Here is a 72,089-nt window from a genome sequence, read left to right as displayed (position 1 = left end):
AAGGACGGAGCTAAAGAGGCAGAAAACAAAAGCCATTGTCACCACCGCCACCATATCCCATCCCCCACCTCCAGTAGGCCAATACGAGGAATGTGTTAAGGAGCTGCTCTTGTAGCTAGAAAGGGCCAAGGAAGAAAGGAGAACAGCCATGGAGGAGCTGGCAACAAAGCATGAATCATGAGCCGCTCTGCAGTTGGAGAAAACAAAGCAGATAACAGAATACCAAAGGGAGATTGTTGCGCTCAGGGAGGAAGCCAGCAATAAGGATGCAGAAGAATCAAAAGCCGTGAAGGAACGTGACGCTGCTTGGGAAGAAAGAAGAAAAATCTTGATGGAGCGCCTCAACGGAGAGAGGGAGACCAATGCTCACCTACGGCGCAAGAACGACCAACTCTCTACAGTCAACCTGGAAGCACAGAACCAGCTTCACAAGATCAGACAGGAGACTGCAGAGCTGGACCAGTTAAGAGGAGAGCAGGTGCGAAGGATGCAGGTGAAGCTGGACTAGCTCAACGCACAGATCGCCGATGAACAGTCCCGCCTGCACCACAAGCTCGAGGACCAGCAGCAACAACTCATGGCTATGACCCTCCATCAGGGGGAGAGCTTGGAAGATATGGAAAAAAGAGCAAAAGAATGGGCTGACCACAATGAGGGGAGAATACAAGACTTGGCATGCCGGCTGGCCAAAGCAGAAGGAGATAGGGTGCTGGCTGAGAATCAGGCAGAGGCGGCATAGCTCTCCATGATAGCCCAACAGCACACTTTCCTCAACACACTGCTCCACTCCACCAAATTGAAAGGAAACAAAGCCAATGATCAGCTTACAAAAGAAGCTATCCATTGCACGCAGAGCCCTAACAATAGGCCTGCATGTGCCACTGCAGCTAGGAGGCCCACCGCAGAGCTTGGAGGAGCAAAGAAGATATCTTGCACAGGTAGGCCTGACGGGGCAGGAAATAGATAAACTTGGCTTCACAGAGGCGAAGGCGCAAGAAGATGTGCAAGCAGAAGGGGGTGAACTAGAGTTTGATCTGGGACCTCAAGAGGAGGACTACGTCCCACCACCCCCTCTGCCACAACAAGAGGAAGTGCAGCCCCCTGACACATCTGCTGAGAGGAAAGTAGCCCAGGCTAACCACAGGAAAGAAATGGTAGAGAAGGCAAGGAAAAAGCTAAATGTTAGACCTGTTCTAAGACAACCTGCCCCTCTCCTACTGCGACCTGAAGTTCTCCCTGCTGAATTCCATGCCGAGTTGATTATCTGGGAACAGCAAGAATGTACCTAAGACCCCTTCGACTTGAGCTTTGAGTTTCCCGCTACATGAAATAGAGTAATGCCCATTCAATTTGTAAATGACGTAATCGTTATGGGTGCAAGGCTCAAGGCCAAGTGGCTAGCGGAGCGAGAGGCCAACCCAACTGTTTGGGGAGCCGAGGAAGGTGAATTTTGGCAGGATAAAGTCCTCAAGGTGCCTAGATCGGTGGAAGGCTATAATTGCCAACCCACTTGGAGAAGATGCATTTTTTATGTCAACGTTGATGCTTGGATGGTGTTTTGTAACACCCTCCCTTCTGAGAGAAACGACCCCACTTTCTTGCCGTATCCTCGAAGGGTAGGTGTCGACTTTCATCCGTCCATCCACGGTAGGTTTGACTTTCCCATTATTTATAACGCCAATAGCACCTCCCATAAGGACGCCCTTCTCTTTACCCTCCCTGATTTGTATAGCTCTATAGATAGATTCCTTAGTGAGTTCACCTCCTGCCCTGACCCCACCTTCATAACCACTTGTAATTATCTTAGACTAATTAGGGTCCTAGTCCACCAAGAGCCTGTACCTCAAGAACGCCACCTCTCACCCCTTTACTTCGACCCCAATGCCATAGACAGCAGCACCATGACTCGCCTCATGATGCGCTATACTCTTTTTCCATCCTTCTGTGTTGCACTACTCGAAGATATGAACGATAGCAAATTCAACCAGTGCAACCACCCCTTCCTTTCCACCACCACCCTCAAAACCCGCCTCAATCTCAAGGGCTACTTGTTGAGTCACAGATTCCTCAACAAGGCCCCCCGCCCTCCACCATCCCCTGCCCCCCATTCGGATGATGAGGAGTAAACTCCTGTCGTGCCCTTGTATCACATGTATCCATGTACAAGCCACTTTATATTTTTTTATTTTTTTTTAAGAGAGAGAAGAAGAAGAAGAAGAAGAAGAAGCAAGCCACAAGGCACCAAAAGAAAAGGGTGAACTGGAAAGGAGAGATAACAGCAAAGCATAGCAAAGCCAAGGGATGCATCTACCATTAAGCAAAGATAAGCAAGAGAGACCTTTGCAAGATCCGCTTGCAACTCCCTTTTTCCTCGTCGTGCACCGTCATCATTGCACCTAGGGTTCTCCCTAGCCCCTTCCCCACTTCATGCTTAGGGCACATCAAGGGCAGGACTTTCAAACATGGCAGCCTAAGACTTGCACCGCACCTCCAACGACACACGAACTGGGTCCTCAAGTGTGGGACATTACCAAGGGCTAGCCCAAGGTTAGACCCATCTCCCAGTTCCACTACCACGGGCACCCCGCACTACATGGAGAGGCAGGCACACCCCTTAGGGAGTGCACAATGTTCAAGTTTCAAGAACTGGCTACTCCGCTGAAGAGGATCATCCACGGCATCCTTTAATGACCAAAAATTTTTCCATGTGCCAGTGTCCAACCATCTGCTTGTTGATGGCTACCATGATTGAATCAAACCAGGATAGCTCTACCATTGGCATAGATCTTGGAACCTCATCTTCCAAAGATGCATGCCCAACGCCTCAAGATCTACGGATCTCTTATTGATTCCACAAGCTTGACAAATTTCAATGCAGAGTTGAAGACCTTCAACTCAAATATGAAGACCTTCAACTCAAATATGAAGACCTTCAACTCAAAGACGAAGACCTTCAACTCAAAGACAAAGATCTTCAAATCAAAGACACAGATTTTCAATGCGAAGACAAACCATACCTTTGTCAAGACAGAGTTCGGGGGGACTTCTCCAGAATAAATCCCTCCAATACCATCCTCCTCAGGGATTGCTTATTGCTTCAAGCATTCTGGTGCTCACGAGATACCATCTTCATGAAGCCTAAAGCACGCCGGAATCTCTCCTGGTCAACATCATCAAACTCCATCACATCTCATTCACACCACCACCTTGGAAGCAATGTCAACCACCTACCAGTTCCGCCTAGCAGCAGACCTAACTAGCCACTCCTTCCCACCGCAGTGCCATGGGACTGGCACTTGGCTAGGAGGGGGGTAATGTTACCGTGTTTCCCGCAGCACAGAGGAGCGAAAAATGGAAAAAAGAAAATAGCAAAAAATGCGCAGGATAAAAGCAGAAAAAGGTGCCTTGATCGGTACCTAGACCCTGAAAAATTTAAATGATCAGGCACAACCCTCAAAAAGTCTGTGTCACCCCGAGACAACAAAAGAGTAAAAGGCGCACCATTAAAATGTGGAAGTGCTCCCGAATCCTTGTAAAAGAGTGCCAGGCTCGCTCCAATGCAAAGTGTACGCATTAGTTGGGAATAGGATAAATTAGAATGGTGGGAAATGGAAAAAAAGGGTCTAGGCTACGGCCGGCCATGTAAAAAAGGGAAAAGGGGATGACTGCTAAAAAAGGATTTAGGGCTTTGTATATAAAGTTGAAAAGTGAATGAGAAGCTCATTCTTTGGTATGTGGCAAAAAGAGTCTTCTTCTTCCTCTCTTCTTCTCTCCTTCTTGCTTGTGTGTGCTCTTCAGAGAGGGAGTGTGAGAGTGTGAGGGAGCGAGTGTGTGTGGGAGTGAGGGATCAAGAGGGCGAAGCTCTTCACCACCTCCTCTTCTCTTCTTCTCTTCTCTTCTCTTGCGCGCGCAGCTATGGGGGATGGAGGTTGGAGATGGAGGAGGCTTGAGGATGCTTGAGCTAGCATCAAGAATCGTGAAGCTACCGGAGTGTAAGAGAGAGGAGGGTACTCAATCAAGCATCAAGGTAAGCTCACTACACTCGTAGGATCGACAGCGCATCGGCTAGGTGAGAGATAGCCATTAGAGCTCCCTTGGAACGCTTGAAACAATAAGCGGTCCGTAGGTCTTGGCGGTTGAGCAAAAGCTCCCACACACGCCAGGAGAAATATAGAAACACAAGAAGTCCAGAAAAGTCCTAAATCAAGGAGAAATGCGCACAAGAAAAAGTGCAAGTCAATACTTTTGTAAAAGAACACATGGCGCACCACAATTTATTTTAAGAGTGGGAGGATCTCACCCATGCAAATTGAAAAGATAGATGGGCGATAGGAAGAAAGCTAGGACGATAGGAGGACAATAGAAAAAAGGGCCTAGGCGGGCCATGTAAAAAGGGGATGACCGCCCAAATGGGATTTAGGGCTTTGTATATAAAGTTCAAAAGATGAATGAGAGCTCATTCTTTTGGTGTATGGCAAAGTGGACTTTTTCTTTTCTTCTTCTTCTCTTATCTTATTGCTTGTGAGTGAGTGAGGGAGGGAGTGTGTGAGGAAGAGGGATCTTGGAGGTGAAGCCCTCCTCCATTTCTCCTCTTCTTTTTCTCTTCTCTTCTCACATCTCACGCATGGTTATGGAGGATGGAGCTTGGAGATGGAGGTTTCAGGATGCTTGAGCTTGCATCAAGAATTGTGGAGCTATCGGAGTGCTTGAGAGAGGAAGCAACTCTATCAGGAATCAAGGTAAGCTCACTACACTCGTAGAGAGGGATGGCGCATTGGCTATGTGAGAGGTAGCCATTAGTACTCGCTTGAAACACTTGAACAATAAGTGGTCCGTGGGTCTTGGTGGTTGAGCTTGAGCTCCCCCCTACATTTTGGTTCCGTTGTAGGGACAACAGATTCAAGCTCGAGCGTTTGTGCACTTCAAATCAAGCATCAAAGTAAGGGTTTTATCCGCGAACGGAAGCTTGAGATAGATAGAAGATTTTGGGTTTTAATCTATATTACAAGTACTTTTTGTTTTTGATGATTACTTGAGTAGGAGAAATCAATTCAGCACTTTGCTTTTGATTTTTGTCACATTTAGAGTAGGATAGGTAGGAGAAATCAGAGAGAGAAGTTTGAAGTTCAATGCTATAAAACAGTCCCAAACAGGGCAATAACAGGGAAAAATGAAAACAAAAGAGTGCTTAGGTGTCTCAGAGTCAAAGGTCGAGTGATTGGGAAGGCTAAGGTGCAGGCCAATGAGGGCTTAAGGTCCTGGGTGACTAGGGAAAACCTCATTTACAGTTTTGGCTTTGTGAGAGAGAGAGAGCTTGTAGGTCTAGGTCTACGTCAGATTGATCGAAGCATATCGGGACTTTCAGTGAGATTTAGGTATGGAATGTCCTTGGCCTACACTCCTCCTTGATTCCTGGAAGTTCTGGTACCTACTAGCAACATCTACATTTAGATTTTTTTGACATGCATTTCGATTGGCAGAATCGAATGCCCCCCCACAATGTCCAACTAAGTGACCTGTCTGATTTCCACAATCGGACTCACAAACCTATCTGATTTTACCAGAATCGGACTGACCGAACTGTCCCATTTCTAGAATTGGACCACTCGGACAAACCCACAGTCTAGATTGGACACCTTGTCCGATTTTGAAAATCGAACAACCCATAATCAGACACACAACCCGTCCTCGACCCATCTAATCGCGATGATCCGACCACAAAATCGGGCCAACGGTCTTGTTCGATCGGACATACCCCAATCTGACCACCCAGAATTGGACATTCTCTATCGAACATCCGATTCCTAGGATCCAACTCCCAGAATCAGATGCACGAAAATTGGACCACCAGAATCGGACCAACTCTGGTTGTCTGATCAAAAACACACCTGTCCGATTGTGGCAATCGGACCCGTCCAATCTCTATAATCGGACACAAGTAAATTGGATGTTCGATTTTCAAAATCAGACACCAATAAATCTGACACATCTTGAGAAGGAAAACTTGGTGGTGAACCCCAGCTAACGAGAAGCGTGACTTGCAACACTGAAATAACCCACCGAACGCCTCACACACAGTTACAAACCTAGAGATTGTGGTCGAATGGTCTGAAAGGGTATTTGGTGTTGTGAGGTTATTACAAGACCCCAACTCGATCCAGATTGAGAGCCGAACGAGATAGCGCAGCAGAAAACCCTAGAAATTGGCGGGAACAGTTAGGAACCAAACACGCAACCCTCTCAAGCCAACCCGTAGACAAGAGCATTGAAGCTACTTGCACTTTGTTTTTTCATTCACTCTAATTTTCATCACTCGATGCTCAATTAAGGAAAGCTAAAAGCCTGATTTCGCACAATGCATAGAAAAGAGCACACACACACACCCACGTGTAGAGTGAGGGTAAGTTGAGGGTTGATTGTAAGTAACAAGGAACACACCTAGACTTAAGAACTAGAAGGAACCCGCTAGTAAGAGAAGACCCAAAGACATAGAAGGGATATCGAATCCCCAAAGGTAGGACCAAGTCAAGAACATAGCCAAAAATCTGAATGCAACAAGGACAGACAATACCACGGAAGTGGATCTGCCCGGCCTTATCAACTTGATCAACAACTTGGTAGAACAAGAAATCCTAGACATGGAAGAGGGCAGCTCATGCCATAGAAGCGACGAGGAGCTTAACCTAGGAGACTTCCCTGAGGTTGTCCAACAGTTAGTGTACAAATATGATGCTCAAACCTGTCTAGAACACCGTGGCAAACTAGTGGAGGACATCATGGCAAACCTTGAGGAGGAAAGAAAACTAGCCCGCAAATCTCTGCGAGATCTGGCTACGTACAACCAAGATCAGCAAACTAGGAACTTATGCTAGAGCTTAGAAATGTGAGAGATCCAAAGAGTGCTAGCCTTAGTGGGCAGGAATCAGTTAGAGAGTGAGAGATTGGTAGAAGGAGATCTCACACTGAGTGAGCTCCTGACAAAGCAGTGACTAGATAACATTGTTGCAAAACAAAGCGTTGTGGCATTGGCAACATTGCTACTAACAAGGTTGGGAGTCAACCAAGGCTCTAAGAGTCAATCAAAAATCCTTGTGGTAGCAAAGCAGCTAGGGAACAAATACTAAGCCACCGACGACCCGTATAGCTTCGTGGAGCAATTTGAGTAGGTCAGCGAGGCCAACGGCCTCACTGATCCTACTCAACACTCCCAAGCCTTTGAACTGTGCTTAAGCGATAAGGGTCAGACCTGGTACACAAGTCTAGATGCTGCAGAGCGTGCCGATTTCAATGGCTTGAAAAACTTCTTCATTAAGAGATTTTCCGAACTGACATATTCCGATAACCTGTTAATGCGACTCATGAATGTCAAGCAAAAAGAGAGAGAGAGGACATTCAAGATTATGTGACCCACATGAGGAGCCTTTTCAAGAGAATTCCCATGGGTGAGAGACCAACTAAAAGGGCAGTATCCATAGTATTCATCAACGGAATATGGGGCAAAGAGCTCTACAAAACCTTGGTCGGCAACTCAACCTTGCAATGAGATGCACTAGCAAGGGTCTTTGAAGAGTCTATTAGAGTGGATGACTAGCTCAAGGAAAGAGGCTCCAGAGGCTCGAATTAGGAAGAGTCCAGTGCTAAGAGTTCCGAGAGAGCCTCAATGCTAGGCAAGAGACCAAACCCAAGCACTCAGGACAAAGGGAAGGGCAATGAGTCGGGACAAGAGCTAGCAAAGATTAGGATGGATATAGCCAAACTATAGGAGATGATGAGATGACTGATGCACCCATATGTCCAATATGTCCAATATGTCCAATTGTGTTAGGTTTGGCCATGACACCATGCATTGTTGATTACCTTGGAGGCTCCCATATCCGCAGCCTTACGGTCAACTCCACCTTTGCGAATAGACAACCGAATTTCTTTGGAAGGGGAGCCCCATTGGATCTTCCAACACTGAATGACACTAAACTGACCATCCCTAGGATGAAAATCAATCCTACAGGTATCCCTAGACTGAGCGATACTCCAGTCCACTATGTGGACAAGCCTAGCAATGATGAGCCTTATGTAAACCCATACGTGTCATACAATGAGGAAGGCAATGCTATCCTCATGGACTATCAACTAGTACCAGTGATGGTGTTGGGAAGAGGGAGAGGCTCAGGCCTAGGAGGGCAGGCCCAAGAGCCAACTATGTGTTGGATTTGTGGTCACCATGACATATTTATTTGTGCTACCCCAAGAGGGAGCAAGACGAATAGAGATAAGGCTGACTTGAGGTGCACTAAGTATGGAATCACTCATCTCTTTGTCGATTTTCCCAGACGAAGGCCATCCTCTTGTTCGGCAAACAAGCCATCGGTTCCATTGGGATTGTTCGATGTCGAGACACTCAATGGGGAGGCAACACCTATCCCATTGCAAGTTATGAACCACACATAGACGAAGCACGCCAGTATATCATTGCCATGGCCTAGCAAACTTGACACAATCTCAGTTGAAAGAAGAGCCAGAGACGAAGGAAGCAAAAACTAGATGCTAAGGTCACCCTCAAAACTGAAAGTGCCACAACACTACCGGTTGGAAGGAAAGTCGTTAACGCTGAGGAAGAAACGTCTGCTCCACGGACGGTTGAGAAGGAAAATGCTAAGGTGGGGGAGTACCCCAACCTGAAGTGCCAACTCGAAGCCATCAAGAAGGTTAAGGAGTGGGTGAAGGAGGCCCATGAACACCTAAAGGACGTTGAACCCATACTAGAGGATGAGATTAATGACCTCTCAAGCATAAGCACGCCAATCTCTATCCCACGACCAACTTCAAGGGAGGCAAGGGTACCGCAAGCTGGGTCGCCTAGACAAAGCCTAGATACTCCGGGCCAGCAAGGCAATCAAGGCCAATGGCCAAGAACCACACACATAGGAGAGAGGAAAGTGACTAGCAACCTCCTCACTACACTGGTGACCACCTTGATAACTTTGAGCTTAGGCAACCTACTTAGGTAGCACCCAATGCTATGTCAGAGCTAAAGCAATGGGTTGAAGAACCAAATGAGCCAATTGCCATAGACTTGCCTGAGCACGATGCAGAAACCCAAATACCGAGTCTAATATTGCACTCCATGCCTGAATCCTTGCACGTCAATGCCTTTTGGGAAGGCATGGAAATGCATGCAGCCCTATTAGTCCTAGCACTAGGAGATGTCACCAGAAAGGGGATCGTAGACGCAGGGGTAGGAGTGAGTGTACTAAGCCATGCGGTACTCAAAACTTGGGGTTCCCCACGAGTCGAGGCTGCTAGGTTTAACGTCACACTGGCAAATGGAATGAAGGTGAAGCCATTCGGAATGTTGGAAAATTGGCCAGTAAAGATCGTAGGGATTCACTTCTCTGTTGACTTCATAGTCATGAAGGGAGTGGACTACGACATCCTGCTAGGCTGACGACCCTAATGCACAACACAAGAGTTGTAGAAGATTGGAGCAACGGTCTTATCTTCTTAGGCAATTGAACAAAAACTGTGAGAGTAGAGATGGACATGTGGAAGACTATATCAGTCAACCTTGATGCCATCTCCACCATGCTAAACGGCCACGGACAGACTAGGAGATCCCATGGGGCTCTTACCAAGTATATCTCGTGTCCTAAGGACGAGCAAGACTAGATGCATGTTCTTGCTACTATGGGCCTACTGTTCTCAGATGCTAAGGAGTACGAGCAAGCCATCAAGGAAACTGATAAGTTCAAGGACACACCTTCAGTGCGCAGTCTGCATGATAACTAGGAGTCTATGTGAAAGACCCGATCATGTTTCATTCTGAGTCCCAAACAATAGACGTGAACTCTAGGAGACCCTAGGATACTTAACCAACAAGATGGGTGCACTGGCAATCTAGCAACAAACCTTAAGCCACTCCAAGATCTCTTGGATGAGACTGAATGGCGAAGGTCCAAGGTACACAATTTGAACTTGAAGTATGATTGGGCCTTACTTCTTGACCAACAAGAAGGGAATTGTCAGAATGAGGAGATTCAAGAGCAATCAGACGACTACAAATATGAGGATTGTTGTTCCTTCAGTGATGAGAGCAAAAAGAAAATCAATACCCTAGAGTACAACACTGGGGGGCATATAATCTAACAAATACAAGTGGACCCTAGACCGCACAAGCAGAGCGCACTTAGAGTGTAGAAGGCAGTCAGACACAAGGACTGCAACCGAACTTGGTTGGAGCACACTAGTGTAATTGACTACGAGCAGGCAGGCCTAACTCCGCCAAATCATGCGCCACTACTGTGAATGGATGCCTTCTAAGCTATGACCACCAGGGGAGAGCCCCTCTTCTAGTGAAGACAGAGAGTACGATTCCGAATCAGAAGTCAACTCAAATAGTGATCCTGAAATACCTCGACCTCCCAAGACTAGATGCACTAAGGGGGACCTACCTGTCCACCTAATATGCCAACGATTGAGGGAGGAACGACGGAAGCTACCTAAAGAGATTTAGACAGAAGAACAATGGAAACCGCAAGACCTACAGAAATGATTTACAAAGTTCAAAAAGGGAGATAGGGTGGTAGTCTTTCTAAGAGCCAAACGACAGGGGCAAGCAAGAAAACCAATCGAGGGACCCACCAAGGTTAAAGAGGTCGATTTGGCCAGGGAAGGGGAGATCCCATGACCTATCTTTATAGTCGATGACTTGGCTGAGCAAGACAAAGCAAGTCTCATCTCTCTCTTGTGAGAGTATGTAGACATCTTTACTTGGTCCCTAAAAGAGCTCAAGGGGGTAGACCTGAGTGTGGTGACTCACAACATACCCATGAAACTTGATGCAACTCCTATCAAATAGCACATATTCCCCTTATCCAACAAAGAAGAATTGTTTATAGCTGACTTGACGGCATATTGGGCAAATGACATAGTTCAAGTGGTTTAACACGGACTACCAAAACAATTGATAGAAAAAGCCCGACTTAGGCAGCTCATCCTAAAGATCCAACCATATCAACTAATAGCATGCCAACTTTACACACTGGGGCAAGACGAGTTGTTGTGCAAATGTGTGTGTGAGCATGAGATGCATGACATACTAACAGAGGCACACGGTGGAATCGCAGGAGGACATTTCAGTGGAGATGTGATAGACCACAAGGTGGTGCAATCCCAGCTATAGTGGCCAACCCTTTTTCGAGATGCGACACGATTTGTGAAGCATTGTGATGAGTGTCAACAGACTAAATTTTTGATTCGTAAGGATCACATGGAGCTAACCCCAATTATTGCACGACAATCCTTCGAGAAATGGGGGATTGACTTCATCGGGCCTATTAGTCCTGCGACACACTATTCACAAGCCAAATACATCATTTTAGCCACTAACTATCTCACAAAATGGGCAGAAACACAAGCCATGAGAAAGAATGACGCTAGGACTATTGCTAAGTTCTTATGGGAGCAAGTGGTCTCACAATTCAGCTGTCCCATCGAACTAGTTAGCAACCAAGGCACCCACTTCATCAACAAAGTGATAGCTCACCTCCTGTCCTCCTTCCTAATCATCCATCGGAAATCCTTGCCTTATTACCCACAGGCAAACGGTCAAGCTGAATCAAAGAATAAAATCCTAATAAACGTCTTGACTAAGGTCATCTCTACTTCATGCAGTGATTGGGATAACAAGTTGATGGCTGCCTTATGAGCCTACTACACGGATTTCAAGACGGTTGTAGGATAGCAAACCCCCTTTAGATTGACTTATGATACAGAGGCAATCCTTTCCTCGGAATTCCTCATACCAAGCCTTAGAATCTCACTTCAAGAAAGATGGGATGGGAAGGGGGCATAGACGGAACACCTGCTTGAACTCGAATGCTTGACAGAAACTCGGCTTAATATTCGAAAAGGCAAGACGCAAAAGCTAGTTTGACAAGTATATCAAGCAGCGCAACTTCGAATAGGGTGACTTAGTACTACTGTACTCAATCAAAGGACATAAGCAAAAATTGAAGTTTCGAGGGCTAGGACCTTTTAAGGTCCAAACCATCATCCAGACAGGAAATGTAGAACTCCAAACCCTAGAGGGTAAGGGCATAGGCTTCTTAAATGGCAGCCACATGAAAAAGTACTTCCCTCCCACACATCCATCACATAAGCCCCCACTACAAGCACCCCCAATCTGCGTGCGAGTAGCCATCATCACTAAGATGGACAGTGAGGATGAGGAAGCAATAGAACCAGCCTACCTCAACATAACGGTCACCGCTAAGCACACATGCACCATCAATGCATTGATTGATGAGGGATTTGATTTTAATATCTTAACCCATGACCATTGGACCCAAATTGGCAACATGCCGTTGTAGCCCACTAATGCTAATCTCACCCCTTATGGAGGCCAACCCTACAAAATTCTTGGAAAGTGTAAGGTTGCAGTTTCTATCGAGTCTAAGAGCATGCCGATAATTTTCTATGCGTTTCCCAACATTAAGAATGCAGGCTCGTTGCAATGTCGACTACGAGTCGCAACACATCCACCTAGCTCTAGGTAACATCCGCATTGTTACAGTTTTTAGCAAGGGTGGGGTGACTCTTTCCACGTCCACAAAGCCCCTGGTAGAGACACCCACCACCAAGTGTCTCAAGAGGGGGATCGTGACTTATCACAGCCCTAGAACCAACATTGAAGCCCATGAACCCCAGTTCAAATGGATATCTAAGCAGGGAGTGCCACCTAGGAATAGAAACCTACGGCCTCACAAGGCTAACCATTCGCACCTAAAACCTAGGAAGCCAAGGCCAAACCATAAATATTGACGCACAGTCAAGCCGTGATGGATCCCCAAGACCTTATTGCAAGCGCAGGGCTAGTATGTGGGTAATACTTGGATTTGGCTACCTAAATCCCAAACATCCAAGGGCTCTACTCAAATTCCATCTTTAAGATTGACCACGCGCAACATCCTATCAGAACCACTCAAACCACAAGCGACTCAAGCTCCCAAATCCATGGAACCTCTAAAGCCTAGCTCAGCAAGGCATAAGCCAATATATCGCCCAAAATCGCAACCTGTTACTAACAAACTGACCACATCTAGTCCTGGTAATGCCTCCCCTCAACTCTCAAATGCATCGAGTAGCATGTCAACCATAGCCACAACCGCACCCATTGAACATGAGGCCAAGCTATAGCCTCAGGAGCAAACCAAGTGACAAACATTAGCTGTTGACCTCTCTAGCGCGGTCAAACCCCAACCACCTGCCGCTGGGCTTAGGCCCTCTTATGAGCGGCGCTCAATTCTAACCTTGGCTACAAATTTAGCTGACAATATTAGGGACGACTTGGTTGCTTTCCTCCAATGCATGGACACTACTTTCATGACATTGGCTAAAAGCTATGATCAACTAGATCTAGGACTCTTAGAAGAACCATAGCGATGGAGGTATGAACACTCCCTTTCTCTTGGGAGGAGTTAGAATTCTTATTCATTAAATCTTTCCAAGCATGCAGAGTTAATTGCACCGAGATATCCAAGGAACAAGTAATCAAACAGTGTTTCATCATGTCGTATAGCAAGAACACAATCATGGCCACAAACCAGGAAATCGAGAAGTTGCAATCACTTGCTGACAACAATTCCCCCTTCTTGCAGAAATGGTACACTCTATGATTGCAATGCGAGCTAGAGGGATGCCAAATAATGACCAATCCTGAACAACGACATACAATCAAAGCATCCGAATATGACCCAACCTATGTCTCTCCAACTTCATATAGGGTGTTGACTACTCTCTGTAATTGACGCATGCTAAACAGTGGCGTACAATCAAAGCATCTGAATATGACCCAACCTATCTTGCTCCAACTTCATATAGGGTGTTGACTACTCTCCGTAATTGACCCATGGAAGACCACATTAAAGAACACCCTTATCTAGATCTTGGAGATTATCCTATACTTTAATGTGCTTTCTTATGTCATCTAACTCTTTTGTAAGGTGGAAGCTTCTTTTTGAAATATTTCATACATATATTGAGGCCTCTTAATCCCTTCATTTATATCTCCTTAGAGAGCTACACAAGGACTAATTCAATGAGGGCACCCAAGTTCTCCATAATGTTAAAAAACTTCCCCATATGTTGAGCCAAAAAGGATTGAAATTGCTATTTTGATGCAATAGGCCTTAGAATATGGCATACTTTATCACACCTAGTACGTTTAAAAGATATGCAAATACTTCCTCATACATAATTGAGTTCATCTTGAACATTAGATTTGAAAGATAATATTTAAAGCTTTAGTTGAACAAGATCTTGAACAAATCAATATAGAGATTGATATCAATATGAACAAAAGTTATTTCATTTAGTAGCAAAACACCATGTACATAGAATCCAATAATATAAATGCAAGGGTTAGATTAAATATGTTTTGCCTATGCATCCCAAATTACCAATAATGGCAATGACACCTTTGATGATAATTCTATATCATAATGTTACTAAAATCCATACATGAATAATGCAAAATCTATCTTCTTACACTATTGACTTCTCTTTAGCAATTGTGCCATAGTCAAGAAATAATGCAATCAACCTCATGCTCTAATTATGTCAAATTTTATTTGCTTTTATGCATATATGGACTTTCCTCTAGCAATAGTACCATAATCAAGAAAGAATGCAATTAACCTAATCCTCTTGAATATGTCCACTGGTCATTTCTTTTATGCATGTAGAAAGGAATAATCTACCTCATACGTCAAACTAAGGAAGAATGTGAAATAAGAGCAAGCTAGCGTAATTTCTAAATGCCTAAAATAAAGGATACAATGAATTTCATATTGAGATGTAATAGGCTAATGATAAATGTGACATAATAAAAAAAAGAATACATTGAATTTCATGTTGAGATGTAATAGGCTGGCGATAAATGTGACATAATAATAAAAATGGAAACAACTAGAACCAAAGTTGTAAGAAATGGGCAATATGTAATTGTATCATAACTCATTATATCACGGTGAGTGGCCATGCAACACACTTCATGCTTGGAGATTAACATTTAGAGCTAATTGTAAGAAAAAGTTTTATCAAAAGAAAAGACAACAAAAATGAGACTTAATGTAGAAGGATGTAAGTGGTTATGTAGAAGGTTGTTATGTTTGCACAAGGTGCACAAGCTGTGGTTGATATTGACATTTGACATAAATGTATAGACCATGTAAATGTGCAACACTTGAAGAATATGTAGCCATGTCGAATTGTGAAGCATGCTAATTTGGAAAACAAATAAGGCATGCATTCCCTTATGATAGACATGTAAACAAGCATTTAGTTTATGTTTTACATTCAGATGTATGGGATCCTACAAATGTTGCATCAATGGTTGGGTGTAAGTATTATGTAACTTTTATTGATGATCATATTAGGAAAGTATGGATGTATTTTATGAAGTAGAAGACATTCTCTCACTTTTAGGATTTTAAAAATCTAGTTGAGAGACAAACAAATGTGCAAATTAAGTGCCTAATATTGGATGGAGAGGGACAGTACTTATCACCAATGAATTTAATAATTTTCTAAAATAGCATCGAATTCAGAGGTACTTTACATGCATGTATACTTTGCAATAAAACGATGTTGGTGAAAGGAAGAATAGGCACATTGTAGAAATTACATGAGCCTTGATGGGGCGTAAAAGAACATACCTCATTATTATTGGGTTCGAGTTATCCACTATGTATATTATGAATAGGCCTCCCATTGCTATAGTACATGATATGACACTAGAGGAGAAGTTTACATTGCAAGATACCACATTTGTCACATGTTAAAGTATTTGGATACATCACACATGTACATGTGCCGATGAGCTAAGAAAGAAGTTGGATCCAAAAGTTAAAAAGTGTGTATTTGTTGGCTATTTCCTTGAGCAAAAGGGTTGCAAGTGTTATAATTCATATTCATGCAAAATGAGATGAGTAATTAATATGCTGGTGAAAAACACATTATTGAAAATCATGTAAAAGAAAAGGTGGTTCCAAAAAATGTGGATCCACAGTCACAAATATCAAGTGGACAGAACAGTTCTCTTCTAGTAGGTCCATTGAGAGACCATGGAGTGGCAAGTTGTTGCATATGAAGAGTACTCCTACAAGTGTAAAAAATGTATCACAAAAGGAAAAATAAAAAGTGGTTGAGCCACTTGCTATGTAGATGTTTCAGTAGGTTATTCACATGTAGATGGTGAGTCCCATTGTTCATCATGGGCCTAGTGTAATTATATGAGGAGTTTGATAGTTCAATTCTTCATACACCTAGTGTAAGGAAAACAAGGGCCAATGTAAAGGGATCATAGAGTACCGTGCAAATGCACAAGTCAGCAAAAGTAAGGTATCCTGTAAATAGGTTAATGTATGACGATTATGCGGCTCGCCATTATGCATATATGGCAAATATTATAAAATCAAGCACTCAAGCTCTCTCTCTCTCTCTCTCTCTCTCTCTCTCTCTCTCTCTCTCTCTCTCTCTCTCTCTCTCTCTCTCTCTCTCTCTCTCTCTCTCTCTCTCTCTCTCTCTCTCTCTCTCTCTCTCTCTCTCTCTCTCTCTCTCTCTCTCTCTCTCTCTCTCTCCCCATCTTTTCATTCTTTAGGGAAAAAAAGTTATGTTCACATCACAAGGCAAAGCTCATAAGATATATCTAAATGTGATATTCACTCTTGTATGTTCAGGATATAGAGATAAGTCATTTTTGAAGTTAGGAAGTTGCATGTCATGCTAATTCTAATGTTCCCAATCTTAATAATGTTAGCTAAACACCCCATTATATGAATTAAATTAGATATGAAATTGAGATATGCTAGATTTTATAAACTATGAGATTCATCAAAAGTCAATGAACCTTGAAAAAAGAGACTAATTCTCTACACCTTGGACAAATCTATGGCCCTTGAAAGGCCATATGCAATTGATTATCTACCTACATGTCTCCCTTCATGAATTTCTTATGCTACTTTGATAAGAGTACTCAATATGCATCATTAATTAATCTCTCTTAAATTCAATTTGATCCATAAATTTCTACCTCTTCCTAACTAGCTCTCACTATTTTATTCCAGCAATCAGAGGATCACACGCAAACTATACAGAAAACGTATCCGCTTGGAAAAAGGCTGACATCAATTTTCGTAACCGTGGAGAAGAAAGATTGCTAAAAAGCCACTTTTTAAAAAAAATAAGTCTTGTAAACCCAAACTTTAGCTACTCTCATCCCGCTAACAGGATTTTGAGTGTGTGAGGTTGTTTGAAATTTTCTAGGATGACCGATCAAAATATGGAAGATTTTATGGCCGAATGTGATTTATCGGAACCAACGATGGAACAAAAATTGGACCTAATTATGATGTAGCTTCAAGAGGAACGAAGATCACATCAAACTTTGCAAGCTCAATTGGCCAGTCTTCAACGATCTACTGCCGATCAAGATGGACCGCAATCTGAAGTTGTTATAAGGCGTATGATCGATGCGACACTTGAAGCATAATCTATTCGGAAAGAAGCCAAAATAAGTAAAAGAAATTTTAAATTTGGTACTTTCAATGGGTTACGTGATGGAAAGACTGTACTTGCTTTTATCAATCACTTTGATGATTATTTCCATGAAGAATAGTATGCCGAAAAAGACAAAATTAAGTGTCACTAATCATTTAGTAGACAGAGCATCCCTATGGTGGACTATTGTCCGCAAAAGCATTGATTGTCCTACTACTTGGGAGACTTTTCAAAAGAAATTTTTACAGAATTTTCTTCCACCCCAATTCCACAAAAAAGAATCAAACTGTGGGATCTTCTGCAACAAAGAGATCGCGAGCCTATTTCACAATATACCGAGCGTTTTTGGAATGCTTTATTGCAACTTCGAATGCTAGAAGATGTGCCTAAGGCGACCCATAAGCGCAAGTTTATTTCTGGTTTGCTTGGTCACTTCTATGTGGAAGTGAACATGTTTAAGCCCACTCTCGAGGATGCGATTTAAGCAATTCAATTCTAACTTTCGAAGATTCAATCAAAACCGCTTTGTTCCATCTTCATTCCGTAAATCTTGGACACAACCCCCTGCTTTACCATCAAACACAAATCCAAATCCTAAGCCATCTCTTCAGCCAAATCCCAACATTCCTAAACTTCCCACTATTACCAATAATGTTTTTAAAGCCAAATCCATAGTCTGTTATAAATGCCATCAACCTAGACATCTAGCGGTGAATTGTCAATCCAAAAAGCCAACTATTCACATCAACTATTTGGGAGCGACTGAAGATAAAGACCATGAAGAAATACCAAATTTCATGGAAGACGATGACGATAACGACACTACTTCATATACTTTACCAGGTATACCAAATCCCCATTCTTTATTAACGATGAAATGTCTTTTGCATGGTAAAGAAAATATTGTTTTACATGATGATGGGAGTACACACGATTTTATTTCTATAAAATTGGTCAAAGAATTGAATTTACATACTGTTTCCACTCATTACCGCATCAAGGATGCATTCTTAGGTACTAAATACAATGAAACACAAGAAGTGTGTGACATAGAAATTAAAATTGGTGATTATGTTGAACATAGAAATTTCTTAGTTATGCCTCTACAATCTAGTGACATTATCTTAGGAATTCCTTGGTGTCATCAGTATAATCCCGATACAGATTATTCCACACATTCAATAAAGATTCATTCTCATGGAAAACAAATCACATTGCATGCACACTTTTAATAATTTTCCATTGCTTAGTCATACACAAGCTAAACGTGCATTAAAAGAAAAGGTAGCAAATCCTACTTAATCTGGGTGAATGAAATTGAAGTTAAGAAAAATAAGATGCATCCAAGGCACGCACAATTTCCTTCACAATTTAAAGATTGTTTTGTTGTTGACTTACCACCTGGTTTACCACCCACACGTCCTGAAGATCATAAAATAGACTTAATTCTAGGTTCTCAACCACCATGTAAAGCACCTTATCGACATAATCAAATTGAACAAAAAGAAATTCAAAATCAAGTTGAAGAATTGTTAGCCCAAGGACTCATTAGTCCCAATAGTTCTCCATTTGGTGCACAAGTTCTATTAATTAAAAAGAAAAACAATACATATAGGATGTGCATTGATTATCGTGCCCTAAATAAGATCACTGTCAAGAATAGATATCCGATCCCTAGGGAAGACAATCTCATGGATAAACTACAAGGGGCTGCAATATTTAGTAAAATAGATCTTAAATCTGGATACCATCAAGTACGACTGGACACATCTGATATTTTCAAAACTGCATTTAGAACTCAATTTGGATATTATGAATTCCTTGTTATGCCTTTTGGTTTAACTAATGCACCAGCCACATTCAGTTGTATGATGAATCGCATATTTTTAAAACATCAGCATTGTGTCATTGTTTTCTTTAATGACATATAAGTTTTCAGTAAGAATGCGAACGAGCATTATGAATATTTATCTTTGGTTTTCAAATTATTGAAAGAGAATCAATTATATGCAAACCCTGAAAAGAGTGAATTTTTCCAAACCCAAATTGAATACTTAGGACATATTATTTCATCTGAAGGTATTAAAGTTGACCCTAAAAAGATAGAAGCAATTTTGAATTGGCCGATACCTAAAAATCTACATGAATTACATATTTCTTAGGTCTTGCTAGCTTTTATAGAAAATCTGTGAGAAATTTTTCATTGCTTGCATTACCTTTGACAAAATTATTAAAGAAAGGTATTGTGTATCATTGGTCTAAAAATCAATAAAAGTCTTTTGATTTACTGAAACATGCCTTAACACATGCTCATGTATTGCAACTCTCTGACTTTAATAGACCATTTTTCCTAGTAGTCACTGACGCTAGTGGATCTAGAATGGGAGTTGTCCTTATGCAAGATTTCCATCCCATAACCTACTCTAGCTGCAAGCTTAAACCCTCTGAACTTGAATATTCTACCTATGATAAGAAATTACTAGCTGTAGTACAAGCTTTACGTCAATGGAAGAACTATTTAATGGGATCTGAATTCATGATTAAAACTGACCAACAAGGTATCAAACATCTCCTTAGTCAACCACAAATATCTGACCGATACATTAAATGGGCTCCTTTTATTCAAAGTTTTCATCCACTTATTCAATATCAACTCGGAAAAGAAAATGTTATTGCCGACGCCTTGAGTAGAAAACCAACTATTCATAATATCTCTGTGATCTCTTTTGATTCCCTTCTCTCTATGAAAGATACATATGATCAAGACCCTAGTTTTCAAGCTGATTTGAATAAATTAATTGCCAATAATTGGATTCCAATTAATTCATTGTCCTATGCTGATGGATTTATGTTTTATGAGAAAAGATTATGTGTAAATGTTCCATTTAGATCATTTGTGTTGCACGAAATTCATTGTCCCCCATATTAAGGCCATAGAGGTATTATTTCCACTTTACATACATTGATTAAAGATTTTTATTGGCCACAAATGGAATCTGATATTTCTAACTTTGTATCTGAGTGTTTAATTTGTCAAAGAGTTAAGCGACACCATGGTAAGCAGTATGGTTGGTTAATGCCTTTACCAATTCTTGAAAGACTATAGGAACATATTTCAATGGATTTTATTACTGGTTTGCCTAACACTCAAGCTAATCATGATATGATTTGGACTATTGTAGATCAATTTAGCAAACATGCATATTTCGTTGCATGCAAGAAAACATTAACTGCACCTCAAGCTGCTCAATTGTTTCTGAAAACTATTTTCACTAACTATGGTTTACCAAAAGTTATTTTTTCTAATCGTAATTCTAGATTCTGCAATAATTTTTGAACTACTTTGTTTACAAACTTAAGAACAAATATTGATTTTTTATATGCATTTCATCTTGAAACAAATTAACAAAGAGAAGCTACAAACAGTACAATCTTAGATCTTTTACATGCATACACAATTTCAAAATCACAAACATGAGATACACACTTGCATTTACTTCAGTTTACATACAATAACACTCCACATATAGCTATATGAAAAGCACATTTTAAAATCATTTATGGATATAGATTACCTACACATATTTATTCATTGTCAAACAAAGTTAAAACTGTTGATATTGCCAATATGCATGCTACTAGTTTTTATGAAGTTAAAGATATGATTGCGAAAGCCCAACAATCATATACTAAACAAGCAAACAAGAAAAAAAAAACTATGAATTTTACAGTTGATGATTATGTTTGGTTACGAATTGAAAAGCGAAGACTACAAAGTGTTGATAAACACCCTATTGTAAAGTTAGCTCCTAGATTTTATGAACCTTTCAAAATCATTCACAAAATAAATCACAATACCTTTATACTAGAACTACCCCAACACTGAAAAATCCACAATACTTTTCATATCAGTTTGTTACGACCTTTCAAAGGCCAATTACATGTTCACCCTGTCTATAAAAATCCTCCTTTGTTAAAAAAAGAAACTGAAATCCTTGAACTTGAGACTATTTTAGATACCGACTTTATGACCACTAGAACTAGCCGTAGATATTCTAAGTATTTGGTGAAATTTAAAAATCATCATGTTGAAGAGGCTCAATGGATGCACGCTCGCCACCTAAGTGCTTATCCCTCACTACTCGCTCCACATTGAACTAATAGCAATTAAGGACAATTGCTATCCCACCTCGGGGGTATGATGCTAGGAGATATATTCCACTATGGATTTCGTGAGGTTTTACGATGGATTCCGTAAAATTGTATTTATTTGCCGAACTCGTATACAAGGTGGATTCCTTGTGTGAAAAGTTGATGGAAACGCCTGTCCTTTTTTGGACGTCACGATAATTTAATATATAAGTGGATGATTCCATAGCGAGTGATTCCAAAAAATACATATTTAAATTAATAAGCATTTATGAGTTTAAAATGCGCACTCGTATTAAATTAAGATTAGGACAAAGTTCCAACCTATTTATTTATTTTGTAACTGAAGACTGCTAGATATTCACTTTTATTGGTTTAATTTTATTATCTTCTAACAATTGTGAATACTTCAATTGATGTATAGAGCAAGCAATGGTGATACTAAAAAACACTTAAATAATAGCTGTATTCAAATTATTTTTTAAAAAATATCATTTTTAATGAGCGTGTATCTTAAGCGTAACACTAATATTTATTTTAACATGCTTATTTATTAAAGCACTTGATATATATTTATTATTTTGTATACTCAGACGCACTATTTAAATATTTATTATTGATCATCGTATTTAAACACAGTCCAACTCTTGGAACATCCAACCGCTTTATTCTTTATTTGGACAAAAGTAAACACAAAAGCTAAAGCATGCTAATTGTAAATTTATGCTATTTTTTAGCTTGGAGATGAATAAAATATGAAATACATGCTTTGTGTAATGCTCACACAAGATATGAAAAAAAAATTGTACCCAATTAGTCTTTTTGCTTCATGCCGTACAAGTCTATTCTCTTGGATTTTGAGCCAAAAGTAGAGTTATTTATTCTTAGGAACCTTCCGACGCTCGCTACGTACGCATACAGCATCCGATTTGCGCACCAATTTAGTTTTACAAAGACTTTACGTGATAAGTTAAGAATATGAGATAGCAAGTTGTTGTAGCAATCGCCATATTCATATATTCATCATGCAAAATTACACATTGTAAAGACATATACAACCAATCTACCATCTAAACGCAACTAACTTTATTCAAATGAGATGGATAGCACCAATCACATAAGATCCCTTGACATAACAAACTTTCTATTTTTAGTAGCGTTTTTTTTTCACTTTTTTTTTAATTTAAAAAGAATGTCCAATTAATTATCAATGTGCAACAATTGTCCACTAACACCATCCTAGATATATTGAAAATGATCATTAGCAACCTCGACCAATTCAAGCATGCCTCCTTTCTTACCCAAATTCTAAACTACCAACCATGGTATTTCACAACTTTCTTAACTAAAAATTAACTCTACCATAATCAATTACTTGCTAAATGTATGTTTTTTTTTTACTTTTTGGGTAGACAAAGGAAGGGATATGTGTGTGTGTGTGTGTGTGTGTGTGTGTGTGATGCACAAGGCGTGCGTAGCATGCAATTCCCAAGTTTGCGTTCGTCACCCCGGTTCTCACCGTAATCCCCCGCGGTCTTTCCCACCTTTAGCTTACAAGAAGGCACTTTGCTTAGAAAGAAAGTAGATTGCAAGAAGACTTTGCGATTGCAAGAAAATAACACTCGTGTTATGTTGGCGCAAGGCCCGGGTGGAGGGGGAACACCCAGGCAATGCGAGAAGAAAATGTTGGTTACAATGGTTTGTGCGCTTATCCCCCCTCAATGTGTATGAGGGGGAATAAGCGCACAAACCATTGTAACCAACATTCACATTGAGGGGGGATAAGCGCACAAACCATTGTAACCAACATTTTCTTCGAGCATTGCCTGGGTGTTCCCCCTCTACCCGGGCCTTGCGCCAACATAACACGAGTGTTATTTTCTTGCAATCGCAAAGTCTTCTTGCAATCTACTTTCTTTCTAAGCAAAGTGCCTTCTTGTAAGCTAAAGGTGGGAAAGACCGCGGGGGATCACGGTAAGAACCGTGGGTGACGAACGCAAAGTTGGGAATTGCATGCTACGCACGCCTTGTGCATCACTGTGTGTGTGTGTGTGTGTGTGTGTGAAGAAAACTAGCTACTAAAGCTATCAAAGGTGCCAAATACATCACGATCCAAAAGTAACTTAGTATTCCTCTATAAAGACTTTGTCACCTTAATAAACTATCCATTTGCAGTTTCTATACCCAACTATAGCTTATATCTTAGTTGTTTTCCCGTTTCTAGTTACCTTCATCTTGGCAATTTCACCTAGTCTTGCTTTGAGCTGTGTTGGTGTAAATTAATGTGATCCATGCTTTGATTTCTTTGAAACATTGGATGGCTCTAACACTTTGACTTTTATCTTCCATGCTTTCAAACTCCAAACTTGCTTGGTGTAAATTAATGTGATCCATGCTTTGATTTCTTTGAAACATTTGATGGCTCTAACATTTTGACTTTATCTTCCATGCTTTCACTCTAAACTTGCTTGATGATTTTTCATGGTATCATGCACTTAACCCTTCTTCCATCATGGGCATAAGTTTGTTCCCTAACATGTACATCTCTGAGCATCCTTAGCATGCTTCATCAACTACTTCTCGCGTTTCTTCATGCAACCCCACAAAGAGGCATGCTAACTCTGCGTGAAATACAATGTTTTTTATGCTATGTACAAAGCCAACAGTACAAACAATTAGAATTGGCATAATGAAACTACCGATCATAAAGTAAAATCAAATACAATGACATACAACTCGAAGGGATTTGATATGTGCTCTTTTCTTCCCTGGTATACTCAGCATTGAGGTTTGAATAATTGAATGTGAGTTCAGTCAGTGAAACGGGTGACAGGAGGTACATATACAAAAGTGCCCTACTAATATATAAACTTCTGAAGCAGCTGTGGACAAGGTACCACTGCTTACAAGGAAAATTCCAGGTATTGATGGGTTTATGAAATGAATGGCTTGAGAGGGCACATAAGATTCCTGAATTAGATGGCTCAGGAGGATATTGAAGAGTAAGAACCCAAGGAAACCAGTGAACCAGTTGAAAGAAAGAAAACCGCCTTACCATGATGCTATCCCAAATGGGAGACTCAGAAGATAGACATAGTTAAATACAACTTATATACAGCTATGCTTTAAGGACCTCAAAACATTGTCAATAGCTGCTAATCGCTGGTCTTGCAGCAGCTCCATTAGTCTTCTGATCCTTGTAGCAAACAAAATGCACCAGTATCCCGGTTGGATAGACCACAAATACACTATTCCCAATCCGCTTGCGGCATATGGAGCATGTGCTCTCACTTGTTATTTTGACGGAGCGCCTTCGACATCGTCGTAGCTCATCCTGAACCTGCCATACATCAGCCAGATTGAAACAGAAAATCAGATCACCCATCAGAGACATACCTACAATACATCTGCCACATGGAGTTTATCAGTATATGAATGTTAATGCAGACTGTTGTATTTATTGCACATCAATAAAAACATAGAGAACAATAATGAGATGATGCACTAGTACAGTACATCACTATATGATACCTGTAGATTCTCACTTTGCCGTAGATTCTTAATAACAGATAAATTCCGTCTCGACTCACTTGACTTGCGAACTAATGGCTCCAGAAAAGAATATAGTCGCTGTTTAAAAACAAATAACTTAGAGAACCTGAGTATGTGCACTTGATGAATTGATCTCCAGAAGAGTGTAAGTACCTGCAATTTGGTATTTGAAGGAAGTAAAGACAGAGCCTGCGCAGCATCAATACGATCCCATCTAGTGCTCAGTAAATCGAGTGCTTCCTCTAGCATGACAAATTCTGTGTTCTGATCAGCCTTTTCAACAGTGATCTCATTGCCACTCAAATTCTGCCTGTTATCTTCCACATCACTCTTGCTGCTTTCTGTTGTGCTTTCATTACTGCTCAAGTTTTGTCTATATTCATCTGCTCCCTCAATTTGAGCTATTTTTCTTGCCACATGCCCTTTGGTTCGATGTGCAATGCCAATTCTTTGGCTGGGAAACTTCTTCGCAAAATCCAAACCTGCAACAGAACGGTCATACTCTCGAACGGCTGTCGAGGGTCTCAAATAGATTTGCAGCAGTATCAAATATATGTTTGGGATTTTTCTGTTAGTAGGCTTTAACAAAGCTGTCTCATTTGTATCGATTTTGGTAGTCGTCGATGCAGAAAATACACGATCACAATACTTCAGAGCCAAATCAGGTTCATGAAGCTGCAAGCAAGGTTCCACATATTGCAGTGTTACAGAGTTTCACAAAGCTTTGATGTGGAGAAGTGCACTGTCAATGTCTTTAGGCAAAGAATTTAGCTGAAAACACATATGGTTGAATGTTAGAAAAATGTACCTTGTGAGCATAAAGGGTGAGGGCTAGTTGATGCTGGCCGAGTCGTCCAAGGAGAATCGCCCTTTCTTCATATAGTCCATTGGTAGGAAGCCGTTTTAATATGCTCTCACAGCTATAGCCTGAACAATTTTCAAGAACAGCCAAGAGCTCCTTCCGTGTTTTTGTATGTTGGCCCTCATCCCAAGTACCAAGAGCTTGCAATTGGGAATGTTCATCCAGTACTTTACTTAAATATATGTGTGCCTACAAGACAAGGTTTGACTTCAGAAGTATGGTTGCCTTTAACATGGAAAAGCAAAAAGTCATGCTTCATAACCTTTGGTTGCCTAATCACTCCAAATCAACAATACTGCAGGAATGCAAATAGGGGATTACTTCAGTTGACACTTCATGCTCCCACAGCATGAGAATATGACTTGATCAATTGAGCAGGCTGCAACTTGTCTCTAGCTTCCCGACTGCATGCCAGTGGTCCATGGTTCCCTACTTACTATAGCTAGCTCAATCTAATAGCCCTTAGAATGCCCTGCTGCCTTCTTTTCCCAATAAAACATAAGAGATGTGCCTTTTGCAGTAACCAGCACAACATTTCCATCATGAAATACCACAAAACTATGTCTCTCAATCTTCTGCAACTTCACATCCTTGGCACAAGTACAGTCCCAATAAATAGCTTGCATAGTCAGCACACTTTGGCATGAATGTGCGGCTGATCCTGACAGTTGGCTGGCAGGCAGCCATGCAAAATACAGAAAATGACAAACTGACCACATGCAACGCTAGCTCTCAAATAGATGACGACCATTGACTAAACCTAAGTTTCATAGTGCAGTAGGTTGACTAACAATTCAAAATAGTAAAGTAGGATCAGACGTGAATGGAGGACGATAACGATTGTAAAGGAAGTACATTTCTAGCTTCCCATTTTGGATATCACATGCTAGACTGAGGTTTCACAGTGAGGGACAAAATTAATACGTACCAATTCATTCTGAAGGGCCTCTGAAAAGTGAAGCTTATCATTCATCATCAAGTGCTCCAAATACATAGCCTGTAATTCTGGAAACTTATCTTTTAGGTATATATTCACATCATCTGCTGGCAAAGGTGGATCCATTGATGTGAATGCACTCATAGCTTGCTCTGGGCAGGTTCTTAAGAGCCACGTTGAAGAGTTGAGAATAAGATGAGGATCCTGGCCGCCTAGTTTCTATTATAGCAAAAAGAATAAAGATTATTGTCAAAACTCCTTCTGCATTACAAAAACAGTTCAATTGGGTTGGAATCACAAACCTTGAGATAATCAATGATTGCTTCTGAACCAATCTGCAAAGTTGGCACAGACTTAGTTTCTTTATCCTCAGCAAGTTGGTTCAGAAGATCTAAAACCTTGCGATGCAGTTTATTATACTTGTATAATTGAAGCAACTCCTTGAAGTAAGAACCTTGCAGCATCATTTCCTCACATGCGTCAACTTCACAGTAATTTGGGCCCGTCAACAACTGCATTGCTGCTGCAGACTGATGGGAAAAAAGTAGTGCTTGAACAAGGGCAGTGTCAAGAATTACAGCAGTTTCTCTGGCCCCATAGTTCCTTTCTTTCTCTGTTCCTAAATTATTGTACTGCCAAAAGATGTATTAACTCAAAGTAAGTTGATGAAACATCGCTCACATTGCTACAAACAGAAAGCACCATCAACTAAATCTTGACAGGAAGTTAATCCAATCTTCATTTATGAAGCTCAGAATTGTCAATACATATATACACTACTGACTGTGATGCATTAAAAAGTAGGGCAAATGTGCTCACTAAACCTTTAAAGAAGACTTGGGTCTTCTGACATCTTTGGCTGGACCATCTTCATTGACCATTGCTGCAACAGCTGCATTTGTTTCTTCTGCTTCTGCCTTCTCAATTATTGCAGCTCTTTTGCCCTGCAAAAAAACTGCAAAGGCCTTCATGGCTGCACTCATGTCTCTCTCCAGATAGGCATCTTCATTCAATCCACCCTCAGTCTCATCCACATCCACTGGAGATTCTGAGTTATCATCAGATGCATCAAATTGTTCGACCTCCATAGAAGGGAATTGTAAACTTGAATCTATGCCACTGTCAGTGCAGATCTTTGGTCGCCGAATTGAGGGAAAAAGAGACAACACGGCAGTAACATCTAAGGATGAAGCAGCAAAATGCTCCATGGACTTCTCATACTCCTGTTGCTGAAATAGTGTATGGCCATACCTTCAAAACAACAGATTTGAGGTGAGTGCATTGGAGTAACAACTTGATCTTAGTGTTGCAACAACACTGGAAAAAGGAGAAACAACAGTACTTGAGTTAAAAAAGAGGGAAGCAAATTGTCAAAAGTGCATCTGTTCACATTTAGCACTAGTATGCATTTCTAGTAAAAAAATTGCTGATTTCTAAGCTAGTAGACATGCCTAAGCTACTGCATTTTCTGCATAGCTTCTCAAAGAATGTGTCTATAAGGAGTACCGCTTATGAATTTCATCTTCCTTGTTAGCTCTAATTGAAGCATCCTCTGGTGGCAATAGCTTACACAAGGCCAAAGCCTCATCAAAACTCCTCGATGCTGCTAATTGCACTATCTGCCACAACCAAGAATATATTATGAGTGTGTGCGCTTGAGTTAAAGTCAATTTATCTGTTTCATCACCATAACCAGAAACTTTTACAATGTTTTCAAAGTAGTACTGAGCACATGAAATATTTAAAACAACCACCTGAGCAGCCAAGGGCACTAGAAGGAGAGCATGAACTGCATAGTCAGATACTGCTAGCACTTGGGGCCCACTTGCAATGAAGTGGTTATCTCGGGGCAACAGTTGCATCTCTCTCAGTGGAACCATCTGCACTAAGGAGTAAGGAGAATGCAAATACCTAACCTGTGCCAGGAGGAAAAAATTGTAAGAGAATTTACATAAACAAAGATAGTGTCCATGCTGCTCCTCATGCCATTAAAAAAATGACCTAAAAGTAATAAACATCTTTTGAAATTACAAAAACAAACACTAGCTAACCTCATCTTACATTAAGATAACAAATGGACTGATGAAACATTATCCATATTTAACATATATAGGTCCTCACAACATCACATGATCAAACATATGTGCTCACTAGAAGCTTTCTACAGCAGTTGCTATTTGATATAGATAGATCTTCTCCTACTATTTTCGAGCATACTCAGCATAAGGCAGCCCAGCAGTCCTGGAAGCTAAGCACGAGACTGCCAAAGATCTATAGAAAATACACCGCCCAACGAACAGAATCTGAGCAAGGAGTAGAGAACACACAAGAAATATGAGAAGAACATAAACAAATTTAATTTCAAACGAACTGATACAAAGATGGCTTTGTCCACCCATATGTTTCCACTATAAAGCTTAGATGGCGATCTAGACAAAATGATAGGCAAATAGCTTAAGGGTAGTTGGAAGAACTCTAACTGGGTGAAGGATAGATTGATGATGGCTTTAGAAAGATCTTCCTTTTATAGCCCGGAAAGGTAGTTTCATTAGCCTATCCGACCATATTATGAACCTTCCCTAGTCGGCCAAGGAATATTCCCTTTACTGACGGGGCCAAGGGCACTACCCCCCCCAACCAGGGCCACTTCCACAGCCCTTGGACCCCAAAACAAGGATCCCTGATAACTTCCACATCCCGCAACTCAATGCGTTGCGCCTCACGTTACTACCAACATAACTACTCTATCTAACCCAAAGGCTATATCCACAAAGGTCACCTTTTTGCCATTTAGTCACATAGACCTCATCTAACATACGAGTCAAGACCCAACCAATGTCCGTGCTTACACATGGCTTCTCCTCATAATAGGGGCCTTACAACTTAGAGCACCGTGGATCATCGGTGGCACCTTAAGAGGGCGGAGCATTGAGCATATCTAACAAGATCATCATGTGGATCTTACACTATCTTTGTTTCAGCAAAATGTCAGCTTGCTATTAATCCACAATGCAGCTTTAGTAAGTGTGAAATGATAAACTAAACCTGCATATTGGTAGCTACATGACACCTTTCAGTTCGTTCATGTATCGCTACTAGGAACGGGAATGGAGAAAGGCACAAAAATGCCGAATGGGGAGGCCCATATTTGGGAACAAGAGAAAATGGGCTGTTAAAAATTTGAAATAATTAAGAACATCTTATGTAAACACCCTATATAGCATAGTATGCTCAATAATCACTTTCAAGAAATGGAAAGAATAAATCGTTGAAGCTGAATATGACAATTATTCAAAAAACCATAGCCATTGGCATGTAAAGAGATGGATTGAAGGTTGAGAATGGATAATCCCCACCCCCATTCCCAAATCCAAAACCCAAACCCCCAACTCCAAAAAAAAAAAGGAATGTATTTCTATTCAATCCAAGTTCCTTAGGAATGAGCTCAATTATAATCAACCTGAGAATGAGAAGAAATATTTCTCACTTTCACAAGCTCATGCAAAGGATGTACGTATGCACACATGCATATACTTACTATGTAACAATAGGTTTCTTTACTATTTGAGAGGAGGAAAAGGGAAAAAATCAGCTTTTCTTCATGGTTGATCCATAGTACATTGAGATGGTTGTTGAGCTAAAAATGCATTAGCTTTATTAAAACTACCCCAAAACTGACTTAATTAATGAATTAAACATTTTATTAAAAAGAAATGTGTTTCTAGAGATGTTTGTGTCCCATAAGCACAAACTGTAATTGGAAGGACCCAAACTTTCTATAATTAGACATGTTTCCCTCCACTCAACTATAATCTCATTTTTGCAGCTTCCAATTGCCAAGGCTTTGCTATCCACGCCCCGTACGTAAAGGATATCTTAGCCGAAGCTATGCACCATTGTCTTCTACCATCAAATGTATGTTTCTTGGCCATTCCTCATTTGCAAATTCAGACTGTATCCAGCCATCATCTACCTGCTGATCATCAAGGCAACTGTTGTCCATCCTCCCAAGCTTGTGTTTCCTACTCCACATTGCCTAACGAGCTGCACTTTGCCTAAACTAGCTGTCACCAACAGCTGGCAACACATACCAGCTTGCATTTTCATCATTCAGTTGCCGTCTGTGCTGATTTTCCTCTCCTAGTGCTGCATTTCGTTGTGTTGGACCTTCAACAGCTGCCACATCATCATCTTCAATTGTGTTTGCAGTTTATTGTCCCACTTCTTCCCGTCTATCACACTCTCCAACTCATACTCTTTGTCCTGATCCTTGATACACGGGAGTTGAGGTTTAGTATCTTTCACTGCACAGTGTGTTTGCTACATTGCGCATTGTATTCTATTCAGTATTCATTCATTATTATTCATTGTGTTCATTGTCTCTGCATTATCCTAACCCTAACTGTGTTCTTTATTAGCCTGTGGATTTGTTATATGATTGTTTTTGTGTTTTTTATGGTAGAGCATTGCTTTACAATGGCGTCTTTCTTGATCCCAAAGTAGAATTCAAAAGAGGTGGTGTAGGAATTTACAGGTCTTTTGTCCTATGAAACGACAATGAGAGGAGGAAATTTGAGAGATTTGATGATGATGAAGTGGAGGATGAAGGTGGAGATGGTCCTAATCTAGCTACTATACATGAGTTTACAACAAAGAAATCTAATGTACAATGAGAATAAGCTCTGTTTATAGAACAAATATAACTTAGTGCGAAGAGGAAAAGTACAATAGCACAAGACAAGTGTCCAATGTCCAGCCACGTGTCATGAAGTGGAACAAGTGGTGGGACATTTGGAAGCTTGAATGACAAGAATGATGATCAAATCCCCCGTTCCTTCTTGACACACAGTGTGGGTTTAGTTGGCCTATTTTGGAAACCCAATGCGGTTAAAAATGCATCTCTCTTGGAGTACAAGGCACATGAAGCCAATTTTAAGGAATATAAGGCTTTATTCAGCTTGCCCCTTATGCTCTTGGCCTTGCATAACAAAGCCTAGAGGTTGTGCAACATATGCATCCTCTTCCAAATCTACATTCAAAAATGTTGTCTTTATATCCAATTGATGTACATTCCAATTGAAATGTGCAATCATAGCAATCACACATCTAATATTGGTCATTCTGGATGTAGAGGCAAATGTCTCCTCATAGTCAATGCTCTTTTTCTGAGCATATCCCTCCGTAACCAACCTTGCCTTGTATTTGTCAATAGACCCATCAAATTTACTTTTCAGCTTGTAAACCGAACATGTGTCAATGGCCTTTTTATCAAAAGGCAAATCAACAAGACTCCACGTGTTATTTTGGTCAATAGAACACATCTCATCACTCACGGCATGCACCCAATGCACATCCTATTGTGCATCCTGAAAACATGTAGGCTCATCGTCATCCAAAAGAGTACTAGAAAAAGCATATGCTTCTTCATCATCAATAAGATGGCGTGTATCAACAAAATGTGCCCCTCTCGCATTTCTAGCATTGGAATATGTACATTGAGCCAAAGAAGAATCCATATGACTCTCAGCCATCTAGGGACTATTTTGGCTGTATGTATAGCAGCCCTTTCTTGCACAACTCTGTCATCCACTACCCTGGGAAAAACTGGATCAGCTAAAGACTAATTTTGGGCAAGTAATTCAAGTTCAGCATGTTGTAATGGCTGATTTTCTACATCAAAATCAATCCCCCGAACCAATAACGTATGGAAGGAGACCTCAAATACATCCAAAGAGTCTGATGTGGCTGGTATTTCAAATTCACCATGCATATATGCTGAATTTTCAAAGAATATGACATCTCTACTCAAAAAAATTTGCATATGGAAGGGTTATACATCCTATACCCTTTGCTTTCCATTCTATATCCAACAAAAATGCAATTTCTTGCCTTGACATCAAGCTTTCGACAAAGCTCTTTGGGTACATGTGCATATGCAACACAACCAAAAACAAAAAGTAATCAATACTAGGCTTCTTGCTATACCATGCCTCGTATGGTGTAACGGTCTTTGATGCTTTTGTAGAAGCACGATTTGAAACATGATTTACACATGCAAGGCCTTCAAGCCAAAATCTATGAGGTAGCCCTTTGCTCTTCAATATGTATCTAGTCATTTCCATAAGAGTACGGTTCTTGTGTTCCACCACTCCATTCTATTAAGGAGTCATCCTCACTATAGACTAATGTGCAATGCCATGGTCTAGCAAGTAAGCCTCAAAGGCTTTAGACATGTACTCTCCCCCTCTATCTATGTGAAGAGTCTGCACTTTCAAACCAATTTCAATTTCCAATTTAGCAAGTAAGCCTCAAAGGCTTTAGACATGTACTCTCCCCCTCTATCTGTGTGAAGAGTTTGCACTATCAAACAAGTTTTAATTTCCAACTTAGCAACCAAATGTTTGAAGTACATAAATATATCAGATTTGGCCTTCAAAGCATACACCCAAGTGTATCTAGAGTAGTCATCGATAAATGTGACAAAATAAAGGTGACCCCATAAGCATAAGTCCACATGCGACCATAGACATCATTGTGTATAAGCTCTAATTTCTAGACAACACGCATTGCACCATCCTTCTTAAAGGCAAACATATGCATTTTTCCAAGAATGCAACCCTCACAAGCATGGGGAGGTGGAGTATCCAAAGTAGGCAAAGAATCAACCATCTGATACCTCTAAAGACTCATGAGACTACCAAAACTCATGTGTCCATATCGAGCATGCCATAGCTCTACATTCTGCATAGCGGAAGTAAATGTGCTAGCTGTCAAAAGATGACGTACCAGCGAGACAATAGGGTTGGCGGGGAGGAACACAGAGTGAACTCGACAAACATGGAGAAGAGAAGAAAAGAGAGAAGAAACTCTGATGAATGGAAGGATGAAGTTCTGAATCATGGAGTGAATGTGATACAAAGGAAACAAGGATGCCATAGCACAAGGAAAATGGTAAAGACAGCCACGAACCACGAACCGCAATGTCCTCCTGAAGGGGGGTGAGGGTAGTGGAGAGGCTGGAGAGAAGAGGTGATGGACTGAATGAATCAGCTGTATGGAATGAATGAGAGAGTGGCCTTTAAATAGGCACAGTCAGTCTAGGATGGCACCCCTTTTTGGGGCTGCAAACCCTAAACACAAAATGCAAAAATGCAAACTATGGGTGAAGGGTTTCTCAACACCCCCTCTTAGGCCCAAAAAAGGGGAACAAGAGAAGAGTGAGATGGAGATGCAATGCTACATGCTGAAGAATGCTCATGCAGCAGGTGCCACTTGGACAGTATCCCTCGTGGGGAAAGTGTGCACTTGCCCAAGCGCCCTAGTACAAAGATGATGAAAACATGCGATGAATCACATAAAAGGAGACCTTTGAAGATAGTCAATGACGTACCAGCGAGACAATAGTGTTGGCAAGGAGAAACACGGAGTGAACTCCGCAAACATGGAGAAGAGAAGAGAAGAGAGAAGAAACTCTGATGAATGGAATTATGAAGACATGAATCATGGAGTAAATGTAATACAAGGGAACAAGGGTGTCGTAGCACAAGGAAGATGATGAAGACAGCCACGAACCACAAACCGCAATGTCCTCCTAAAGGGATGTGAGGGTAGTGGAGAGGGTGGAGAGAAGAGGTGACGAACTGAATGAATCAATCATCAAGAATGAATGAGAGAGTGGCCTTTAAATAGGCACAGTCAGTCTAGGATGGCGCCCCTTTTTGGGGCTGTAAACCCTAAACGCAAAACGTAAAAATGCAAAAACACAAAAACGCAAAACACAAAAATGCAAAACACAAAAACGCAAAACCGCAAACTGCGGGTGAAGGGTGAAGGGTTTCTCAACATCCCCTCTCAAGCCCAAAAGGAGAACAAGAGAAGAGTGAGGTGGAGATGCAATGCTACATGCTGAAGAATGCTCATGCAACAGGTGCCACTTGGTGCCTCTCGTGGAAAAATTGTTCACTTGCCCAAGCGCCCTAGTACAAAGATGATGAAAAAATGCAATGCATAGGAGGAATGTCGGACTTTGTGTGGTGCCGAGAACCATAAGAATATGCCCGTACTCAATCTCGGGAGGTGGCTCCATGCTGACCAAGTGACCAAGGCAAGAAGATGTAGAGGACCCCTAAGATCCAAGATTTCCACTGGAAAGGGAATCTACAGTAAAGACCAGTAGACAGATGAACTGGAGAACCCGAAAGACAACCTCGAGAGAGAAGCCACTAGCTCCGTGCATCCATGCTAGAAGAAATATGAAGGCCTCGTCACCAAGTCGCGGCTAAACCTCTGAGGTCCCGATCTAGGTGGTACCTGAAGATCCTGGGTATCAATAGAAGAGATGACCGATCGAAGACAGCCACCACAAGAAAGTAGAGGATGGGTGAAGAACTTCATGTGGAGTAGGTTCCCCCTCTGAGGTGGTAGGTGGAGGGGCTCCCGCTGAAGTCAAAGAAAAAGTAGATGCCCCCTCTGCAGGCAAAGAAATAACATCCCCCTCTGAATCCCCCTCTAAAGTAGATAGGAAATCCAAAAACTCATGAATCACGGACTCCGAAATGTCTGATGACGAAGGAAGTGCCGCCGGTCGTGCCGAAGAAGGTATCCAGGGGTGTCGAAGAGCTCCTAGAGGTAGCCTCTCGAACCTGAGTAGTCAAGGATGGAGCTCAGAATGAGCAAGAGGTGGGTAACAGTCGCTGTCTCTCAGTGGAGTAGACAGGGTAGCCGAAGAAGAGGAAGGAGTCGAGCAGCTACCGTCTCTCGAAGAAGCAAACTGACGAGGAGCGGTATCAAACAATCACTGTCTCTCGATGGAGCGGATTGCAGATCCATAGGTCGTGGAAGCCACTGTACTGGAAAATAAGTGGGAGAAGACTGCCGCTGGCATTGCGACAATCTCCATGAGATCGTAGCGCCAATCGATCCTCCGTGTGCTCGAAAGGACTTAGTGCACATCGGATGCGTCTTATTGCCCTGAGCATAGTACTGTGATAGCCGATGCAAAAAGATCTCGATTGCCCAAAAAGGAGAGGTGGCACAAGGAGTGCCTAGTGGAAGATGCATATACTCTGTGGGGTGTGGAGCAAAGGTCGAAGTCGACAAGCATCAATGGTGTGTCCGGTGATGCCACAATAGGAGCACCCATTAGTTTGGTCATCTATTGGTAAAGAAGCCATGGATACCAGTATACCTTGCTGAAGAAGGAAGAGGTTAGCCACCATGAACCACAAACCGCAATGTCCACCTCAAGGGGTGTGAGGGCAGTGTGAAGCACGAACCGCAATGTCCGTCTCAAGGGGTGGGAGGGCAGTGGAAGGGCTGGAAGTGAGCTCCCAGTGGAAAGAGGATGTGACCAGCAGTAAGAGATTGCAACCAGTAGAAAAACGCAGGTGAGGAGAGAGAAAGACTAAAAACGTAGGCAGGACAGCCTACAAGAGAGAAAGATTCCTCCCTATCTCCTAGCGTTTGCACAAGCTCTTGCTTGCGGCTCAACCAGTCGGTAGCACAACCAGCACTGTTTTTTTCAATTGGTGGCTTTTTCCCACAACTGGCGGCTGCACCTTAACTGCTGGTGGTTCTTCCCGACCATTGGTGGTTCTGCCCTTCCTGCATTTGCACCCGGCAGCCCACTTCCAACCCTTCCCCTACCCTCCCACCCCTTGAGACAAACATTGTGACTTGTGGTTCGTAGTTGGCCTCTCCCTTCTCTAGTTTGCCACACCGGTACCATGGCGTCTCCACCAACAGATTGCCCTTCTACTAGGTGCTACTACTGCGGCATAAACGGTCATCCCACCGAAGTCTCTCGACTTCAACCATTGCTCCCCACCCCCTTGGAGTATATGCATATTCCACCAGACACTCCTTGTGCCACCTCTCCTTTCTGGGACTAAGGAATCGTTCTGCATCAGCTATCAGAGTATTATGCTCAAGACAATAAGCCACACCCAATGCGCACTAAGTTCTTTCGAGCACACAGAGGCTCTAAGACCTTATGAGGCAATAAGCCCTGTCATGAGGACGTCAAAATTTTATGCTTTACTTATGTTTAATTGACATTTGATTAAAGGATTGATCAAATGTACAATTAAAAGATGCACATGTGAGATGCAAGCTACTTTCTCACAGTTGAAGGCTGAAGGACCCTGTGAAAAAGGTGGGTGTTAAAGGCAAAAGTTGTAACAAGTTATACTTGTTAGATTCTTAGGTGAACTATGGTGTCAGTTTGCCCCTAGGACCATTAATTGGCCATTAAGTGTCAGTGGTGACACTAGGGACTAGGCATTAATTAATAGATTAATGCTTGTCTAAGGGTCAATTAATGCATGGGACCACTTTGGGTTGCAAATGGCCAAGCCAATTAATTTTTGGATGGGCAAGGCTAATTTTTTGGGCATGGATTAAGGGCTGAATTAATTTTCAGAATTAAGTAATTCTGAAAATTAATTAAATGGCTGGAAATTGTTGAAAATGGATTATGAAAGCTACCACTTGGTAAAACTTTCCCATATAAGTGGGGGAAAGGCTAAATAGGGCTGAAGGGTGAGGAAAATCTCGTTTTTTCATTTTGGAGCTGTTGAAAAGAGGTGTTGGACTGTTGCTGCCAGCTTTTGGGGCCATTTACCAGTCATTGGAGACCATTTTGGTGATGAAGATTGCATATTCTTGACCTTGGGAAGCTGGCAATTGCTGCTGATGCAGTTTCTCCTAAAGATCATAGTCTCTGATGCTCCTATTGTTGTTGGTGCATCCGTTTGGGGCTGGTACAGAAGGACAGCAGCTGATTTTGATCAGTTCTTCGTGACAAATCTCAGAATTTTCTCTCTCTACAGCATTCTCTCATCTCCTTCAGCCTATGCTCAGCCATTCTCAGCAATTCTTAGCCATATGAAGGAGGTTTCAGTCATTTTTGGTGGGCTGATCTGTAATTTCTGCAGTAAACCCTAATTTACAGCAAAAATTAGGGTTTAGCAACCATCTTGGGATCCGTGCCAGAGATTGAAGGCTCAAGGGACTGAAATCAGCAGCTGATAATTGAAGATTATCAAGGGATTTCAGGAGCCAACCCATCCCAAATTGATTTGGGGCAGCATTTAGCCAGCCAAGGGTCAAATTGGAGAAGAAGGCCTAGGTGAATCAAGAAGCAAATGACCCAAAAGGCTTGCTGGTCATTTATGACAGAAAGAGCAATTGGTTAGCAAGAGGAGATTGAAGAATCTCGAGTTGTACTCCTTCCAATTGAATGAAAGCTAAAGAAATACCGCAAGGGGTGCCAATTTTGGGGCCAACAAGGTGTGTACCATCGAAGAATGTTATGGTAAAGTGTGTATTTCCTTTTATATGCATTTATTTATTGCCGTAATTAAGTGCTTAATCAGGTTAAACCACCCATTCCAAGAAGGAAGGCCGTTTCCTGGTTCCATTGCCAAGATACATCAAATCTCTTGATTTGGTGGGCCCGAGGCACCTGATTGCAAGCCAAAGCTTTGTGCTAGTGTTGATCTTTATGCTCAGCTGAGAAATTACAGCAAGATGTCTTCATATAGTGGGATGCAATCAAGCAGTAATGATGCCTGTCATGATGCACATTCACATGGGGAAGAAGGAAATGCAATGCCTGATCTTGGACATGGCATGAATCATGGACAACATGCTGAAAATGTGGCTGAAGGCCAAGATGTTGAACCCTCAATGCAGAAAGAGGATGATAATCAACAAGGGGAAATGGAATTCGATGATGTATTCAAGAATCGAATGAGGGCAGCAGCCAATATCTTTGTTAAATTGGTAAAAGATCCTCAGTTTACTCGGTTATGGAACACTCCTACGAAGGACAACAAGGGCAAGAAGAGAACTTCGGGACAACAAGATGCACCGAAGAACAAGCCAAAGCCTTCTCAAGATGCTCGTGGTGAAAAGCAATCGGTGCCAGTTGGGCAAGAAATGCAAATGCAAGTTCATGATGTAAATGCTAATCCTATGGTTTTTGGACATCAAGGTTTGCATGAGAATTTGGGGCAGCCAGCTTACTTTGGTGGTAGCACAATTTTTCATGCTATGGTGGGTGAGCGACCGAATGTGGAAATGTATGGCACACCTCCCCATAATTTTCAGCAACCAATGCATGGCTTGCATAACCCAATGCACTAGGGTATGGCTCATGGAATGCATAATCCGATGTATGGCGGCATCGGTATGATGCCTGGTGTGCAAAATCACGCATGTGGGCAAGCATCAGTACCCCGTCCTACTTTTGGGGATCAAGGAATGAGTGCTGGTCATACAAATGCACCGTTTAATGTTGGCTATCATGGAAATTGCCTCTACACTAGTGGATACACTATGCCTTTCATGAGCTTGTTGAGGCCTTTTTATGGTGATGTGCCTAAGGATGTATCTGCTGAAATTTAGTCCAATGTAGAGGAGCTGAATAAGATATTGGTATCTGAGCAGATTTTGGCACATAAAGAGAAAAGGTCAAAGGTAAAGCTTCCATAAGCTGTTGGGTGAAGTTTCACAACTGTTCACCAATGGATGCTAAATGGATGGAAGAGGATGACTTGGCAGGCCATCCTCAGTTGTTGCAGCTTTACCTTGATGCCGTTCACTTAGAGCCGACTTTGAATCGGGCTCTTTCAAGTTCAACAAGGCAAGGGTCCAGAGTACCCCCTGATACTCAAGGGGGCAGTAGCACTTCCACTCCTCCAGGAATGGACTGCTCTCGTGTATAGTGGACCTCGGATGTATTCAGCATGCATCCAAGGTACTGTGCTGTCAATATGTCTACCATGAGGTCACTATTCAATGTACTAGTCACTGTGGTATGTATGCAAATGGATATGGTTTTCACTACAGCTCTGAAACTGTACATTTGCATCAGGTTATGATCATGAGAGACTGATTACCGAGTGCTGGTTTTCAATGTATAATCATTAGTTTCAGTGGTATTCAGCTAGTTCTATGGATAGCAGCATGTGTATTGAATGCCATTGACAATTCAGCCATGGTTTTGGCTCGGTTTATGCTCTACTATGGTTGTGTAGTCAGCACTGTTGAGAAACAAGAGTTTGGGATGCATCCGATGAGTTTCTAGCAATAGTTCTGGACTATTGTTGAGTTTTATGCTATGTTTATGCTGGTTGGAAATTTTCAACAAATGGTGGGCATAAGCGATAGTTAGCCAACAGTGGCCAATGTTGTGTTGACTATGATGCCTTGTGAAAATTCCAGTGCAATATTGTTTGCTTTGACACCTTACAGTGCAATCGAGGACGATTGCAAGGATTTCAAGGGGGTGGTCTATCACGAGGACGTGAAAATTTGATGCTTTGCTTATGTTTAATTGACATTTGATTAAAGGATTAATCAAATGTGCAATTAAAAGATGCACATGTGTTGCACATGTGAGATGCAAGCTACTTTCTCACAGTTGAAGGCCGAAGGACCTTGTAAAAAAGATGGGTGTCAAAGGCAAAAGTTGTAACAAGTTATACTTGTTATGTTCTTAGGTGAACTATGGTGTCAATTTGCCCCTAGGATTATTAATTGGCCATTAAGTGTCAGTGGTGACATTAGGGACTAGGCATTAATTAATGGATTAATGCTTGTCCAAGGGTCAATTAATGCATGGGACCACTTTGGGTTGCAAATGGCCTAGCCAATTAATTTTTGGATGGGCAAGGCCAATTTTTTGGGCATGGATTAAGGGCTGAATTAATTATTTCTGAAAATTAATTAAATGGCTGGAAATTGCTGAAAATGGATTAAGAAAGCTGCCACTTGGTAAAACTTTCCCATGTAAGTGGGGGAAAGGCTAAATAGGGCTGAAGGGAGAGGGAAATCTCGTTTTTTCATTTTGGAGTTGTTGGAAAGAGGTGTTGGACTGTTGCTGCCAGCTTTTGGGGCCATTTCCCAACCATTGGAGACCATTTTGGTGATGGAGATTGCATATTCTTGACCTTGGGAAGCTGGCAATTGCTGCTGATGCACTTTCTCCTGAAGATCACAATCTCTAATGCTCCTATTGTTGTTGGTGCATCCGTTTGGGGCTGGTACAGAAGGGCAGCAGCTGATTTTGATCAATTCTTCGCGACAAATCTTAGAATTTTCTCACTCTACAGCATTCTCTCATCTCCTTTAGCCTATGCTCAGCCATTCTCAGCAATTCTTAGCCATATGAAGGAGGTTTCAGTCATTTTTGGTGGGCTGATCTGTAATTTCTGCAGTAAACCCTAATTTACAGCAGAAATTAGGGTTTAGCAACCACCTTGGGATCCGTGCTAGAGATTGAAGGCTCAAGGGACTGAAATCAGCAGCTGATAATTGAAGATTATCAAGGGATTTCAGGAGCCAGCCCATCCCAAATTGATTTGGGGCAGCATTTGGCCAGCCAAGGGTCAAATTGGAGAAGTCCTGGGTGAATCAAGGGGCAAATGACCCAAAAGGCTTGTTGGTCATTCATGACAGCACAAGCAATTGGTTAGCAGGAGGAGATTGAAGAATCTCGAGTTGTACTCCTTCCAATTGAATGAAAGCTAAAGAAATACCACAAGGGGCGCCAATTTTGGGGCTAACAGGGTGTCTACTATCCAAGAATGTTCTAGTAAAATGTGTATTTCATTTTATGTGCATTTATTTATTGCTGTAATTAAGTGCTTAATCAGGTTAAACCACCCATTCCAAGAAGGAAGGCTGGTTTCAAGCCCTCTTGGAGACCGCCCCACTATGCAGTGCAGAGGTTTCCCACACCCACTTCCGGGTACAATGGCTTCCACGGCCCACATCTGCTCCACAGTCCACTCTCCTGACAGCTCGTGACTGTTCCCCACCCTCTTCCACTCATGTTTGAGAGGCCACTTCTAGGTGCTTTCCGGCTTCTTCCAAGCACCAGATACCTTCTTCGGCACAACTGGCGGTACTTCCTTCATCATCAGATGCTTCACAGTCTGTGAGCCATGAGTGGTTGGATTCCCTTTCTCTCTCAAACTGGGATTCAGAAGGGGATTTTCTTACTTCGCCCTCATAGGGGACTTCCAGTTCTTCTTTGGCTTTAGAGGGGGCTTCTACTTCTACTCCTTCAGATTCAAAGAGGGACCCTATGTGCCATGAAGGGACACACCACCACCTTTCACTTTCGAGAAGTGGCTCTCCTTTAAGCAGTCATTTCCTCTACTCATACCCAGGATCTAGAGGATCTACCTAGATCATGGCCCTTGGGTCTTCAGCAACGACTTGGTGGCTGGACCTTCGTATTTCTTCCAACATGGAGTCACAGAGCTAATGGCTTCTCTCCCGAGGTTGAGTTTCAAATTCTACAGCTCATCCAATCTCTTGACTATCTTCAAAGGTCTTCTTTAAGGTGGTATTCTCAAATCACAGGGTGGATCTTCTTCGTCCCTTGGTCAACATGGAGCCACCTCCTAAGCTCGAGTACAAGCATATCCTTATGGTTCTCAGCACCACACAAAGTTTGACATTCCTCCTATGCATTGCATGTTTTCATCATCTTTGTACAAGGGCTCTTGGGCAAGTGAACAATTTTCCCACAAGGGACACTATCCAAGTGGCACCTGCTGCATGACAATTCTTCACCATGTAGCATTCCATCTCCACTTTACTCCTCTCTTGCTTTTTCTTTTTTTAGGCCTGAGAGGGGATATTGAGAAACCCTTCACCCGCAGTTTGTGTTTTTGCGTTTTGAGTTTAGGGTTTGCAGCCCCAAAAAGGAGCGCCATCCTAGACTGACTATGTCTATTTATAGGCCACTCTCTCATTCATTCCTTACAGTTGATTCATTCAGTCCATCACCTCTTTTCTTCAGCTTCTTCCTTACCCTCACATCCCTTCAAGAGGACATTGCGGTTCGTGGTTCATGGTTGTCTTCATCATCTTCCTTGTGCTATGGCACCCTTGTTTCCTTGTATCACATTCACTCCATGATTCAAAACTTTATTATTCCATTTATCAGAGTTTCTTCTCTCTTCCCTTCTCTTCTCCATGTTTGCCAAGTTCACTCCGTGTTGCTCCCCACAAATCCTATTGTCTCACCGGTACGTCATCTTTTGACACTTTATTGTGCGGTGTTGTTTATGTTTCTGTGTTAGGGTATTTCTTCACAAGTCCCTCAAGAAGCGTGGTCAGGCAAGCCACATTCGTATGCTCACTTGAGAGTGTTTGGCTACGAGGCATTTGTGCACATTCACAAGAAAGAACGCAGCAAACTTGAGCCAAAGTCTTATAAATGTATTTTCCTAGGATATGGTGATGAAGGTAAAATAGAATATAGGTTATGGGATCCCGAAAAAACGAAAATTGTATGCAACAATGATATTATCTTCTAAGAATATCACAATGCACAAACAACCTGAAAAGACTGAGGAAGTCAAAAGGGTTGTATTCCAAGAAGATGTACCGATAGGATAACAAAGAATACCTGCTAGACAACAGCAAATATCTGCTATCAATGGCCTTGAAAATGCAAGGAATGCTGCTGAAAATGATCAGCAAGATATTGCCCATGATGTATCACAACTTCAACAAGAACAGATACCTTTGGAACAACAAGAACCAATTATATAGCATGTGAAAAAATACCCTAACACAGAAACATAAATAACACCATACGACAAAGCACAAAGTGATAGAAAAACACAATTAGGGTTAGGATAACTCAGAGACAATGAACACAGAGAATGAATGAAGTGATATGATTATTGAATATACAATGCTCATGCAACAAACACACTATATAGTAAATGAATATTGTACCTCAAACTCCTGTACCTATTTATAAAAAGTTTTTGGCCCTCCCAAAGTGGATTTGTGCTTATGTCATATAGACACTCTCTAGGAACGCATTTCTTTTTAAATAAACAAGGTTTCTTCCTTAATTAAGAATGTTTTGGGGCTTTTTAAGTAAAACTAATGCATTTTTAGCACAACATCCCCTCTTAGGCCCAACAACAATGCCACAAGAAGTAGGTCGGCCAAGCCCTTTTTTTTTTAATCTTTTATCCCAAGGCGTCCCGTCCCAAAGCAGCCAGAGCATCAGACAAAGAGTGTGCATCGGCTGCCCAGTGGCCTACTAAGACTACAAAAGTCTACAAAGGTTATCTTATCAAGGGAGCCCAAGTAATCCCCCCAAAGAGGCAAAGGCATCAAAAAAAGAGTGCACATCAACTGCCCAATGGCCTACCAAGTCTTGCAAAGGCAGATGGAATCAGCTATGGACTTTTTTTCTTCTTCTTTTTTTAGGACTTTATAGTTTTAATAGATTTAACATTAAGTGAGGGTTTCAAATCAGTTTTCATTCAATTGAGTATCCATGCCCCAAACAGGAGAGTGATAAGGAATGGTTAAAACCAAGACCTTCACAAAGCAAGCATACTATCTCTACCATTACTGGGTGTCGATGAAAAAGAAAAATAGCTAAGATGTAGATAACACAAACAGAGCAAAGATTTGAAGCAAGTAAGCCAAGCAAGCAAGCTAGGGAGAGCTGCCTTGGAAACTACCATGTGCAATGCCACAAATATGGTGGATCCAAAGTTGACCACTCCAAAAGACCGAAAAGGAATAAATGTGCACAGACGCATGTTTACATGAACAAAATACCAATGCATGGGATAATGCAAAGGAAGATGCAAGATGTCATGCTCACGCAAAATGCAATGCAACGGTGCCACTTAGACAATGCCCTCGCAAGGGAACCCAAGTGCCCTTTTACAATCATATCATCCCGATAGTGCGAATGAAGTTATAAATGTTCATAAGTACAAGACAAAAGAATAAATGAATGAATGAATGTCTAAAAGCTGTAAGCATCATCACTATCACTATCAAGAGAAGTAGCTGCCCCCTCTCAAATTGAAAGGGAAAGCAAGAGGGAAGTACCCTCTCCCCGTCAATCTGAAGAAATAGGAAAGAGTGTACCCAAGCCGATCCTGGGTTAAAGGTACTAGAAAACTGGCCAGTTGACCACTTTGGTCAAAATGTTTACAAAATTATCTGATGAAGACACAAACTCTAGATGAAAGGTGTCTAGCTCAGCCTGCTCTCTGAAAAAGTGGAAGTCATAAGGAACTTTTGGCTATTATTGACTCTTTGGAAACATGGGCATCTTCTTAAGGAAACACCCCCACAAAACCACCATCTTCACAGACCATAAAACTCTGAAGTACATCAGTTCTCGAGTCTTGAATCCACTCCAAGTAAGATGGAGTACCTTCCTTTCTAGATTTTTATTCTTTCATAACATATCAACCTAGCAACCAACAAGGATAACCAAATGCATTGTCTCGATTCTTCTATCTTGTACCTAAAATAGGAGATGCAGTTCATAATCAACACGATTCTATTCTCTTGAAACCAAGACAATCGCAACTTTATACAATAGCAAGCAAAGCTACAAAAGATCTCATCTTCCTTCTATAAGTCAAGAAAGGACTTTCCAAGGATTGCTCTACCCAGAAGATCAAGCAAAAATTTCAAGGAAGATATACAAGTATTGAAGGCTTCCAGAGTTAAAGGCCTACTCTATTATCAAGGATTACTGTATACACTATCCAGATCACTTCAATTACATATACTCCAAACAATGCATGATATTCTAACTACATGACATTTTAGGGATAGTAAAATAATAGAGCTCATCCATCAAGACAATTGATAGCCTCAAATGTGAAAATTAGTCAAAGAATTTATACACACATATGATACATACAACAAAACCAAAGTCCCTCGCTATCGACCTCATGGGTTGCTCCACCCTTGCCTATTCCTAATCACTCTTAGCCACTTGGCACAACCCTTGCCTATTCCTAATCACTCTTAGCCACCTATGCCAATGCACTTTATCATCAATCTACCTTTCTCCAAGGGGTTCAATTCCATTCTTCTGGTGGTCAATGGATTTACCAAGATTGCACACTTTATCCCAACCCATAAGACAATTATAGGTAAAGGCACAACCCGACTTTTTCTTGAACATATCTACCGTTATCATGGGTTACCAAATGACATTGTTTCACATCAAGGACCACAATTTGTGTCAAATTTTTGGATCAATCTCCTCAAGCTCCTAGGCATCCAAAATAACCTCTCTTTGACCAACCATCCTCAAAGTAATGGACAAACAAAGAGAATAAATCAATTCTTAGAACAATATTTCCAATGCACAATCGATTACCATGAAGATAATTGGGTGGATTTATTGCCTTGGCTGAATTCGCTTACAATAATTCTAGTCATAGCTCTACTAGGCAAACTCCATTCTTTGCCAACTATAGAAGACACCCCAAAATAGATATTTATAGCTGGTCTTCAGAGTCTTTTTCACCACTTTGACAGTCCTCACAGTCCCAATCCCACCTATGAGTCTTTTTCACCACTTTGACAGTCCTCACAGTCCCAATCCCACCTATTGTCATGGTGCCCTTCAAGAAACCTACAAAAACAACACATAAAAACATTGCTACTCTAGTTGAAACCAACCAGAAAGTTGATATCCTCCAGTTGTTCGAAGCCCATGTGTCTACTGTGCAGCCAAGGAAAATAGGGAGTATCTGAGTCTATAAGGCCCAAACAATGCCGCAATGAAGGTCCAGACTGCAAACACATGGTGTACAGGGGCTGGAACGCAAAAAAACAGGCTGTACACAACTCAAAGAGGTCAGAAGTATATTACCTCGAAGAAACACAATCCGCCAACACGTGCAGGGGGTGATGTCATCACCTAAAACTGCCGCCTAGCAGGGAGAACGATTGCCTTGATTATAGGGACAAGCTGCCGTATAAAATGCAGCCTGTGCAGAGCTGCTAGTACCTGGAAAAGGGCCGCCCAGCTTTGGAGAGTGTCCTTGATCAGAAAGGCAGTAAATGGAGAGGTAGCCTGACTGAAAGCGCAAGCTTTTGATGTCTGCCTAGTCAAAAAGCAGCTAGGAAGAGGGAAGAAACAGGCCGCCCACTCAGGTGGACTGGAAACATAAGGGTAGAAGCTGTTCAGGATGACACCCAGCTGGTACGCGCTTGGACAAAGGGCATTTGGAGGGATGTTAAGGATTATGTTATGCAATGTCTTCCGTATCAACAAAATAAAGATTCCTCTCTTCTACCCGGTGGTTTACTTCAACCACTTCCTATTCCTCAAGGCAAGTGAACTGATATTACAATGGATTTTACTGTGGGATTACCTACAACAAAGTATGGGTAGAATAGCATTTATGTGGTGGTGGACCGGTTGACTAAATAAGCTCATTTCATCCCTACCAAGGCTCAATTTACAGCAAAGCAAGTGGCTGAACAGTTCATGGAATATATTTTTAAGCTTCATGGTATGCCATTGAAGATAGTATCTGATCGTGATACTAAGTTCATGGGAAGTTTTTGGAGGAGTTTATTCACTTCTATGGGAACAATTTTGACTCCTAGCACGGGATATCATCCTCAAACCGATGGCCAAACGGAGCGTGTCAATAAATGGTTGAAAGTCTAACTTCATTATTTATGCCATTACACTTAAGCTTTGTGGGATCATTGGTTACATCTTGCTGAATTCTGTTATAATAACACTCATCATATGAGCATTGGCATGTTTCCATTTGAAGCGCTTTATGGATACAAAGTGCAAATACCTTCAGCCCTTTTTCATGAAGATGTGAATCCACAAGCAAAGGCTAAAGTTAAGAAAATGGAAGCTCTTTTGCATCAATGCAAGGAAAACATTAGGAAGGCATAAGATGTTATGAAGGCTTATGCTAATGAAAAGAGGAGACCTTTGGAGTTTGAAGGAGATTGGATATTTCTCTGGGTACTCTCAAAGTGCCTAAATCTAGGTATGCTTCTCTCAAATGTGGTCATAATAAGTTGGCTCATCATTACTATGGGCCTTATCAAATCCTTAAACGAGTTGGTAAGCTTGCATACAAGCTTGATTTGCCTTCTTCAACAAGGATTCATTCTACCTTCCATGTTTCCCAACTTAAGAAATATGTGGGTCCAGCCATAAAGGCTTTAGAAGAGTTACCTCCCATGGATGAAGATGGTCTTATCATTTATAAGCCTGAAATGGTTATTGGCAAAAGAGAAAATGTTTTAAGGAACTGTTCGCTGCTGGAATACCTTATTAACTGGCGAGGTTTGCCCATGGAGAGGAGTCTACTTGGAAACCATCATCATACCTTGATTCTTTTCTATAGCTTTTGTAGGAAATAGAGTAATATCTGAACAGGATAGCTTGTTGTATTAAATTTGTCATAAAAATAATTGCTCTATGGTCATCAAAATTGGATTTTTATGGCATGGCTGGATACTAGGGATTGTTCTCTACGTTTCTATAGCTCATACATGGTGATTAGACATTTCTTCTTCAAGTTATGGTCGATCTTGTGCAGCAGCCAATTTGGACAGTTTCTAGCAGTATATTCAAATTTCATACTTGTACTTCATTGACATATGAGATCTTCTTCAGCTTGGAGTTTCATTATAGCATAGATTCATCACTTACAAAGATATCCTTGTAATCTTTCCTTGTGAATTGTCCCGATTCCAGCTTTGAGGACAAAGCTCTTTTAGGCCGGGATGGCTTGTAATAAAGCATAAATGCCTTAGTCTAGGGTAAGTATAAAAGGTGGAGATGTAACATGTGAAGCATCTTTTTGTCATTATACAACATAACTTGTTTGAGATCTCAACCTCCCACCATCTAAGAGAGTGAATACTCTGTTGTGCTAAGAAATGCACTTAGCCACTTAAACAGCCCCAAAACATGCTTATTTTAGGCTTATTTTAGCCAAAACCCTAAAACGGGAAGCAGATTGAGAAAGTTAAGTGGGAAAGGATCTAGAACCCTAATTTTCTATGAATTGGCAGCCAGCCCTCCACTCTTTCACAATCTCGTTTTTGCAAGTTTCAGGTGTTACCAGCTTGCTGCCCACACCCCGGTCACGAAGGACATCTCAACCCTTGCTGTCCATCACTGTTCCCTACAGCCTGACGCCTGTTTCCAGCCCCCCACAGGCTGATTGCTGTTGTTTCTGCTTGGCGACTGACTGCTGATCATCTGCACTACTGTCGTACAGCCTGCCACGCCAGCAAACTACTGCGTTTGCAAGCTCCAGCTGCAGCCCTAACAATTTTCTCTCTCCTATCTGCAGTCGCTGCAGTCTTTCTCTCTCCTACAGGCTATCCTGCCTGCGTTTTCAGTCTTTCTCTAGGTAGGCTCCGTTTTTAGTCTTTCTCTCTCTTGCAGGCTGTCTTGCCTGCGTTTTTAGTCTTTCTCTCTCTCCTGCAGACTCCGTTTTTAGTCTTTCTCTCTCCTCACTGCTGTCTGCATCAAATCCAGCTTCTCACTGCTGCATTTGCTAGTGTTCGATATCCAGAGGCTGCCTTGCTGCGATTCGGGATCCGTTCGAAGTACGACACACTCTCCAGCTCATTACCCCTGCCCTGATCCTAAAGATACAGGAGTTCAAGGTTCAATATTCATTCACTACATAGTGCGTTTGTTGCATGAGAATCGTATTATTAGTAGTCATATCATTTCATTTATTCACTGTGTTCATTGTCTCTGAGTTACTTTAACCCTAACCCTAACTGTGTTTCTTTTTATCAGTCTGTGCTTTGTCGTACGGTTTCTGTTCATGTTTCTGTGTTAAGGTATTTTTCTTTACATGGTATCAGAGCCTGGTACTCTCTAAGAAACCGTTCCAGCTACCTCATACACACTTTTGGGATCATTGCAGCCTGGGTATCCCACTCAGTCTCTCCCGAGGGTGGATCAGTTGCCTCCACAGTTTGCCTCCATGGCATTGCCTGGTGGACCTTCTGGTCATAATGTTGTGTCCCAGCCTTACTTTGGACAAGGCTACTGTGTCCTAGTGCCTCCACTTACACTGGCACCTTATGGAAACATTCATGTTCTAGTACCTCCGCATCAATTGGCACTCATTGGACACTCACAGCCTACTTCTGCCTACCCACCTCTTCACCCTCCTTACTCTTATCAGACACTCTCACCTCCACCATCTTTCCCACCATCATCTTACTCCACCCACCCGACACCTCATGGTTCTAGCTCATCTTCTGCCAAGAATGCATTTAATGACAAGACTCGTTTCAACGGGTCAAACTTTACTACTTGGTCAAATTTGATGAGACGTGTCCTTGATTCATAGAAACTATGGGATCTAGTGCCGAGGTTGGTGTTAGCCTGCTCTTTATCATTCTCAGTCTGTCATCTCCTGGTTGTGAGCTCCTGTCAGAGTCTGACAAGAGACAGAGGAGCTCTGTCAGTTCATTTTGTGGCTGTCCTGGTTACCCAGCAGCCTGTGGGTGTCATACAGCCCAAACTAGGCTGTTTTTTGTGCAGTCTGCCCATTTTCTGGGCAGTCGACCAGATCTGGCCAAAGTCGGCCAGATCTGGCTGGTCGGCCAAATCTGGCCAGGTCAGATTTGGCAGGTCGGCCAGTTTTCTGGCCTGGGGGCTATATATAGCAGCCCCCCCCAGTCATTCCAGCATTATGCTCTGCAGGTTCAGCACTGTCTCCGTCATCTCCGTCCCCGGCATTGGTGCTGCCACTGCTTCCAGTCTGTCCTGGTCCCCTCACTGACGCTCCGGGCTGCGTGCAAGGACTGCTCTGTCCATTTCAGTGTATTCAGCATTCATCTCAGTCAGTGCAGACTTTCTTCCTTCATTCTCTGCTTTCTCTCTCCTCTCCTCTGTGTTCGTGTTCTTCTTCCGTTGCGCACTCTCACATGGTATCATCGCCTGATTGAGAGCACGGAGGACATACCCTCAGGAGTGAGATACCCTACTGCTGCTACAAACTGATCAACAACTGCTAGGCGACTTCTACAGGAGGCCTTTCAGCCTGCGTTTTGCTGCCCACGCTGTCTGAGAGGCTGCCACGTCATCCAGCAATGCAGAAATCCTGCTTTTTCCATCCGGCTGTCCCTCCTGCTGCTGGGCGACCTCCCTACAGGCTGTGTTTTGCTGTCCTGCTGGTCGTTTTCACTCCAGGCGGCACATTCCTGCTGGCGACTTCTTTCCTGGTGCTGGTGGTCTCTTTCCTGGTGATCGACATCAGTTATCTTTGCGTTTTGCAGATCCAGGTGTTTGTAGGCACTCTCTGCCTGCGTCTTGGTGGTTGGTGACCACATTGCTGGTCCTATTTCGACAGTGGCACAACTTTCTTTGGTATTTTGCAGATTGAAAGATGTCTTACCAATTTTCAGGCTTTGAAGACTCAGAGGATGAACTTCTTTCTCATCATTCCTCTGAGCGGAGGCGGGATTATCGTGAAGTTCGACATCGGGAAGAACCTCCTCGCACTCGTCCTTCTTCAGTCCATGCATCTCAGAGGGTTCCATCTACCGCGAAGGTTTCTTCAGTGAAGACTGCTTCAGATATGCAGATGCCTTCCTTGATTCCCTATATTCAAGTGCCGATTCTCCCTTCCTTTCCGAAGGAAGATAAGTTGGATGGTTCCAACTACTCCCTATGGTCATGCAAGGTGGCCTGCATCCTCGATACCTTTGACCTTTGGGAGCTTGTTTCTTCACCCATCGACCGTCCCCCTGCGGATTCGTCCGATGGCACCTCTATGGACCGTGCAGCCTTATGGGATAGGCTCAACTCTCGAGCCCGTTCCTTTCTTTTTATGAGTCTCCATGATTCTGTTCTTGTACATGTTCACACGTTACAGACCGCGGCGGAAGTGTGGAAGAAGCTTGCATCTTTGTATCAGCACAAGACATTTGCCCACAAGATTTCCTTGGAGAAGAAGTTGCAGATGCTCAGTCTTGATGGTTCTCCTTCTATGAAGGAGCACATCACGAAGATGGAGGATATGCGAGGCGAGCTAGCCTCTCTTGGTCGTCTGAGGATATGGCGATGATTCTGTTGACTCAGCTGCCATCACCCCGCTATGATGTCTTCTACACCAGCCTCATCACTTGGAGGACCCGTGAGACACTCCTCTGGGAGGAGCTTTCCCCACTTGTCTTGGAGCATGACGAGCGACTCAAAGAGGTAGGAGCCAGTGGCTCCACCAAGGCATTTACGGCTGGCACAGGTGGCGGCAGGAAGAAGAAACAAAAGAAGGAGAAGGCCAAGGACAAGAAGGAGGAGGACAAGAAGGATGCGAAGGAGAAGAAGCCCAAGTGTCCCCATTGTGGGAAGGGCACTCATCCCGAGGAGAAGTGTTGGCAGAAGTATCCCCATTTGAAGCCTACGGAGAAGGACTCGAAGGCGGCCCCTTCCACAACAGAATCTGCGTTTGTGCATGTCTTTGTTGAGGAGGACACTGCCCTAGCTTCTACCACACAGGAGAAGCCTTGGCTCGTCGACAGTGGAGCATCTTCACATATGACCTTCCGACAGGATTGGCTTCAGGATCTTCGTTCCAGAGGGGGTACAGTCACCATTGGTGACAATTCTACAGTTCCTGTTCGAGGCGTGGGGACTTTACCTATGTTTTCTGCCAGGCGGTCTTCCTCCGCCAAAGTTCTCTATGTCCCTGATTTGGGTTTTAACCTATTATCTGTGCATGGCCTTACTCGGTTAGGTACCCGAGTCATTTTTACCCAGGATGCGGTCACAGTGGAGGATGCTTCTACAGGTGATGCTCTTTGGACAGGTACACAGGAGGGTGGGCTTTATACACTTATAGCCTTGGCTGCACGGACATCCCATGAGCTTGGGCTGCTTTGGCATGCTCGGTATGGTCATTTGAACCTCGATTCTCTTCGTCGGGCTGCTAGGAGGAAGATGGTGGAGGGCCTTCCTGATTTCCCTCCTCTTCACACTTTGTGCCCTAGCTGCTTGAGGGGCAAGCAGCATCGGCAGCCTCACCCGCATGTTGCTTCTAGGAGGGCTACTTCTCCGCTTGAGTTGGTTCACACCGATCTTTGCGGACCTATGGGCACGGCCTCCCTCGGGAAGGCCAGGTATTTGATGCTGATTGTGGACGACTTTAGTCGTTATGTATGGCCTTATTTCTTGGAGTACAAGAGCGAGGCGTACTCCCGTTTCTGTGAGTGGCAGGTGTTTGTGGAGACCCAAACCACTTCCAAGGTTCGTGGCGTTCGAGCTGATCACGATGGCGAGTTCACTTCTCATCTTTTCTCTCAGTTTTGCAGGGATCATGGTATTCGGGTGGAGTATTCCCATCCGAACACACCAACAGAGAATGGTGTGGTGGAGCGTGCAAATCGGACCATGATTGAGATGGCCCAATCTATGCTGGAGCATAGGAGTCTTCCTCATTTCCTTTGGGGTGAGGCGGTGGCTACAGCGGTGCATATTCGCAACCGCTCTCCGACTTCGGCATTACAGGACATGACTCCTTATGAGGCTTTCTTTGGGAAGAAGCCTTCCGTGTCCCATTTTCGCATCTTTGGGTGCAATGCTTTTGTCCATGTGGACAAGAAGAAGAGGAAGACGAAGTTCGACTCTAAGTCGAGAAAGCTTATCTTCGTTGGTTATAGTACGACCACGAAGGGATATCGGCTCTACGACCCGACGAAGCGGAGGGTTGAGGTGAGCAGGGATGTGATCTTTGATGAGGCTTCGGCCTCTGAGGATCCGATTGATGGTTCCATTTCAGATGTTTCTTCGTCATCGACGGACACCCCCCCCCCCCCCCCCACCTTCTCTTCCTTCACTTCCTTCCAGGATGCCCCTTAGCACCCCCCCTATTCCTCCTCCTTCGGCTTCCCTTTCCCCTTTGGTGGATGTGACTCCATCTTCTACGAGCTCTTCCACCACCACTTCGGGATCTTCACGGGATACACAGCCTTCTTCTGATGCGAAGGATCTACCTTCACTCGGTGAGGGGGCGTCCCTCTCCGATTTGGGTGCTTTGCAGGTTCCGGAGACCCCCCGGTCTCTCTCACAGCAGCAGGAGTCTCTCAAGATTCCTTTATGGTATCGCCGGCTCATGCAGGATTCAGGTGTTACTCACTTTCCTGCTTCTTCTACAGGTCCACGTCGATGAGCACGTTTACAGGCCCAGCGGGATAGTTCACTATGTGTGAACTATGCTCTTATGTCAGAGATTCTTCAGGATTCCGAGCCTTCCACAGTGGAGGAGGCTCTTGCACAGGATATTTGGAGACAGAATATGCAGGCCGACCTCGAGACTTTTGCTCCTACAGCCAGGATGTCCACCATTCGAGTTCTTTTGGCTCTTGTTGCTCACCACCGTTGGCCTGTCTATCAGATGGACGTCAAGTCTGCTTTTCTGAATGGCGTTCTTGAGGAGAAGATTTATGTTTCACAGCCTCCTGGTTTTCTTGTGCAGGGGAAGGAGGATCATGTCTACAGGCTGCGGAAGGCTCTTTATGGCCTAAAGCAGGCTCCTTGTGCTTGGTACCAGCGGATTGACCGCTTCTTTCTACAGAGTGGCTTTGCGCGCTCCGCTTATGATCCCAACCTCTACTTACGGGTTGTGGATTCTCTTTTGGTGTTTCTTATCTTGTATGTGGATGATCTTATCATTACAGGGAGCGACACTCAGCAGGTGGAGCATACTTTGTGGTGGCTTTATTGTCTTCTTTTATGCAGACTCCTACCCAGGAACACTGGCAGTCGGCCTTGTGGGTTCTTCGCTATTTACAGGGGACTCGATCCTTCGGGATCATGTATGGAGATGGGATTACCCTTTCTGGATGGAGTGATTCTGATTGGGCACGTGATGTGGATTCGAGACGATCCACTACATGTTCGCTTTCACCCTTGGATCTGATGCTGTCTCTTGGAGCAACAAGAAGCAGCCTACTGTGGCACTTTCTTCTACAGAGGCTGAGTATCGGGCCCTCTGTTCGACCGCTATGGAGGCAGTTTGGCTCCGTCGCTTACTCACGGAGATTGGCTTTTCCCAGACCGGACCTACAGAGCTACGCGTGGATAACCAGAGTGCTCTTGCTCTGGCCAAGAACCCGGTGTTTCATGCTCGCACGAAGCACATTGAGGTTCAGTATCACTATGTTCGAGAGCGGATCGTGGATTCGGAGCTGGTGGTGGTCTATTGTCCTACGGCGGACAATGCAGCTGATCTCTTTACGAAGCCTTTGCCTCAGGCTTCTTTGCTTCATCACATGCGGTTCTTGGGTCTTCAGACTCTCCCAGGAGTTGAGAGGGGGTGTTAGCCTGCTCTTTATCATTCTCAGTCTGTCATCTCCTGGTTGTGAGCTCCTGTCAGAGTCTAACAAGAGACAGAGGAGCTCTGTCAGTTCATTTTGTGGCTGTCCTGGTTACCCAGCAGCCTGTGGGTGTCATACAGCCCAAACTGGGCTGTTTTTTGTGCAGTCTGCCCATTTTCTGGGCAGTCGGCCAGATCTGGCCAAAGTCGGCCAGATCTGGCTGGTCGGCCAAATCTGGCCAGGTCGGCCAGATTTGGCAGGTCGGCCAGTTTTCTGGCCTGGGGGCTATATATAGCAGCCCCCCCCAGTCATTCCAGCATTATGCTCTGCAGGTTCAGCACTGTCTCCGTCATCTCCGTCCCCGGCATTGGTGCTGCCACTGCTTCCAGTCTGTCCTGGTCCCCTCACTGACGCTCCGGGCTGCGTGCAGGGACTGCTCTGTCCATTTCAGTGTATTCAGCATTCATCTCAGTCAGTGCAGACTTTCTTCCTTCATTCTCTGCTTTCTCTCTCCTCTCCTATGTGTTCGTGTTCTTCCGTTGCGCACTCTCACAGTTGGAACCCCAACCCAATCCCGCATTTGTTCCATACGAGGTCGTCCGCTTATGGAAGGCTAGGAATGCCTCCGCTATTGTCGAGCTGATGCAGGGCTTATTGCCAGAGTTTCATTCTCAGCTTCAGCATTTTAACTTAGTGTCAAAGCAATGGGCACACTTGACTGACCGCTATGTGGCTCGAGATAGAACCTGTCGTATTAATCTTGACCATGAGCTTCAGCTTTTCAAAATCACTGACCGGGATGACTTGAAAGTCAAGTTGGCTGAGTATCAGCGTCTCCTCCTTGAATTCTCCACTACGGGGACTTCCAAGTCCTCTGACAATCAGGTCACATTGTTCCTAAATAAACTCCCCAAGAAATACTTCAATTTTATGGAAGGAATAGTTTCAAAGCCTACCAGGCCTACATTCTATGAATTTGAGTGTCAGCTATTGCGTTACGCACGGTTGTTCGATCAGTTTCATATGAATTTCTCTTAAGAGGGGGCTCTTCTTGCTCATTCTCAGAAAGGGCAACAACGGAAGGGCAAACCAAACCAAACCTCCACTCAAAATCAAAATCAAACTCAAAAGCTAAATCAGTCTGGGGATTCTCAAGGAAACTCCTAGTCACAACTCAAACCTAGGTGGCAGAATGTACCTAAAAAGAATAGGTATTGTCAACATTGTTAAAAGGCTGGCCATTTTGACGACGAGTATCGATCAAAGGCACAAGGCATAGCACCAAAACCTAAGTCTCAGACCCCCGCCCCTCAATCGGGTAACCCCCAGCAGGGGAGGCAAGATGATGGCAAGGGGCAGTTTAAAGGTCAGACTCACACTGCCACCGCACAGTCATCTCAGTCGACAACGTTCTCAACTCCAGAGGGCTTGTCTGACTGGTCTGCAGAGGCCCATATTGTCTCCATAGAGACATCAAATGCGAGTCTCATCCACATCTATGAGTTGCCTCCCGACGAGGTTACTGCAGAGGCCCACTTGTCACAGCCGAGCACTTCAACTCCAGTTTGGATTGTGGACAGTGGAGCTACACATCACATGACTCCTATAGAGGACATTTTCTGTACCCGAGCCCCTGCAGCCGGGCGGGTCCGTGTAGGAAACAACTCCTCGGTCAAGATTCAGGCTCAAGGTTGCGTCAGTTTTGCCACTAACAAGGGTCCGGATCTGGCTTCGCTGAACAATGTATATCATGTCCCTCAGCTTGGGGTGAACTTGTTATCTATTCAGCAGCTTTGCTGGTTGGGGCGAGCAGTTTTCTTTACAGCGACCACAGTCGAGGTCCTTGACTCTCTGACTAGTTTAGTGATTCCTCGAGGTGAGGCACAGCCTAATGGCCTATACCACATGACACTTTCTAACCGAGCTGACCGCCCAAGGCTCCGTGTTCCATAGCTTCCAGACCTTAGCCACATCTCGAGAGCCTACGCACAATGAGCGTCTTTGGCATTTTCACTTAGGGCATCTTGGTTATGACTCACTTTATGAGTTGTCACGCCATGAGCTGGTTGAGGGTCTTCCACGCCTGAAGCTAGCTCGAGATGTCTGTAAAGCCTGTCAACTCGGGAAGCAGCACCGTACCCCATTTCCTCAACAGTCTACACATAGAGCTGAGGATCCTCTTAGACTGATTCACGTTGAGTGATAGCGGTGGTGGATTTATCTTCCACAAGTTTTCTGAGTTTCTACAGAAGCATGGCATTTCTCGTCAGCTCACCTCTACAAACTCCCCCTCTCAAAATGGAGTCGTAGAGCGTAGGAACCGCACAGTCATGGAAATGGCACACTCTATGCTGTTCACAGCAGAGCTTCCTAAGCGCCTTTGGGTCAAGGCTGTTAACACTTCGATGTACATCCTCAACAGGTGCCCGACTACAGCTCTTTCTCAGAAGACCCCGTATGAGGCATTTTTTGGCTCTCGGCCTGTTATTTCCCATTTCAGAGTCTTCGGGTGTCGTGCGTACACACGCATGCCTGATGACAAGATAGGTAAGCTTACCACTTCAGATCAGACATGGCCAATGGCCACGCCTATTGATCCTACTGTCCACTTGTCGAAGGATACCCTAGGACAGCACTTAGATGCACACACCTATCGTTCTGTTGTAGGAAAACTTCTTTGGTTAATTCACACTAGGCCAGATTTAGCTTACTCAGTTAGCATACTCGGTCAGTAGTTCACAGCACCTAGAATGTCACATTGGATTGCATGTCTTCATGTGTTGCGTTATTTGCGGTGTACTTTTTCTTATGGCTTGACATACGGTTCCGGTTTATGTTTGCAAGGGTATACTGATTCTGATTGGGCAGGAGATCCCGACACCCGACGTTCCCATGGCGGCTACCTCTTTACCTTGGACACAGCTCCCATTTCTTGGTCCAGCTGTAAGCAAGAGACGGCAGCTTCCACGGCCGAGGCTGAGTACCGGGCTCTCTTCGATGGCACCACCGAGGCCATCTATCTAAGGAGTTTACTGGCGGCATTTCATTTTCCATGTGACTCTCCCATAGTTATATACTACGACAACCAGAGTGCCATTGCCCTTGCGGAAAATCCAATCATCACACCACGGACACAGCATGTGGAAGTCCACTTCCACTTTTCCAGAGAGCAAGTTGAGCTAAGCACTATTCGCCTAGAGTTTATACCTTCATCAGATAATTTTGCAGATATCTTGACCAAAGCGATCAACCGGCCAGTTCTTCAATACCTGCTACCTAGGATCAGCTTGGGTACACCCTCCCCTACTTCCTCAGCTTGACAGGGATAGGGTGCTTCCCTCTTGCTTTCCCTTCCAGTTTGAGAGGGGGCGGCTCCTACTCTTGATCATGACAGTGATGATGCTTACAGTTTTTTAGACATTACATTCACTTATTCTTTTGTATTGTATTATGGGCATTTGTAACTTCATCCGCACTATCAAGATGACCTGATTGTAAAAGGGCACTTGGACAAGTGAACACTTCCCCTACGAGGGCACTGTCCCAATGGCACCGTTGCATAGCATATTGCATGGGCATGACATCTTACATCTCCCTTTGCATTACCCTATGCATTGGCATTCTGTTCATGTCAGCATGCATCTGTGCACATTTATCCATTTTCTGTCTTTTGGAGTGGTCGACTCTAGGATCCACCATATTCGTAGCATAACACATGGCAATTCTCCTAAAGGCAGTTTTTCTACCCTTGCTTGCTTTGCTTGTCTTGCTAAGCCCACCATTTCTTTTTTGTCTCTCACATATTCAACACATGATTGGCACATCCACTCACTTTTATCATCCTTAGGCACTTATCCTCATCAGTGCGAGGGATTGGCTTGCTATTTTTGTGAATAACTTGGGTTTAAAACTCTCTTTATCTTTTTCTATCTGTCACGTAATCGGCCGCTGCTCCTATATTACTTATTTATTTTCAAAACACTTTTCAAAAAAAACAAAAAACAAAAAAGACAAAACAAAACAAACAAGTCCATTGTTGATTCCATCCGTCTTTGTAGGCCTTGGTAGGCCCTTGGGCAGCCGATGAGCACCCTTGATCCGATGCCCTGACCTCTCTGGGGTGCCCAGAGATCAATTGGGCTCCCTTGGTAAGATATCCATCGCCTCTGTAATCTTGGTAGGCCACTGGGCAACCGACGTACACCTTTTGTCCAATGCCCTGGCTGCTTTGGGATGGGACGCCTTGGGCTAACTCAAAATTTAGGCTGGCCTATTTTTCTCGCCCTATTTTGGGCCTGAGAGGGGATGTTGTGCTAAGAAATGCACTTAGCCACTTAAATAGCCCCAAAACATGCTTATTTCAGGCTTATTTTAGCCAAAACCCTAAAATGGGGAGTAGATCGAGAAAGTTAAGTGGGAAAGAATCTAGAACCCTAATTTTCTATAAATTGGCAGCCAGCCCTCCACTCTTTCACAATCTCGTTTTTGCAAGTTTCAGGTGTTACCAGCTTGTTGCCCACACCCCAGTCACGGAGGACATCTCAGCCCTTGCTGTCCATCACTATTCCCTACAGTCTAGCGTCTGTTTCTAGCCCTCCACACGCTGATTGTTGTTATTTCTGCCTGACGACTGACTGTTGTTCATCTGCACTGTTGTCGTACAGCCTGCCACGCCAGCAAACTGCTGCGTTTGCAGACTCCAGCTGCCACCCTGACAGTTTTCTCTCTCATATCTGCAGTCACTGCAGTCTTTCTCCTGCAGGCTGTCCTGCCTGCGTTTTTAGTATTTCTCCTACAAGCTCCTTTTTTAGTCTTTCTCTCTCCTACAGGCTATCCTGCCTGCGTTTTCAGTCTTTCTCTCCGCAGGCTCCGTTTTTAGTCTTTCTCTCTCCTGCAGGCTGTCTTGCCTGCGTTTTTAGTCTTTCTCTCTCCTCACTGCTGTCTGCATCAGATCCAGCTTCTCACTACTGTGTTTATTGGTGTTCGACATCCGGAGGCTACTTTGCTACGATTCGGGATCTGTTCGGAGTACGACACACTCTCCAGCTCACTACCCCTACCCTGATCCTAGAGATACAGGAGTTCGAGGTTCAATATTCATTCACTGCATAGTGTGTTTGTTGCATGAGCATCATATTATTAGTAGTCATATCATTTCATTTATTCACTGTGTTCATTGTCTCTGAGTTACTCTAACCCTAACCTTGTGTTCTTTTTATCAGTCTGTGCTTTGTTGTACGGTTTCTGTCCATGTTTCTGTGTTAGGGTATTTTTCTTTACATGCTCTTGGCCACCATAGCTTGGGGTGCATACCTTGCTGCAGCCACTCATCATTTGATTCTCAACCAACAATGGTAATACCATTTTATGCCTAGCCACCTTGGTTATTGTTCCTTGGCATTTTGTGTCTATTTCTTGTATTTTCAGTTTAATGGCTTGCTGTAGGAATTAGCTTCTTTACACTTGATAGTTGGTGATCATCTTCCACATCTCCAACAACATCAAAGGATTGCAGTTCGCTCCATCGACAACTGATATTCATTGTGCAAATTCCCACAGGTGCTGCCACCTAATTCAAACAAGACAGTGCAATTATCTTCGGAGCTTCGACTCCGATGTATCAGCTTTTCTTCTAATAGCATGATTCAATGCATCATCACCGTGTTCTTGTGTTTCTAAGTTTCTCTTCTCTCTCAATGTTTGCCATACACACTTTGTGTTACTCCCCACAAACCTTACTATCTCTCTGCACTGTCGCTTGTTTTGACATGGTATCAGAGCATACTTGTAATTTTGACAACACAGTCTCCTGCTGTCCACAACCTGTCCCAACTATGTTTTGGTGCTGCTTGCTCCATACTGCTCATCCACTGCTGGTGATATTGTTGCTGCCCCTGGCGACCTGTTGACAACCATCCGACTCCTGCATTTTGCTGTCCAAAACTTCGCCCAGCTGGTGATATCATCATTCTGCCTTTCGCCATCACCTACAGCCTGCATTTTGCAGATTTGCAGGCTGCCCAGCACTCAACACACCACCACCTGTTGGAATGGAGTGCTGACATCATCCTTGACTTGCATACCCCTGCATTTCACTGCTGCCCTGCGTTTTCCGCTGCCATCATTATGAGACATCATCCTCTCAGCCTGATGTACTGCTACTGCTGCATTTCAGGATCCATCAAGAGCACAACGCACTCATGAAGTTGTTCCTGGCATCTCTAACACCACTTTGAGCTCAACTCATCCCCAATCCCCAAAACACAGAGGTTTGAGGCTTCTTTGTATCATATTCACATATCAGCATTCATTCTTCATTCATACTCTTGAGTTCTCTGCATCTTGAGTTCCACATTACACTATATGTTTGTCATACACTTTGCATTCCTGTATCTATGCTCAAGCATTTCTTTACATACTCTGAGTTCTCTAGATCTTGAGTTCCACATTACACTCTATGTTTGTCATACACTTTGCATTTCTCTATCTATGCTCGAGCATTTCTTTACCCCACCTAGTGTCGACAAAGGTCCATGGGAATCTCTAAGGTTCCAAGCTATCATCTGCCATCATCGATGCACATTCCCAAGGCAATTCACCTCGGTAGATACATGAGAGATGCATTGGGATTCCCTTCTATGCTGGATATTCTAGGACAGTCACAGAATCTTGTCCACATAGATAATTATAAAATTAATTTACAGAGTTACAAATTTAATGATTAATTTCATATTCATCTGTACCTTTCTCTCAGACACTCATATGCATGTGAAAAAAAACATGCTTGTATAATAAATAACCTTCCATAAAATTTAAAATAGGCTTCATCTAGCACTTCTTAGAAGTAAAAGCAACACTCACCTCAATAAATCGGGATAGCCAAGCAAGGGCATATGGAGGATTGATTACAACAAGGTTGGGTACTTCAGACCATGTGATCCCACCAGTCTGAGTTAGTTTGCCGTTTTGGTCTATGAACACTCCCATATTGTCCTGGACAATAAAGCACATTATATGAGTTCTCCTTTCAGATTTCTCGAAAGTTCTAAACTTAAAGAAGGTCAATTAGGCCATTAATGAACCTATGCCTGATCAGAATTATCGGAAACAGTAGAGAATGATGCACTTCTAAAAAGTTCAAGGATAAGTTGCCTATTAGAACATTTTGAGATGAGATATATGATGCAGCAAATAAGAGAGGCGACCTTGCCAAGGAGCAGCTCGCCACTTGGGAGTGGCACAACTAAGGGTAAGGCAATTCTTCCACAAGGAAATATCTCAATGGACGCACCCGTTGTGGTATTCAAAATCACGTACTCTCGACGAATGCCAAGGCATAAAGATTCTCCGCACCATGCCATCGATCTTACAACATCTGGTGCAGCAAGTTCCTTCAATTCCAAAAATCCTCGACTTCCTGTATAGGAAAGAATGCCCCAACATAATATAAGGAAACAGTTCCTCCATTGCAACTATGATGCTTCAGATTAACTTATGTAATCACTGTTACTCGTGCAGTGCAGTCTTTTTCTTTTCTTTTTTTCATTAGACCCACACACCCAAGCGCCCACAAGGGGGAGTGCCTCTTTCAAATATTAGCTGTTCAGTCTTGCCGTGCAGCCTTATGAAAAGGCTGTTCGCCAGAAACAAATTTTTTGTTGAATGTAGGTGGAATCTTCTATCAAGGTGTAAATTCCCAACCTTGTGTAGATCAGATAAACCCAGGTTTCTAAGAAGAAACAGACAACATTGTAGAAAATTGAGGTCTTCACCTACCATCGTACTGGAAAATGATCAATTTCTTTTGTTTTGCAGCACAGAGAAGGCCCTGTTTCTCATCCCAAGCATACAAAGATGCGCCCTTTGTGCTAGTAAGGTAAGCCACCGAATCGAAACCGGGCAGCCTATGCACTATCACCGCATCAGAGAGGGTGATAAGAAGGTTTTTCATCTGCAGGATATCAATGCGACTGACAGGCTTTTTGCTGAAGCCAATGAGGGTGTTTTGGAGAGTGAAGGCGTCTCCTTTTCTGATGGCAGTGGGTCTTTTCCTGTTGTGATAGTCTTCTGCCGCCGCTGCTTCTTCTTCTTCCTCTTCTTCTTCTTCTTCTTCTTCGTCGTCGTCGTCGTCGTCGTCTTCCCGACTACCTGAAGAAGAACGGTTGTAAACGCGCAGGGATCCATCGATGCAAGCAACGAGCAGACGCGATCCCCACAGGGCTACGCTCTCGATCTTCACCGGACAGGCCTTCAGGAGCTCCTTCACATCGTAGGCGACGTGGACCATCTCTCTCTCTCTCTCTCTCTCTCTCTCTCTCTCTCTCTCTCTATGTCAGCGAATGGACGGATCGACTGGATGTCACCATAGCCTAGCTGCTCCAAACGCGGATCTTTATGTGAATAAATTAATGGATGGATCGAACAGATGCTACCACAGCCATACTCTTATTCTCAGTACTAAAGCTACTGCATTGCAATCTGCGAAGTATAATCAGAATCATAATCATCATGATAATTACTGTTGTTTTTCAACAACGCGCACGTAAATTAGTATTAGAGAAGGAAACTGCTATTGCTTCATTTTTTTTAAACTCTTTGAAGAGAAAGGAAGCTCAAACTAATATACCTACTATGCCTGATAAGAAGCACCCGTGGTTGACTCCCTTCCATTCTCTTGGGGAGACTGAATAGGAGGGATCTCGCTTTAGAAGCTAAGCTTGAAATGCCAAGCCCGCCTTCAAATTCTCTAAATGTGATCAAAGGCCAGGCAGGCAACAAATCTCCAGCCATGCTAACCAGCCTCCTTATCACACAAGGCTGCAAAGAAGAGCCTCTCAATTCTCGTCCACGTAGCTCTGCCAAAATGGAGGACTATGGTTAGCACTAAACGGAAGAAAGAGCCATGGGCTCCCCAACCTCTCCTGGACCGACACCTTGTTAGCGGGGAAGAAGCTAACCATCCCACAATCACAAGTCAGACAAGGTTTAACGCAGGTGTGGCAAGAGGTGCTCAGTAGAGCTAGCTGGATAGGGGCACAAGATCGAAGGGGTAACTCCTCTCTTAAGCAGGTAATCTAGACATTCAAGGAGGCATTTGACCCTCCACACAAACCCCTCCAAGAGAGGCCCCTACTCTCCTGGCAACTAGCCAATAGAGGTATGAACAAATGGGAGGATCTATGGACCCAAGTAGAATGGAATTCATGAGCATCGATGAGGTGGCAGAGAAGTTTGCCCTATCTAGGACGGAAGAGACTTTGTGGAAGGCATAATGGGCAGGTGCACGGCAGTATGGCCTACCTCCAAGTTGGTGCTAGAGGCTAACATTACTAAGTTTATGGCTAGCCCAACAGGTAAGGTACTATGGAAATGCAAGCACGGTAAGGACTTCGCCAAGAAGGATCCCTCCCACATACTCCAAGCTGTAGAGTACTAGAAGAAATGGCACCCGCGTTCTAAGAAAAGAACTTGGGTCTGCCGCATCCAAAGAACGAGGTGGGCCACACCTTCCAAGAGGCTGAAATTTTTCCTATGGAAGGCTGTAATGAGCAAGCTCCCCACTAGAGAGAGGCTGAGCAAATCCATGGACATCTCGCGACTCTGTGGATTGTGCAAGAATGAGAAAGAAACAATAAGGCACCTTTTTTGGGAATGCAGGGAGGTACGGGGAGCTTGGAAACAACTACATACTTGGATTAGAAAAGCGGGCTTCCTTGAGTAAATTGACATCAAGATGGTGCTGTTTGGTAAACAAGGCAACAAAGATGACTGACTAGATGATGAAAATGTGGAATGTAGTTAGAGCGGTGACTCTCCAAGAGATATGGAGAATGAGGAATGAGAAAGTCTTTGGTAGAAATAGGAAAAACTTTAGGCCCTAATGTTCAATGGGCTAGACTCAAGCAAGAAGTCTTGGTAGCTCTTAAAGGTTGTCGCAGACCACAGATAAGGTTTTTAGAGTATTCTATAGAGCCTTGTCAAGGACGTAGGACGAATGTCTTGAAATTGGCCTAACTATAGGCTTTGTATAAAACCCCCCCCCCCCTTTTTTTCCGAGATTGATAATATCATTCTACCAATGCATTATAAAAAAAATGCCTACTGTGCTGGTCAGACCCACTATAACCGCACGCAAACCTCATGAGACTTCACATCATTTGCTTTGCGCCTTTGTGAGAAAGGAAGAGATCGCATACTTTGCATGTTAAGTGCAAGGTGCTTCACACCTAATGTATGAAGTGTCATGAATGTGATTAGGCTATTATTGAGATTATTCATCAAAGTATGTAAACAATCATATATACTTGTGCATTATAATCAGTAATATATGTCTATCTACGTGCAAAAATTTATTCACTTGTGAGACATTGAATGTGTGAGAACTCTCTCTCTCTCTCTCTCTCTCTCTCTCTCTCTCTCTCTCTCTCTCTCTCTCTCTCTCTCTCTCTCTCTCTCTCTCTCTCTCTCTCTCTCTCTCTCTCTCTCTCTCTCTCTCTCTCTCTCTCTCTCTCTTTGCATTACAACACTCTTTGTGCACCTCTATTTATGGATGTTAAAATTACAAAGCAATGCTTTTGATGTGAACAACACAATTTATTACTTTTTCATGGTTTTTTTTAAATATGAGCCTATTGGCTATGGTTATTATTTGTCAGAAATTCATCGACAAAGACTCATGCACCCACCACTACCAACTAAGCTATGGCTCATTGGTGACTTTTTCATAGTTATTAACTCTATAAAACATTAGACATTACTAAAACATGTCCTTCATAACCCTAGAACACATTAGATGTATGCCTACATGCTACATCACATATTTCAAATGCCTGGAGCTTAACAAAACATGCTTTGATTTCATGTAAACTTTGTAAGTTTAGAAAATATTCAAAGTATACCATGTGTATGGGTTTGTTGAGGGGAAGTATTCTAGCTCTTTTTGCATTGAGCTCTCTATGTTAAGTAATTGCATTCCACTTTACAATCCTCCTTCACTTGAAGGTGAGCAATTGCTCATTGAAGAGTCACCTCAACATATTGAGTAGAAGTGAGAACAAAGTAGCACCATATCTATGATCCTTTGACTAGATCAATGACTATTGTGAAACTAACTGGGTTGTAATGAGCGTCATGGGAGGAGGGACTGTGTATCGTAAGTGTTGCATATGAATTCAATAAAAGAAGTTTTCCGTCTAATAGATTCAATGCAATAAAAGTATTTTAGTAGAGATCTCATTGCACATTGCATTATTGGATAGGCACCTCAATAGTAGTCCATAGTCCCCAACCCAAGCAAGTCTATGCACTTGCTCTTGGAAACTACACATTTCATGTGACTTAAACAATTCAAACTTTTTATATCTTCATTTTTCCAAAACCTTCCAACAATGCATCTTTTAGTGTCCTTCTAGTAGCCCCTTGTTGATGATTACACTGTGTGCAAAAATTCATCATGAAGAAGCTAGTCATGCCTCGATAGCTTTACATTTTTTTGCCTATGTAGATTCTTCACTAACCTTAGAAGGAAGTATAACCAAAACTTAAAATAATAACCCTTAAATTTTTAGTTAGTCTAAAGGTTTTGGTTCATCCTTCTCTTCGATCTTCTTGTCCCCTAACATGTATGATCCTTAGATACAAGGATTAAGGGTGTCAAAAATTGTGAGGTATTACTTGTAGAGAAAAATGTTAAAGGTAGATGGAATTTGGAATCTTTTGTTCTCTTCAATGTTTCTCCTTTTCTTAATGTTGTAAAAAGGATTAGATGTGCAAAGACTTTGCAAGGGGAGTGCACTTTGAAGTACATGGCATCACACCTTGCAATTATACTCATGATTGATTTCATGGCCACTTTAATATCAAAGATTTAAAATCATCATCATAGTGAGATTACTCCATTAAGGACTTGCAATAACAATTAGAAAATTATATTTGGTACACTAATTTCAAAGAGGGTAGGTTATTTCTCTAAAATGCATTGATTGGCACCACCATGCTTAGCAAGATTGGGAGCATGCAAGTGGTGGGGGGAGAGAGAGAGAGAGAGAGAGAGAGAGAGAGAGAGGGGGGGGGGGGGGGGGGGGGGAGGGAGTCATTATAACTATTTCTTAACTATAGCTTTTGTGTTACCCCACCCGCGTTGGGTCTAAATTTGATCTCATTTGGCAAGTCTTTTTATATCTACTTATAGCACAATCATTAGAAATTAAATATACATCTGGGATAATATCTCTAAGACTAATCTTTTTTGGCATGGTTTTCATCTCTATTTGGGATACCCTCACTAAGAAATTGTCCATACACATGCATGTGTAGCATTTCAATGTGTGTATGTGGGAGACATATTGTGGGTGTGTTATGTTTTTTCATTACGTGTAGATATATCCAAATGTTGTTATAAGTTTCACTCAAGCCTTTATTTCTCTCTTGAATAAGCTTGCATTCGCATGCATCTTGTTCTCACATGTATGCAATCATGCACACATGCAAAATGTGTGTGTGTGTGTGTGTGTGTGTGTGTGTGTGTGTGTGTGGCTGCACGCTATCATGTCCCTACACATACACAATATGAAAAACCCTTGAGTGCATCATCCAGCTCTCTTATTGATCTAGAGAGTCAATGTCATATTAGTCATTAGTATTAGTGTCTATAGTATGGATAGTTCCAAACTGCATGATTTTTGGACAAGTTTAGCTTATTTTTTATATTTGAATATTATTTATTGTAAATATCCTTAAAAAGTGTAGAAAACTTTTAGAATAGAGTGACATGCAAAAGAAAGTGGCTTTTAGCAAGTTTTGGGAGATCTCATGCAGAAAGAAGGGATTTCCAAAATTTGCGCAGCACACAATCACAATTTTCAGGTAGCAAACAACACTCCGAAGGGAAAGAAGAAGAAGGACCCATCTTGGAGAATCCTGACCAAGTGTCTGAGTGTTTTAACCCCCTTTTGGGCCTAACACCAATGTGAAAAGTCACCGAAAGGAAAGACAGCATGGGAGAACCTTCAAGCACAATTTCTAGTGATGTTTTGCAGCAATTAGTGTAGAATATGAACATGCTTATGTAGGTATAATAACAACAACATGTGATGCATGCTTCTACTCAAACAAAAATTGTTGTGATGAATGCTTTGCCAACAAGCAGTAGAGCGTGAGATGAAGTTGTTTAATGGCAGGAATGTATCTACATGTTTACATACCTACATTCCTTGGGAGATGTGCTTGGTATCGCTAAGTGGAAAGTTCATGACGAAATCATTGACATAATTAAGAGAAAGTGTCAATTTCTTGGAGCACTATTAGTGCATTGCTGCAATTTGAGAGGAAACCAGTTTATTGGGCATTCGAGCTGAATATGAGCATGATGTAAGTGCTGGTTTATCAATGGAGGATGTTGTTGGTCAATGGATAGCATGTGAAAAGGAGAAGAAAGTGGTTGAAAATGCATTGTCTTGTAGCAATATGCATGGTGGAGTAAGGCATATGCAATAATATGGGGAAGAGACTCCAATATGTATTCCTTAGAGTCATTACACAAGAAATCACTAGGCAAGGGCTACCACTGAAACTATAGTGAAAATAAGGGAATGTGAAACTCCTTGTGTTGCTTTGCTTGGTCACGGGTCTAAGATTAATGTCATTGAATGTGGATTGTATAAGAATGGTGTATGGCATGTGGACACTGATCATGGTTAGCGTACAATACTTGTAAATAATTCTTCGAGGGGGCTCTATGCTACATGTCCTAATGTAAAAGTGACAATTGGTGATGTACAAGAAGAGCAGTATATCACAAGAGTGTGTATGGAAACAAAGGGGCTTGATGATGGTTCTCCTTATGCAAGAGTTAGAAGTAAGGATGGGAGGAAAGCTGTCCAATTTCTTATCATTTGTGTGAATCATCCTAGGAATCAGGATACGCTTTGAGAGTCTCCTTTGCCGCAAGGGAATTCAAAAACCTGGATTTTCATTGAGCACTGTTATAATAGTAGTGTTGTTTAGAGGATGTACTCACCTCTTGATGGAATGAAGCATGTATTTACTATTGGTTATTCTCAGTTTACAACAAATAGTTCATGTTGGTTTAAGTCTATGGAAGCTGTGTGCAAGGCTGAATATGTATCTATGAAATGGGCTACTAAGAAACTAAGAGCATTAGGATTGTTAGTTGAAAATGATGGCATTTTAGGCCTATTTTATGGGCTAAATATTACTGACACTATGGTTGAAATTTTAGCAACTACACATGCAAAAAAATGAGGCTTAAAATAGTGTTGTCAATATGTTCTTTGGACATGTATGATGTTATAGCATTGTTTGCTCAATAGGAAGGATTACAATGAGCTAAAGCAGTTGTGGAGACAATGTATAAGACAGTTGATAAAAATGTGAAACCAGTTGCTTTGCCACTTCTACTAGATAGCAAGGGTATGTATAACAAAGTATCAAGGTAGCCAAGTTTACGGGATTCTAAAGGTATAGGTCATCAATTTACAATTGAAACATTACAAGAATTGATTGTTTTGCATGTGTTGAAAGAGACTATTTTATGCAAATGTTGGCTAGGTATGGGAAAGCATTTGCATTTCAGTAAATTGAAATAGGTTGTGTGGATTTGAATGTTGTCTCTCCTATGGTAATATTTATTGTGTCACATGTTCCATGAAACTTGAGGCCTATTCTAGTGCCTAAAGCTTACTTGCTAAAGCTAATGGATTTGCTAAATGAAAAGATTCACATGAAGATCTTGGATCCCTCCTCAGCCCCATACTCAAATTGTTGGTTTACTATGTCCAAAAAGAATGGGGCTTTGAGATTTATTTACGATATGTAGCTGTTCAATAGAGTGACCATAAGAAATGTGGGTGTAGGTCCTATGGTTGATGAATTTGTAGAGGCTTTTGCAAGTAGAGTGATCTATTCGTTGGGTGATCTTTACTCAGAGTATGATCAATTTCAACTTGTAGTTGAGAGTAGGGATATCACAACCATAAAGACTCCATTAGAGTTAATACAAATGTGTGCTCTCCTACAAGGTGCAATGAACTCAGTGGCAAACATAACAAATGCTACGAATAGGGTACTCAAGGATTTTATACGACAATTGACAATGCCCTTCTTGGGTGATGTTCCAATCAAAGGGTGTGCAATGGATGAAAATAATAAAGAGATGAATGCTCATGGGTGTAGACACATTGTTATAGACCATATTGTGGATTGTGAAAGGATTTTGACGTATCTAGAAGAGGTGCATTCAACTTTTGGACAAAAGTCAGTCTTTGGAGTTGAAGAGGTTTTGATTGTTGGGCATATGTGTGGGCCCATGGGCGAAGACCATCACTAGTGAAAATAGATGGGATTGATAGAATGCAAGATGTATGCATGAATGTATCTAAGGTGCATAGATTCTTGGGTGCATGTGTGTTCTATTTGATATGGATCCCTCAATTTGCATATGTAGCTGATGCTCTATATTAGCTCTTGAGGAAAGGTCAAAGGTTTCACTAGGAAAGGAAGCACCACAAAGCCATGAAGAAATTGAAGCAGCTCTTGAGATTTGCTCCTACATTGAGAAAGGTTGATTATTCACATGGAAAGTCTATCATTATTATTGTTGATACGAGTCCAATTGGGATTGGATGGGCAATTGGGCAAGATGATGAGGAAGGGCAAATATATGCAATTCGATTTGGTGCTAAAGTATTGATTGAACAACAAAGAATGTATCCATAGGTAAAAAGAGAATCATGGGAAATTCTGCCAGTCCTTAAATGTGATAAGCAGTATTCTATGGGTGCTTGTGTAGTCATTGAGACTCATTGTTTGCTGGTATTAGGTATGATTACTAGTTGTGCTACCCTAGATATTGCTATGCTTCAGTGGATTGCATACATAAAATCTTTGAACCTTGAATTTTAGCATATTACAGGAAGAGATAACCTAGTGGGCAAGCATGTTATCTTAGGCACACTACTATGAGAATGAAGATGGGATGGTGGATGAGGAGGAAGAAGATGGATTTCTTACAACTAAAAATGATGTTTTGATTGGTGAAATTGAATTGGTAGCTGTTGTAACTATAGGTACAACTCTCATGAATTCAATGATAGCATTAAATTCAATAAATATAACAACTGGTTTATCAAGTACAAGTGATGTAAGAGTAAATTTAGCAATGCAAGGAGTTGCTACAGCACTAACAGAAGCTTGGACAACAAAGAGAAAACAATTTTAATGTTATATATCTTGTGCCGAAGTATTTCTAGAAGACAAATATGTAGGAGAGTGGTTGAGAATTGGTCAATACCTCGGAAAATTAACAAAGAGAGGCGAGTGGTTGGATTGGGAGTTTAAGAAGATCAAGAGGAAATCCTATGGATTTTTGTTAAAAGATGGGTACTTATGGAAACATGCTAAGAATAAATAAGGTATGCCATTATGAGTTTTGGGTGACAAAGCTTCATAAGTAAATATTATGCAAGAATTTCATGAAAGCTTATGGGTTGGCCATAGAGGTGTTTAGGGTACTTTTGCAAAGATCAAAGAAGATATAGGTGGTAGGGTATGTATAAGGATGTTGCTCACTTTGTGGAAACATGTACGATATATCAAATGTATTCATATATGAGATATGGAGATGGATTGCAATCCACATATCCCTTGTCTCTTCATTTTAAGTGGGTGGTGGATTTAGTCATGATGCTACGAGCCTTTGTAAAATGCGATATTTCAAAACTTGCACGTGAAGACTTGACTAATCAAGTGGAAGAGAGAGCTCTACGTACCAAGACAACAAATACAATGTGTATATTTCTCTTAGAATATATCTTTTGTCAGTATGGTTGTGTGGGAAGAAAATGGTAAAAGTGAAAGAGGTCATCCACCTATTGTGAAGGC

General features: G+C 42.5%; 1 protein-coding gene across 1 annotated transcript; it reads right to left on the bottom strand.

Annotated features, from left to right (window-relative positions):
• Positions 1–24,394: 24,394 nt before the first annotated feature.
• EMB2754 (Vacuolar sorting protein 39) lies at positions 24,395–63,769 on the bottom strand. Its single transcript, XM_087676254.1, has 12 exons — positions 62,967–63,769; positions 62,396–62,607; positions 62,052–62,183; positions 28,808–28,969; positions 28,560–28,672; positions 27,878–28,304; positions 27,356–27,685; positions 27,045–27,272; positions 26,063–26,305; positions 25,408–25,929; positions 25,234–25,332; positions 24,395–25,042 (listed from the first exon to the last, which is right to left on the bottom strand). The coding sequence occupies exons 1-12, from the start codon at positions 63,475–63,477 to the stop codon at positions 24,848–24,850; spliced, it is 3,174 nt and encodes a 1,057-aa protein (XP_087532380.1). The 5' UTR covers positions 63,478–63,769; the 3' UTR covers positions 24,395–24,847.
• Between the last annotated feature and the right edge of the window lie 8,320 nt (positions 63,770–72,089).

This window comes from Lygodium microphyllum, chromosome 4, assembly GCF_053477565.2.
Source record: "Lygodium microphyllum isolate KBCC chromosome 4, Lygodium_microphyllum_v1.1.10, whole genome shotgun sequence".
Taxonomy (NCBI): domain Eukaryota; kingdom Viridiplantae; phylum Streptophyta; class Polypodiopsida; order Schizaeales; family Lygodiaceae; genus Lygodium; species Lygodium microphyllum.
This window is presented reverse-complemented; position numbering and strand designations above follow the sequence as displayed.

What these genes read in the sequence shown, in the direction of transcription:
- EMB2754 (XM_087676254.1), bottom strand. Translation starts at nt 63,477, where the DNA reads ATGGTCCACGTCGCCTACGATGTGAAGGAGCTCCTGAAGGCCTGTCCG. An exon ending in GGCTATCCCGATTTATTGAG is followed by an intron (nt 28,970 to 62,051) that starts GTGAGTGTTGCT and finishes CTCCTGGCACAG; the next exon opens with GTTAGGTATTTGCATTCTCC. An exon ending in GGCAAAGTGAGAATCTACAG is followed by an intron (nt 25,043 to 25,233) that starts GTATCATATAGT and finishes GATGTATGGCAG; the next exon opens with GTTCAGGATGAGCTACGACG.